This window comes from Pleurodeles waltl, chromosome 12 (genome assembly GCF_031143425.1).
Source record: "Pleurodeles waltl isolate 20211129_DDA chromosome 12, aPleWal1.hap1.20221129, whole genome shotgun sequence".
Classification (NCBI taxonomy): domain Eukaryota; kingdom Metazoa; phylum Chordata; class Amphibia; order Caudata; family Salamandridae; genus Pleurodeles; species Pleurodeles waltl.
Window position 1 is genome coordinate 6,537,864 of NC_090451.1, and position 71,587 is coordinate 6,609,450.

Here is a 71,587-nt window from a genome sequence, read left to right on the forward strand (position 1 = left end):
GTTTAAACAGCTCTTTTCATTTATGTCACAAGGCCTCTGCAGTTCAGGAAAACCGACTCCTTGTTTGTGACTTTTGGACAGCCTGGAAAAGACAAGAAGGTGACTTTTATGACTCTGAGTAGGTGGATTAAGTTGTCAATTTTTCTGGCTTTGCAAGGCTTTTTAGAATATCTTCCAGTTCAGGGATGGTCTACGAGAGGAATGGCCACCTCCTGGGTTGAATTCCAGTGAGTAACAATCTAGGAAATTCCTAGGGTGGCTACTTGGTCCTCAGAGCATACATTTGTCAAGCATTATGGCTTAATAATTTTTCTGTTTTGCATTTGAGTACCAATGTTTTGAACTCTGCATTACCCTTAGTCCATCTTATCTTTGTCAAAAACATTACATCCTGCCCACCTTCCCATCAGTCCTTTGGCAAGGGCTTGGCACCCAGGTTGGGTGCATGGGGCTAGCATTTAAGGATCCTCCTGTTCTTTCTTCCTGTTGGAAGGTGACATCACCTTACTTTGTAATGACTGTCACAAGGACGCAATGGACTAAGGCTAATGAAGATTACCAATAAGTAACCAACGCATCACCACTTTTTCTGAATGTGCGTGGCTCATTCCGCAGGACTAGTTCTTTGTATAATTCCTGGATTTTCAGAAGCCCTTTGATGGCACCACCCCCACACTGAAAATTGTTTCAGCACCACTGTACAAGGGTCAGTTGTCATGCTCATCTGCGGTGTAAATTTGCATTGAAGTAGTCTAACTCCCCAGGCCTTGTCTTTTGCTCAATTTGCCTTTGTGAGTTTTCTCTCAATCACTGTCGACTTCCTTTGATCTTTCTTTCTTCTTTCACTTCACCTTCACCTTCAGTGTATCTTTCGGCCCTCTTAAGAGACACACCCCCTTGTAGCCACTTCTATACTTCAGTCAACTAATTATTTTCCTATCCTTTGCCCTGTAACGTTGCTGATCCTTGCTATAGCATCACTATCCAGAATCTGTTCACCTGAGTTATGTTCCTCTTATCCCCACGCATCTAATAATCAGCTCTTGGTCTCCCTCCACCTCTCACGAGACATAGTCTGAGGCAGTGTCTCCATCTTGGAGAGACAATCCCTTGCACTTGTGTTGTTCTACTGGCGCTGCCGGCTTGAGCTTTGGTCAGCAGTGGCAAAAGAAGGACTTATGGAAAGTGAACGTATACTGGAGCAACAGAGTGTATGGATTTATAAGAGCTTTATTAAATGATAAAAAAAGAGTTTAGTTGAGAGAAAAAATGCAACCTGGCCCGTACGGGGATCAAACGCACGACCTTGGCGTTATTAGCACCACGCTCTAACCAACTGAGCTGACCGGCCATGAGTACTAAATATATCCTTTTTCCATGTAATGCAGATAGATAGAAGAGTTGGTCTCACTATCGCAATTCCTTCATACTTTTCTCCTTCCGCCCCTTGTCTGGATTACAATAACAAGAGCTGTGGAGTGCTGCACGCCAGCCTCAGTGCCTCTTCTTTCACTCAATCTCACTGTGTGCTGTGATATCTTTGTAACATCGCTTGTTGCCGGAAAAAAAGGAAAGGATGGATAGTATTTTTATTCTTTTACAACAAAACCCAAAATGCATCGGCTTGCTTGCTCATTAAGTTTACAAGGCCAGCTGCTTTTGAGATATTATAATTATAGTGGTTATTCGGCGTTGGAGGTAAGAGAGTTTTTTTTAGGTCTGGCCGTTCCTTCTGCTTCAAATTACTTGAGCTCATGTCAACAAAGTAACAACAAAACATAGCCAACGGTTCGTTGCTCAAGCCTTCCCTACTGCGCCTTCCCATGTCTCTCCTGCCGACCACAGTGCAGGAAATCTGAGTTTGCATTTGCGCGAAGAGACGTACAACACAAGAAGGCGAGCTTTCGTGCGCCGGGCACCACCCGGCCTGTGCATTCCTCACTGTCGTGAGATCAGTTTACTCAGCAGAGCATGACGCTGCAATTGGTTAGTAGGGCAGGCCTGACCAGAATAGTATATTTGGGGTCATGTATTTGATTGCATTTTTAAAACAGTAACAGAACTTAACTGCAATGTTTAAATAGGTCTAGACATATTTAAACAGTGTCAATTTAATAGAAGAATTGTGGACAATTCAGAGGGGAGGCACCAATGTTTTTTTTTCCCATTGGGTGGATGCGGCATTAAAGAGTTTGAAGACCACGGGTCTAAGTGGACACTAATACACCTGGATGCTCCTGAATTCCTCGCAACAGATGCCAGCAAACCTGGCTGGAGAGCTACTGCATTGGACTGATCCTGTCGATTCAAGTGGTCTTTCCTAGAGAGTCGGAGGTCATGGAAATAGATGGAGTTGATGGTAATCTTCAAGGCTTTGAAGTTTTCCCATCATCATCTGTCTCAAAAAAATGTGCTAGTAAAGACAGAGAATAAGGTAGCTGTCTTTTACATTAACCAACAGTGAAGCATGCATTCAAAATCCCTCAATGCAATAGCAGAACAATTGGGTTATTGGGCAGAGATCAACCTGTTGCACACGTCGGCAGTACACATCAAGGGCACCGACAATGTGATGGCACACAGCTGGAGGTTTCCAAATTTGCTGGAGTTGACGTTATCCAGGTCGTTGTTTTGAGAGATATGCCGAGAGTTTGTGAAACCCTTTCTGGATCTCTTTTCAAACAAGGACAATGCTCATCTTTGTCGATTCTGATCCAGGCTTCAGGAACAAGGAGCCTAGATAGTGGACGTATTGGTGATAAAGTGGCTGAGAAGTCTCCTTTATACATTCCCCCACTTTTTATTGATCCAGATGGTTCTCTTCAAGTCTCAGCAGGGGGGAGGGAACTTTATTCTTGTGGGCCCTTATTGGCCAGAGATGTCATGGTTTCCTCTTCTGAACCCCTGGCTCTTCTACCTCCTTGGGTACTGCTCAAGTGTGTCTCTCTCAGAACGTCGTCCCTGACCTTCTTGCTCCAACTCACTCTATCGCTTTGGAGGTTGAGAAGTCTGGACTGCTAGCAAAGGGTCTTTCCTCTTCCTTAGTGGAGTTAATTCAGCACTCCAGCAGGCCTTCTACTTCGAAGTATTACTCAAAGAACTGGAAGTCTTTTGAGACGTGATGTTCTGCTCATGATCTTTTGGCACCTACCTGTGGTTTGTCTGCTATTTTGCATTTTCTTCTGAATGGGTTTCACTTGAATCTCTTTCCACTCTGAAAGCTCATTGCTTTGCGATAAAGGTTTTTAGTGACTTTTCTGTACCTTCGTCGATGTTACAGTCTTTGGTGTCTAGACTGTTCTGATCTTTTGTCAATTGTAAGACCAGTTGAAAAATCCCTTTCTCCAACTCAGAATCTTCCTACTCTTTTATAGGCTTTGCAATTTTATCTCTTTGAGGATCTGGATACTGTAGACATAAAGATTGTTTCCTATAAAGTTATTTTCCTATTTCCTATCACCTTGCTGAGAACAATTGGGGAGCTGGGAGCCTCAAAATGCTGTCCTCTCTTCATTTGATACTTTGGAAGATGGGGTAACTTTAAGGCCTAGCCTTACCTTTGCTGCAAAGGTTAAGTCTATTTTTGATAGAACTTAGGAAATAATTCTTCCTTCTTTTATTCCCTCTCCTTCCTCTCCGGAGGAACATTTTCTGAATACACTTGATGTTTAAAGAGCTCTTTTCATTTATGTCACCAGGCCTCTGCAGTTCAGGAAAACCGACTCCTTGTTTGTGACTTTTGGACAGCCTGGAAAAGACAAGAAGGTGACTTTTATGACTCTGAGTAGGTGGATTAAGTTGTCAATTTTTCTGGCTTTGCAAGGCTTTTTAGAATATCTTCCAGTTCAGGGATGGTCTACGAGAGGAATGGCCACCTCCTGGGTTGAATTCCAGTGAGTAACAATCTAGGAAATTCCTAGGGTGGCTACTTTGTCCTCAGATCATTCATTTGTCAAGCATTAGGGCTTAATAATTTTTCTGTTTTGCATTTGAGTACCAATGTTTTGAACTCTGCATTACCCTTAGTCCATCTTGTCTTTGTCACAAACATTAAATCCTGCCCACCTTCCCATCAGTCCTTTGGCAAGGGCTTGGCACCCAGGTTGGGTGCATGGGGCTAGCATTTAAGGATCCTCCTGTTCTTTCTTCCTGTTGGAAGGTGACATCACCTTACTTTGTAATGACTGCCACAAGGACGCAATGGACTAAGGCTAATGAAGATTACCAATAAGTAACCAACACATCACCACTCTTTCTGAATGTGCGTGGCTCATTCCGCAGGACTAGTTCTTTGTATGATTCCTGGATTTTCAGAAGCCCTTTGATGGCAGCACCCCCACACTGAAAATTGTTTCAGCACCACTGTACAATGGTCAGTTGTCATGCTCATCTGCGGCGTAAATTTGCATTGAAGTAGTCTAACTCCCCAGGCCTTGTCTTTTGCTCAATTTGCCTTTGTGAGTTTTCTCTCAATCACTGTCGACTTCTTTGATCTTTCTTTCTTCTTTCACTTCACCTTCGCCTTCAGTGTATCTTTCGGCCCTCTTAAGAGACACACCCCCTTGTAGCCACTTCTATACTTCTGTCACCTAATTATTTTCCTATCCTTTGCCCTGTAACGTTGCTGATCCTAGCTATAGCATCACTATCCAGAATCTGTTCACCTGAGTTATGTTCCTCTTATCCCCACGCATCTAATAATCAGCTCTTGGTCTCCCTCCACCTCTCACGAGACATAGTCTGAGGCAGTGTCTCCATCTTGGAGAGACAATCCCTTGCACTTGTGTTGTTCTACTGGCGCTGCCGGCTTGAGCTTTGGTCAGCAGTGGCAAAAGAAGGACTAATGGAAAGTGAACGTATACTGGAGCAACAGAGTGTATGGATTTATAAGAGCTTGATTAAATGAGAAAAAAAGAGTTTACTTGAGAGAAAAAGTGCAACCTGGCCCGTACGGGGATCGAAACCACGACCTTGGCGTTATTAGCACCACGCTCTAACCAACTGAGCTAACCGGCCATGAGTACTAAATATATCCTTTTTCCATGTAATGCAGATAGATAGAAGAGTTGGTCTCACTATCGCAATTCCTTCATACGTTTCTCCTTCCGCCCCCTGTCTGGATTACAATAACAAGAGCTGTGGAGTGCTGCACGCCAGCCTCAGTGCCTCTTCTTTCACTCAATCTCACTGTGTGCTGTGATATCTTTGTAACATCGCTTGTTGCCGGAAAAAAAGGAAAGGATGGATAGTATTTTTATTCTTTTACAACAAAACCCAAAATGCATCGGCTTGCTTGCTCATTAAGTTTACAAGGCCAGCTGCTTTTGAGATATTATAATTATAGTGGTTATTCGGCGTTGGAGGTAAGAGAGTTTTTTTTAGGTCTGGCCGTTCCTTCTGCTTCAAATTACTTGAGCTCATGTCATCAAAGTAACAACAAAACATAGCCAACGGTTCGTTGCTCAAGCCTTCCCTACTGCGCCTTCCCATGTCTCTCCTGCCGACCACAGTGCAGGAAATCTGAGTTTGCATTTGCGCGAAGAGACGTACAACACAAGAAGGTGCGCTTTTGTGCGCTGGGCACCACCCGGCCTGTGCATTCCTCACTGTCGTGAGATCAGTTTACTCAGCAGAACATGACGCTGCAATTGGTTAGTAGGGCAGGCCTGACCAGAATAGTATATTTGGGGTCATGTATTTGATTGCATTTTTAAAACAGTAACAGAACTTAACTGCAATATTTAAATAGGTCTAGACATATTTAAACAGTGTCAATTTAATAGAAGAATTGTGGACAATTCAGAGGGGAGGCACCAATGTTTTTTTTTCCCATTGGGTGGATGCGGCATTAAAGAGTTTGAAGACCACTGGTCTAAGTGGACACTAATATACCTGGATGCTCCTGAATCCTCGCAACAGATGCCAGCAAACCTGGCTGGAGAGCTACTGTGTTGGACTGATCCTGTCGATTCAAGTGGTCTTTCCTAGAGAGTCGGAGATCATGGATATAGATGTAGTTGATGGTAATCTACAGGGCTTTGAAGTTTTCCCATCATCATCTGTCTCAAAAAAATGTGCTAGTAAAGACAGAGAATAAGGTAGCTGTCTTTTACATTAACCAACAGTGAAGCATGCATTCAAAATCCCTCAATGCAATAGCAGAACAATTGGGTTATTGGGCAGAGATCAACCTGTTGCACACGTGGGCAGTACACATCACGGGCACCGACAATGTGATGGCAGACAGCTGGAGGTTTCCAAATTTGCTGGAGTTGACGTTATCCAGGTCGTTGTTTTGAGAGATATGCCGAGAGTTTGTGAAACCCTTTCTGGATCTCTTTTCAAACAAGGACAATGCTCACCTTTGTCGATTCTGATCCAGGCTTCCGGAACAAGGAGCCTAGGTAGTGGACGTATTGGTGATAAAGTGGCTGAGAAGTCTCCTTTATACATTCCCCCACTTTTTATTGATCCAGATGGCTCTCTTCAAGTCTCAGCAGCGGGGAGGGAACTTTATTCTTGTGGGCCCTTATTGGCCAGAGATGTCATGGTTTCCTCTTCTGAACCCCTGGCTCTTCTACCTCCTTGAGTACTGCTCAAGTGTGTCTCTGTCAGAACGTCGTCCCTGACCTTCTTGCTCCAACTCACTCTATCGCTTTGGAGGTTGAGAAGTCTGGACTGCTAGCAAAGGGTATTTCATCTTCCTTAGTGGAGTTAATTTAGCACTCCAGCAGGCCTTCTACTTCGAAGTCTTACTCAAAGAACTGGAAGTCTTTTGAGACGTGATGTTCTGCTCATGATCTTTTGGCACCTACCTGTAGTTTGTCTGCTATTTTGCATTTTCTTCTGAATGGGTTTCACTTGAATCTCTTTCCACTCTGAAAGCTCATTGCTTTGCGATAAAGGTTTTTAGGGACTTTTCTGTACCTTCGTCGATGTTACAGTCTTTGGTGTCTAGACTGTTCTGATCTTTTGTCAATTGTAAGACCAGTTGAAAAATCCCTTTTCTCCAACTCAGAATCTTCCTACTCTTTTATAGGCTTTGCAATTTTATCTCTTTGAGGATCTGGATACTGTAGACATAAAGATTGTTTCCTATAAAGTTATTTTCCTATTTCCTATCACCTTGCTGAGAACAATTGGCGAGCTGGGAGCCTTAAAATGCTGTCCTCTCTTCATTTGATACTTTGGAAGATGGGATAACTTTAAGGCCTAGCCTTACCTTTGCTGCAAAAGGTTAAGTCTATTTTTGATAGATCTTAGGAAATAATTCTTCCTTCTTTCATTCCCTCTCCTTCCTCTCCGGAGGAACATTTGCTGAATACACTTGATGTTTAAAGAGCTCTTTTCATTCATGTCACCAGGCCTCTGCAGTTCAGGAAAACCGACTCCTTGTTTGTGACTTTTGGACAGCCTGGAAAAGACAAGAAGGTGACTTTTATGACTCTGAGTAGGTGGATTAAGTTGTCAATTTTTCTGGCTTTGCAAGGCTTTTTAGAATATCTTCCAGTTCAGGGATGGTCTACGAGAGGAATGGCCACCTCCTGGGTTGAATTCCAGTGAGTAACAATCTAGGAAATTCCTAGGGTGGCTACTTGGTCCTCAGAGCATACATTTGTCAAGCATTATGGCTTAATAATTTTTCTGTTTTGCATTTGAGTACCAATGTTTTGAACTCTGCATTACCCTTAGTCCATCTTGTCTTTGTCACAAACATTACATCCTGCCCACCTTCCCATCAGTCCTTTGGCAAGGGCTTGGCACCCAGGTTGGGTGCATGGGGCTAGCATTTAAGGATCCTCCTGTTCTTTCTTCCTGTTGGAAGGTGACATCACCTTACTTTGTAATGACTGTCACAAGGACGCAATGGACTAAGGCTAATGAAGATTACCAATAAGTAACCAAAGCATCACCTCTCTTTCTGAATGTGCGTGGCTCATTCCGCAGGACTAGTTCTTTGTATAATTCCTGGATTTTCAGAAGCCCTTTGATGGCAGCACCCCCACACTGAAAATTGTTTCAGCACCACTGTACAAGGGTCAGTTGTCATGCTCATCTGCGGCGTAAATTTGCATTGAAGTAGTCTAACTCCCCAGGCCTTGTCTTTTGCTCAATTTTCCTTTGTGAGTTTTCTCTCAATCACTGTCGACTTCCTTTGATCTTTCTTTCTTCTTTCACTTCACCTTCGCCTTCAGTGTATCTTTCGGCCCTCTTAAGAGACACACCCCCTTGTAGCCACTTCTATACTTCTGTCACCTAATTATTTTCCTATCCTTTCCCCTGTAACGTTGCTGATCCTAGCTATAGCATCACTATTCAGAATCTGTTCACCTGAGTTATGTTCCTCTTATCCCCACGCATCTAATAATCAGCTCTTGGTCTCCCTCCACCTCTCACGAGACATAGTCTGAGGCAGTGTCTCCATCTTGGAGAGACAATCCCTTGCACTTGTGTTGTTCTACTGGCGCTGCCGGCTTGAGCTTTGGTCAGCAGTGGCAAAAGAAGGACTAATGGAAAGCGAACGTATACTGGAGCAACAGAGTGTATGGATTTATAAGAGCTTGATTAAATGATAAAAAAAGAGTTTAGTTGAGAGAAAAAATGCAACCTGGCCCGTACGGGGATCGAACCCGCGACCTTGGCGTTATTAGCACGACGCTCTAACCAACTGAGCTAACCTGCCATGAGTACTAAAATATCCTTTTTCCATGAATTGCAGATAGATAGAAGAGTTGGTCTTACTATCGCAATTCCTTCATACTTTTCTCCTTCCGCCCCCTGTCTGGATTACAATAACAAGAGCTGTGGAGTGCTGCACGCCAGCCTCAGTGCCTCTTCTTTCACTCAATCTCACTGTGTGCTGTGATATCTTTGTAACATCGCTTGTTGCTGGAAAAAAAGGAAAGGATGGATAGTATTTTTATTCTTTTACAACAAAACCCAAAATGCATCGGCTTGCTTGCTCATTAAGTTTACAAGGCCAGCTGCTTTTGAGATATTATAATTATAGTGGTTATTCGGCGTTGGAGGTAAGAGAGTTTTTTTTAGGTCTGGCCGTTCCTTCTGCTTCAAATTACTTGAGCTCATGTCAACAAAGTAACAACAAAACATAGCCAACGGTTCGTTGCTCAAGCCTTCCCTACTGCGCCTTCCCATGTCTCTCCTGCCGACCACAGTGCAGGAAATCTGAGTTTGCATTTGCGCGAAGAGACGTACAACACAAGAAGGCGAGCTTTCGTGCGCCGGGCACCACCCGGCCTGTGCATTCCTCACTGTCGTGAGATCAGTTTACTCAGCAGAGCATGACGCTGCAATTGGTTAGTAGGGCAGGCCTGACCAGAATAGTATATTTGGGGTCATGTATTTGATTACATTTTTAAAACAGTAACAGAACTTAACTGCAATGTTTAAATAGGTCTAGACATATTTAAACAGTGTCAATTTAATAGAAGAATTGTGGACAATTCAGCGGGGAGGCACCAATGTTTTTTTTTCCCATTGGGTGGATGCGGCATTAAAGAGTTTGAAGACCACTGGTCTAAGTGGACACTAATACACCTGGATGCTCCTGAATTCCTCGCAACAGATGCCAGCAAACCTGGCTGGAGAGCTACTGTGTTGGACTGATCCTGTCGATTCAAGTGGTCTTTCCTAGAGAGTCGGAGGTCATGGAAATAGATGGAGTTGATGGTAATCTTCAAGGCTTTGAAGTTTTCCCATCATCATCTGTCTCAAAAAAATGTGCTAGTAAAGACAGAGAATAAGGTAGCTGTCTTTTACATTAACCAACAGTGAAGCATGCATTCAAAATCCCTCAATGCAATAGCAGAACAATTGGGTTATTGGGCAGAGATCAACCTGTTGCACACGTCGGCAGTACACATCAAGGGCACCGACAATGTGATGGCAGACAGCTGGAGGTTTCCAAATTTGCTGGAGTTGACGTTATCCAGGTCGTTGTTTTGAGAGATATGCTGAGAGTTTGTGAAACCCTTTCTGGATCTCTTTTCAAACAAGGACAATGCTCATCTTTGTCGATTCTGATCCAGGCTTCCGGAACAAGGAGCCTAGGTAGTGGACGTATTGGTGATAAAGTGGCTGAGAAGTCTCCTTTATACATTCCCCCACTTTTTATTGATCCAGATGGTTCTCTTCAAGTCTCAGCAGGGGAGAGGGAACTTTATTCTTGTGGGCCCTTATTGGCCAGAGATGTCATGGTTTCCTCTTCTTAACCCCTGGCTCTTCTACCTCCTTGGGTACTGCTCAAGTGTGTCTCTCTCAGAACGTCGTCCCTGACCTTCTCGCTCCAACTCACTCTATCGCTTTGGAGGTTGAGAAGTCTGGACTGCTAGCAAAGGGTCTTTCCTCTTCCTTAGTGGAGTTAATTCAGCACTCCAGCAGGCCTTCTACTTCGAAGTCTTACTCAAAGAACTGGAAGTCTTTTGAGACGTGATGTTCTGCTCATGATCTTTTGGCACCTACCTGTAGTTTGTCTGCTATTTTGCATTTTCTTCTGAATGGGTTTCACTTGAATCTCTTTCCACTCTGAAAGCTCATTGCTTTGCGATAAAGGTTTTTAGGGACTTTTCTGTACCTTCGTCGATGTTACAGTCTTTGGTGTCTAGACTGTTCTGATCTTTTGTCAATTGTAAGACCAGTTGAAAAATCCCTTTCTCCAACTCAGAATCTTCCTACTCTTTTATAGGCTTTGCAATTTTATCTCTTTGAGGATCTGGATACTGTAGACATAAAGATTGTTTCCTATAAAGTTATTTTCCTATTTCCTATCACCTTGCTGAGAACAATTGGGGAGCTGGGAGCCTCAAAATGCTGTCCTCTCTTCATTTGATACTTTGGAAGATGGGGTAACTTTAAGGCCTAGCCTTACCTTTGCTGCAAAGGTTAAGTCTATTTTTGATAGATCTTAGGAAATAATTCTTCCTTCTTTCATTCCCTCTCCTGCCTCTCCGGAGGAACATTTTCTGAATACACTTGATGTTTAAAGAGCTCTTTTCATTTATGTCACCAGGCCTCTGCAGTTCAGGAAAACCGACTCCTTGTTTGTGACTTTTGGACAGCCTGGAAAAGACAAGAAGGTGACTTTTATGACTCTGAGTAGGTGGATTAAGTTGTCAATTTTTCTGGCTTTGCAAGGCTTTTAAGAATATCTTCCAGTTCAGGGATGGTCTACGAGAGGAATGGCCACCTCCTGGGTTGAATTCCAGTGAGTAACAATCTAGGAAATTCCTAGGGTGGCTACTTTGTCCTCAGATCATTCATTTGTCAAGCATTAGGGCTTAATAATTTTTCTGTTTTGCATTTGAGTACCAATGTTTTGAACTCTGCATTACCCTTAGTCCATCTTGTCTTTGTCACAAACATTAAATCCTGCCCACCTTCCCATCAGTCCTTTGGCAAGGGCTTGGCACCCAGGTTGGGTGCATGGGGCTAGCATTTAAGGATCCTCCTGTTCTTTTTTCCTGTTGGAAGGTGACATCACCTTACTTTGTAATGACTGTCACAAGGACGCAATGGACTAAGGCTAATGAAGATTACCAATAAGTAACCAACACATCACCACTCTTTCTGAATGTGCGTGGCTCATTCCGCAGGACTAGTTCTTTGTATGATTCCTGGATTTTCAGAAGCCCTTTGATGGCAGCACCCCCACACTGAAAATTGTTTCAGCACCACTGTGCAATGGTCAGTTGTCATGCTCATCTGCGGCGTAAATTTGCATTGAAGTAGTCTAACTCCCCAGGCCTTGTCTTTTGCTCAATTTGCCTTTGTGAGTTTTCTCTCAATCACTGTCGACTTCCTTTGATCTTTCTTTCTTCTTTCACTTCACCTTCGCCTTCAGTGTATCTTTCGGCCCTCGTAAGAGACACACCCCTTGTAGCCACTTCTATACTTCTGTCACCTAATTATTTTCCTATCCTTTGCCCTGTAACGTTGCTGATCCTAGCTATAGCATCACTATCCAGAATCTGTTCACCTGAGTTATGTTCCTCTTATCCCCACGCATCTAATAATCAGCTCTTGGTCTCCCTCCACCTCTCACGAGACATAGTCTGAGGCAGTGTCTCCATCTTGGAGAGACAATCCCTTGCACTTGTGTTGTTCTACTGGCGCTGCCGGCTTGAGCTTTGGTCAGCAGTGGCAAAAGAAGGACTAATGGAAAGTGAACGTATACTGGAGCAACAGAGTGTATGGATTTATAAGAGCTTGATTAAATGAGAAAAAAAGAGTTTAGTTGAGAGAAAAAATGCAACCTGGCCCGTACGGGGATCGAAACCGCGACCTTGGCGTTATTAGCACCACGCTCTAACCAACTGAGCTAACCGGCCATGAGTACTAAATATGTCCTTTTTCCATGTAATGCAGATAGATAGAAGAGTTGGTCTCACTATCGCAATTCCTTCATACTTTTCTCCTTCCGCCCCCTGTCTGGATTACAATAACAAGAGCTGTGGAGTGCTGCACGCCAGCCTCAGTGCCTCTTCTTTCACTCAATCTCACTGTGTGCTGTGATATCTTTGTAACATCGCTTGTTGCCGGAAAAAAAGGAAAGGATGGATAGTATTTTTATTCTTTTACAACAAAACCCAAAATGCATCGGCTTGCTTGCTCATTAAGTTTACAAGGCCAGCTGCTTTTGAGATATTATAATTATAGTGGTTATTCGGCGTTGGAGGTAAGAGATTTTTTTTTAGGTCTGGCCGTTCCTTCTGCTTCAAATTACTTGAGCTCATGTCAACAAAGTAACAACAAAACATAGCCAACGGTTCGTTGCTCAAGCCTTCCCTACTGCGCCTTCCCATGTCTCTCCTGCCGACCACAGTGCAGGAAATCTGAGTTTGCATTTGCGCGAAGAGACGTACAACACAAGAAGGTGCGCTTTTGTGCGCTGGGCACCACCCGGCCTGTGCATTCCTCACTGTCGTGAGATCAGTTTACTCAGCAGAACATGACGCTGCAATTGGTTAGTAGGGCAGGCCTGACCAGAATAGTATATTTGGGGTCATGTATTTGATTGCATTTTTAAAACAGTAACAGAACTTAACTGCAATATTTAAATAGGTCTAGACATATTTAAACAGTGTCAATTTAATAGAAGAATTGTGGACAATTCAGAGGGGAGGCACCAATGTTTTTTTTTCCCATTTGGTGGATGCGGCATTAAAGAGTTTGAAGACCACTGGTCTAAGTGGACACTAATATACCTGGATGCTCCTGAATCCTCGCAACAGATGCCAGCAAACCTGGCTGGAGAGCTACTGTGATGGACTGATCCTGTCGATTCAAGTGGTCTTTCCTAGAGAGTCGGAGGTCATGGATATAGATGTAGTTGATGGTAATCTACAGGGCTTTGAAGTTTTCCCATCATCATCTGTCTCAAAAAAATGTGCTCGTAAAGACAGAGAATAAGGTAGCTGTCTTTTACATTAACCAACAGTGAAGCATGCATTCAAAATCCCTCAATGCAATAGCAGAACAATTGGGTTATTGGGCAGAGATCAACCTGTTGCACACGTGGGCAGTACACATCACGGGCACCGACAATGTGATGGCAGACAGCTGGAGGTTTCCAAATTTGCTGGAGTTGACGTTATCCAGGTCGTTGTTTTGAGAGATATGCCGAGAGTTTGTGAAACCCTTTCTGGATCTCTTTCAAACAAGGACAATGCTCATCTTTGTCGATTCTGATCCAGGCTTCCGGAACAAGGAGCCTAGGTAGTGGACGTATTGGTGATAAAGTGGCTGAGAAGTCTCCTTTATACATTCCCCCACTTTTTATTGATCCAGATGGCTCTCTTCAAGTCTCAGCAGCGGGGAGGGAACTTTATTCTTGTGGGCCCTTATTGGCCAGAGATGTCATGGTTTCCTCTTCTGAACCCCTGGCTCTTCTACCTCCTTGAGTACTGCTCAAGTGTGTCTCTGTCAGAACGTCGTCCCTGACCTTCTTGCTCCAACTCACTCTATCGCTTTGGAGGTTGAGAAGTCTGGACTGCTAGCAAAGGGTCTTTCATCTTCCTTAGTGGAGTTAATTCAGCACTCCAGCAGGCCTTCTACTTCGAAGTCTTACTCAAAGAACTGGAAGTCTTTTGAGACGTGATGTTCTGCTCATGATCTTTTGGCACCTACCTGTAGTTTGTCTGCTATTTTGCATTTTCTTCTGAATGGGTTTCACTTGAATCTCTTTCCACTCTGAAAGCTCATTGCTTTGCGATAAAGGTTTTTAGGGACTTTTCTGTACCTTCGTCGATGTTACAGTCTTTGGTGTCTAGACTGTTCTGATCTTTTGTCAATTGTAAGACCAGTTGAAAAATCCCTTTCTCCAACTCAGAATCTTCCTACTCTTTTATAGGCTTTGCAATTTTATCTCTTTGAGGATCTGGATACTGTAGACATAAAGATTGTTTCCTATAAAGTTATTTTCCTATTTCCTATCACCTTGCTGAGAACAATTGGGGAGCTGGGAGCCTCAAAATGCTGTCCTCTCTTCATTTGATACTTTGGAAGATGGGGTAACTTTAAGGCCTAGCCTTACCTTTGCTGCAAAGGTTAAGTCTATTTTTGATAGATCTTAGGAAATAATTCTTCCTTCTTTCATTCCCTCTCCTTCCTCTCCGGAGGAACATTTTCTGAATACACTTGATGTTTAAAGAGCTCTTTTCATTTATGTCACCAGGCCTCTGCAGTTCAGGAAAACCGACTCCTTGTTTGTGACTTTTGGACAGCCTGGAAAAGACAAGAAGGTGACTTTTATGACTCTGAGTAGGTGGATTAAGTTGTCAATTTTTCTGGCTTTGCAAGGCTTTTTAGAATATCTTCCAGTTCAGGGATGGTCTACGAGAGGAATGGCCACCTCCTGGGTTGAATTCCAGTGAGTAACAATCTAGGAAATTCCTAGGGTGGCTACTTTGTCCTCAGATCATTCATTTGTCAAGCATTAGGGCTTAATAATTTTTCTGTTTTGCATTTGAGTACCAATGTTTTGAACTCTGCATTACCCTTAGTCCATCTTGTCTTTGTCACAAACATTAAATCCTGCCCACCTTCCCATCAGTCCTTTGGCAAGGGCTTGGCACCCAGGTTGGGTGCATGGGGCTAGCATTTAAGGATCCTCCTGTTCTTTCTTCCTGTTGGAAGGTGACATCACCTTACTTTGTAATGACTGTCACAAGGACGCAATGGACTAAGGCTAATGAAGATTACCAATAAGTAACCAACGCATCACCACTCTTTCTGAATGTGCGTGGCTCATTCCGCAGGACTAGTTCTTTGTATAATTCCTGGATTTTCAGAAGCCCTTTGATGGCAGCACCCCCACACTGAAAATTGTTTCAGCACCACTGTACAAGGGTCAGTTGTCATGCTCATCTGCGGCGTAAATTTGCATTGAAGTAGTCTAACTCCCCAGGCCTTGTCTTTTGCTCAATTTTCCTTTGTGAGTTTTCTCTCAATCACTGTCGACTTCCTTTGATCTTTCTTTCTTCTTTCACTTCACCTTCGCCTTCAGTGTATCTTTCGGCCCTCTTAAGAGACACACCCCCTTGTAGCCACTTCTATACTTCTGTCACCTAATTATTTTCCTATCCTTTGCCCTGTAACGTTGCTGATCCTAGCTATAGCATCACTATCCAGAATCTGTTCACCTGAGTTATGTTCCTCTTATCCCCACGCATCTAATAATCAGCTCTTGGTCTCCCTCCACCTCTCACGAGACATAGTCTGAGGCAGTGTCTCCATCTTGGAGAGACAATCCCTTGCACTTGTGTTGTTCTACTGGCGCTGCCGGCTTGAGCTTTGGTCAGCAGTGGCAAAAGAAGGACTAATGGAAAGTGAACGTATACTGGAGCAACAGAGTGTATGGATTTATAAGAGCTTGATTAAATGAGAAAAAAAGAGTTTAGTTGAGAGAAAAAATGCAACCTGGCCCATACGGGAATCAAACTCGCAACCTTGGTGCCATTAGCACACTCTAACCAACGGAGCTAACCGGCCATAAGTAATACAGATATCCTTTTTCCTTGAAATGCAGATAGATGGAAGAGTTGGTCTTACTATCGCAATTCCTTCATACTTTTCTCCTTCCACCCCCTGTCTGGATTACAATAACAAGAGCTGTGGAGTGCTGCACGCCAGCCTCAGTGCCTCTTCTTTCACTCAATCTCACTGTGTGCTGTGATATCTTTGTAACATCGCTTGTTGCCGAAAAAAAGGAAAGGATGGATAGTATTTTTATTCTTTTACAACAAAACCCAAAATGCATCGGCTTGCTTGCTCATTAAGTTTACAAGGCCAGCTGCTTTTGAGATATTATAATTATAGTGGTTATTCGGCGTTGGAGGTAAGAGAGTTTTTTTTAGGTCTGGCCGTTCCTTCTGCTTCAAATTACTTGAGCTCATGTCAACAAAGTAACAGCAAAACATAGCCAACGGTTCGTTGCTCAAGCCTTCCCTACTGCGCCTTCCCATGTCTCTCCTGCCGACCACAGTGCAGGAAATCTGAGTTTGCATTTGCGCGAAGAGACGTACAACACAAGAAGGCGCGCTTTCGTGCGCCGGGCACCACCCGGCCTGTGCATTCCTCACTGTCGTGAGATCAGTTTACTCAGCAGAGCATGACGCTGCAATTGGTTAGTAGGGCAGGCCTGACCAGAATAGTATATTTGGGGTCATGTATTTGATTGCATTTTTAAAACAGTAACAGAACTTAACTGCAATGTTTAAATAGGTCTAGACATATTTAAACAGTGTCAATTTAATAGAAGAATTGTGGACAATTCAGAGGGGAGGCACCAATGTTTTTTTTTCCCATTGGGTGGATGCGGCATTAAAGAGTTTGAAGACCACTGGTCTAAGTGGACACTAATACACCTGGAGGCTCCTGAATTCCTCGCAACAGATGCCAGCAAACCTGGCTGGAGAGCTACTGTGTTGGACTGATCCTGTCGATTCAAGTGGTCTTTCCTAGAGAGTCGGAGGTCATGGAAATAGATGGAGTTGATGGTAATCTTCAGGGCTTTGAAGTTTTCCCATCATCATCTGTCTCAAAAAAATGTGCTAGTAAAGACAGAGAATAAGGTAGCTGTCTTTTACATTAACCAACAGTGAAGCATGCATTCAAAATCCCTCAATGCAATAGCAGAACAATTGGGTTATTGGGCAGAGATCAACCTGTTGCACACGTCGGCAGTACACATCAAGGGCACCGACAATGTGATGGCAGACAGCTGGAGGTTTTCAAATTTGCTGGAGTTGACGTTATCCAGGTCGTTGTTTTGAGAGATATGCCGAGAGTTTGTGAAACCCTTTCTGGATCTCTTTTCAAACAAGGACAATGCTCATCTTTGTCGATTCTGATCCAGGCTTCCGGAACAAGGAGCCTAGGTAGTGGACATATTGGTGATAAAGTGGCTGAGAAGTCTCCTTTATACATTCCCCCACTTTTTATTGATCCAGATGGTTCTCTTCAAGTCTCAGCAGGGGGGAGGGAACCTTATTCTTGTGGGCCCTTATTGGCCAGAGATGTCATGGTTTCCTCTTCTGAACCCCTGGCTCTTCTACCTCCTTGGGTACTGCTCAAGTGTGTCTCTCTCAGAACGTCGTCCCTGACCTTCTTGCTCCAACTCACTCTATCGCTTTGGAGGTTGAGAAATCTGGACTGCTAGCAAAGGGTCTTTCCTCTTCCTTAGTGGAGTTAATTCAGCACTCCAGCAGGCCTTCTACTTCGAAGTCTTACTCAAAGAACTGGAAGTCTTTTGAGACGTGATGTTCTGCTCATGATCTTTTGGCACCTACCTGTAGTTTGTCTGCTATTTTGCATTTTCTTCTGAATGGGTTTCACTTGAATCTCTTTCCACTCTGAAAGCTCATTGCTTTGCGATAAAGGTTTTTAGGGACTTTTCTGTACCTTCGTCGATGTTACAGTCTTTGGTGTCTAGACTGTTCTGATCTTTTGTCAATTGTAAGACCAGTTGAAAAATCCCTTTCTCCAACTCAGAATCTTCCTACTCTTTTATAGGCTTTGCAATTTTATCTCTTTGAGGATCTGGATACTGTAGACATAAAGATTGTTTCCTTTAAATTTATTTTCCTATTTCCTATCACCTTGCTGAGAACAATTGGGGAGCTGGGAGCCTCAAAATGCTGTCCTCTCTTCATTTGATACTTTGGAAGATTGGGTAACTTTAAGGCCTAGCCTTACCTTTGCTGCAAAGGTTAAGTCTATTTTTGATAGATCTTAGGAAATAATTCTTCCTTCTTTCATTCCCTCTCCTTCCTCTCCGGAGGAATATTTTCTGAATACACTTGATGTTTAAAGAGCTCTTTTCATTTATGTCACCAGGCCTCTGCAGTTCAGGAAAACCGACTCCTTGTTTGTGACTTTTGGACAGCCTGGAAAAGACAAGAAGGTGACTTTTATGACTCTGAGTAGGTGGATTAAGTTGTCAATTTTTCTGGCTTTGCAAGGCTTTTTAGAATATCTTCCAGTTCAGGGATGGTCTACGAGAGGAATGGCCACCTCCTGGGTTGAATTCCAGTGAGTAACAATCTAGGAAATTCCTAGGGTGGCTACTTGGTCCTCAGAGCATACATTTGTCAAGCATTATGGCTTAATAATGTTTCTGTTTTGCCTTTGAGTACCAATGTTTTGAACTCTGCATTACCCTTAGTCCATCTTCTCTTTGTCACAAAGATTACATCCTGCCTACCTTCCCATCAGTCCTTTGGCAAGGGCTTGGCACCCAGGTTGGGTGCATGGGGCTAGCATTTAAGGATCCTCCTGTTCTTTCTTCCTGTTGGAAGGTGACATCACCTTACTTTGTAATGACTGTCACAAGGACGCAATGGACTAAGGCTAATGAAGATTACCAATAAGTAACCAACGCATCACCACTCTTTCTGAATGTGCGTGGCTCATTCTGCGGGACTTGTTCTTTGTATAATTCCTGGATTTTCAGAAGCCCTTTGATGGCAGCACCCCCACACTGAAAATTGTTTCAGCACCACTGTACAAGGGTCAGTTGTCATGCTCATCTGCGGCGTAAATTTGCATTGAAGTAGTCTAACTCCCCAGGCCTTGTCTTTTGCTCAATTTGCCTTTGTGAGTTTTCTCTCAATCACTGTCGACTTCCTTTGATCTTTCTTTCTTCTTTCACTTCACCTTCGCCTTCAGTGTATCTTTCGGCCCTCTTAAGAGACACCCCCCCTTGTAGCCACTTGTATACTTCTGTCACCTAATTATTTTCCTATCCTTTGCCCTGTAATGTTGCTGATCCTAGCTATAGCATCAATATCCAGAATCTGTTCACCTGAGTTATGTTCCTCTTATCCCCACGCATCTAATAATCAGCTCTTGGTCTCCCTCCACCTCTCACGAGACATAGTCTGAGGCAGTGTCTCCATCTTGGAGAGACAATCCCTTGCACTTGTGTTGTTCTACTGGCGCTGCCGGCTTGAGCTTTGGTCAGCAGTGGCAAAAGAAGGACTAATGGAAAGTGAACGTATACTGGAGCAACAGAGTGTATGGATTTATAAGAGCTTGATTAAATGATAAAAAAAGAGTTTAGTTGAGAGAAAAAATGCAACCTGGCCCGTACGGGGATCGAACTCGCGACCTTGGCGTCATTAGCACCACGCTCTAACCAACAGAGCTAACCAGCCATGAGTAATACAGATATCCTTTTTCCTTGAAATGCAGATAGACAGAAGATTTGGTCTTACTATCGCAATTCCTTCATACTTTTCTCCTTCCGCCCCCTGTCTGGATTACAATAACAAGAGCTGTGGAGTGCTGCACGCCAGCCTCAGTGCCTCTTCTTTCACTCAATCTCACTGTGTGCTGTGATATCTTTGTAACATCGCTTGTTGCTGGAAAAAAAGGAAAGGATGGATAGTATTTTTATTCTTTTACAACAAAACCCAAAATGCATCGGCTTGCTTGCTCATTAAGTTTACAAGGCCAGCTGCTTTTGAGATATTATAATTATAGTGGTTATTCGGCGTTGGAGGTAAGAGAGTTTTTTTTAGGTCTGGCCGTTCCTTCTGCTTCAAATTACTTGAGCTCATGTCAACAAAGTAACAACAAAACATAGCCAACGGTTCGTTCCTCAAGCCTTCCCTCCTGCGCCTTCCCATGTCTCTCCTGCCGACCACAGTGCAGGAAATCTGAGTTTGCATTTGCGCGAAGAGACGTACAACACAAGAAGGCGCGCTTTCGTGCGCCGGGCACCACCCGGCCTGTGCATTCCTCACTGTCGTGAGATCAGTTTACTCAGCAGAGCATGACGCTGCAATTGGTTGGTAGGGCAGGCCTGACCAGAATAGTATATTTGGGGTCATGTATTTGATTGAATTTTTAAAACAGTAACAGAACTTAACTGCAATGTTTAAATAGGTCTAGACATATTTAAACAGTGTCAATTTAATAGAAGAATTGTGGACAATTCAGAGGGGAGGCACCAATGTTTTTTTTTCCCATTGGGTGGATGCGGCATTAAATAGTTTGAAGACCGCTGGTCTAAGTGGACACTAATACACCTGGATGCTCCTGAATTCCTCGCAACAGATGCCAGCAAACCTGGCTGGAGAGCTACTGTGTTGGACTGATCCTGTCGATTCAAGTGGTCTTTCCTAGAGAGTCGGAGGTCATGGAAATAGATGGAGTTGATGGTAATCTTCAAGGCTTTGAAGTTTTCCCATCATCATCTGTCTCAAAAAAATGTGCTAGTAAAGACAGAGAATAAGGTAGCTGTCTTTTACATTAACCAACAGTGAAGCATGCATTCAAAATCCCTCAATGCAATAGCAGAACAATTGGGTTATTGGGCAGAGATCAACCTGTTGCACACGTCGGCAGTACACATCAAGGGCACCGACAATGTGATGGCAGACAGCTGGAGGTTTCCAAATTTCTGGAGTTGACGTTATCCAGGTCGTTGTTTTGAGAGATATGCCGAGAGTTTGTGAAACCCTTTCTGGATCTCTTTTCAAACAAGGACAATGCTCATCTTTGTCGATTCTGATCCAGGCTTCCGGAACAAGGAGCCTAGGTAGTGGACGTATTGGTGATAAAGTGGCTGAGAAGTCTCCTTTATACATTCCCCCACTTTTTATTGATCCAGATGGTTCTCTTCAAGTCTCAGCAGGGGGGAGGGAACTTTATTCTTGTGGGCCCTTATTGGCCAGAGATGTCATGGTTTCCTCTTCTGAACCCCTGGCTCTTCTACCTCCTTGGGTACTTCTCAAGTGTGTCTCTCTCAGAACGTCGTCCCTGACCTTCTTGCTCCAACTTACTCTATCGCTTTGGAGGTTGAGAAGTCTGGACTGCTAGCAAAGGGTCTTTCCCCTTCCTTAGTGGAGTTAATTCAGCACTCCAGCAGGCCTTCTACTTCGAAGTCTTACTCAAAGAACTGGAAGTCTTTTGAGACGTGATGTTCTGCTCATGATCTTTTGGCACCTACCTGTAGTTTGTCTGCTATTTTGCATTTTCTTCTGAATGGGTTTCACTTGAATCTCTTTCCACTCTGAAAGCTCATTGCTTTGCAATAAAGGATTTTAGGGACTTTTCTGTACCTTCGTCGATGTTACAGTCTTTGGTGTCTAGACTATTCTGATCTTTTGTCAATTTTAAGACCAGTTGAAAAATCCCTTTTCTCCAACTCAGAATCTTCCTACTCTTTTATTGGCTTTGCAATTTTATCTCTTTGAGGATCTGGATACTGTAGACATAAAGATTGTTTCCTATAAAGTTATTTTCCTATTTCCTATCACCTTGCTGAGAACAATTGGGGAGCTGGGAGCCTTAAAATGCTGTCCTCTCTTCATTTGATACTTTGGAAGATGGGGTAACTTTAAGGCCTAGCCTTACCTTTGCTGCAAAGGTTAAGTCTATTTTTGATAGATCTTAGGAAATAATTCTTCCTTCTTTCATTCCCTCTCCTTCCTCTCCGGAGGAACATTTTCTGAATACACTTGATGTTTAAAGAGCTCTTTTCATTTATGTCACCAGGCCTCTGCAGTTCAGGAAAACCAACTCCTTGTTTGTGACTTTTGGACAGCCTGGAAAAGACAAGAAGGTGACTTTTATGACTCTGAGTAGGTGGATTAAGTTGTCAATTTTTCTCGCTTTGCAAGGCTTTTTAGAATATCTTCCAGTTCAGGGATGGTCTACGAGAGGAATGGCCACCTCCTGGGTTGAATTCCAGTGAGTAACAATCTAGGAAATTCCTAGGGTGGCTACTTGGTCCTCAGATCATACATTTGTCAAGCATTATGGCTTAATAATTTTTCTGTTTTGCCTTTGAGTACCAATGTTTTGAACTCTGCATTACCCTTAGTTCATCTTGTCTTTGTCACAAACATTACATCCTGCCCACCTTCCCATCAGTCCTTTGGCAAGGGCTTGGCACCCAGGTTGGGTGCATGGGGCTAGCATTTAAGGATCCTACTGTTCTTTCTTCCTGTTGGAAGGTGACATCACCTTACTTTGTAATGACTGTCACAAGGACGCAATGGACTAAGGCTAATGAAGATTACCAATAAGTAACCAACGCATCACCATTCTTTCTGAATGTGCGTGGCTCATTCCGCAGGACTTGTTCTTTGTATGATTCCTGGATTTTCAGAAGCCCTTTGATGGCAGCACCCCCACACTGAAAATTGTTTCAGCACCACTGTACAAGGGTCAGTTGTCATGCTCATCTGCGGCGTAAATTTGCATTGAAGTAGTCTAACTCCCCAGGCCTTGTCTTTTGCTCAATTTGCCTTTGTGAGTTTTCTCTCAATCACTGTCGACTTCCTTTGATCTTTCTTTCTTCTTTCACTTCACCTTCGCCTTCAGTGTATCTTTCGGCCCTCTTAAGAGACACCCCCCCTTGTAGCCACTTCTATACTTCTGTCACCTAATTATTTTCCTATCCTTTGCCCTGTAATGTTGCTGATCCTAGCTATAGCATCACTATCCAGAATCTGTTCACCTGAGTTATGTTCCTCTTATCCCCACGCATCTAATAATCAGCTCTTGGTCTCCCTCCACCTCTCACGAGACATAGTCTGAGGCAGTGTCTCCATCTTGGAGAGACAATCCCTTGCACTTGTGTTGTTCTACTGGCGCTGCCGGCTTGAGCTTTGGTCAGCAGTGGCAAAAGAAGGACTAATGGAAAGTGAACGTATACTGGAGCAACAGAGTGTATGGATTTATAAGAGCTTGATTAAATGAGAAAAAAAGAGTTTAGTTGAGAGAAAAAATGCAACCTGGCCCGTACGGGGATCGAACTTGCGACCTTGGCGTCATTAGCACCACACTCTAACCAACAGAGATAACCAGCCATGGGTAATACCGATATCCTTTTCCCTTGAAATGCAGATAGACAGAAGAGTTGGTCTTACTATCGCAATTCCTTCATACTTTTCTCCTTCCGCCCCCTGTCTGGATTACAATAACAAGAGCTGTGGAGTGCTGCACGCCAGCCTCAGTGCCTCTTCTTTCACTCAATCTCACTGTGTGCTGTGATATCTTTGTAACATCGCTTGTTGCCGGAAAAAAAGGAAAGGATGGATAGTATTTTTATTCTTTTACAACAAAACCCAAAATGCATCGGCTTGCTTGCTCATTAAGTTTACAAGGCCAGCTGCTTTTGAGATATTATAATTATAGTGGTTATTCGGCGTTGGAGGTAAGAGAATTTTTTTTAGGTCTGTCCGTTCCTTCTGCTTCAAATTACTTGAGCTCATGTCAACAAAGTAACAACAAAACATAGCCAACGGTTCGTTCCTCAAGCCTTCCCTCCTGCGCCTTCCCATGTCTCTCCTGCCGACCACAGTGCAGGAAATCTGAGTTTGCATTTGCGCGAAGAGACGTACAACACAAGAAGGCGCGCTTTCGTGCGCCGGGCACCACCCGGCCTGTGCATTCCTCACTGTCGTGAGATCAGTTTACTCAGCAGAGCATGACGCTGCAATTGGTTTGTAGGGCAGGCCTGACCAGAATAGTATATTTGGGGTCATGTATTTGATTGCATTTTTAAAACAGTAACAGAACTTAACTGCAATGTTTAAATAGGTCTAGACATATTTAAACAGTGTCAATTTAATAGAAGAATTGTGGACAATTCAGAGGGGAGGCACCAATGTTTTTTTTTCCCATTGGGTGGATGCGGCATTAAATAGTTTGAAGACCACTGGTCTAAGTGGACACTAATACACCTGGATGCTCCTGAATTCCTCGCAACAGATGCCAGCAAACCTGGCTGGAGAGCTACTGTGTTGGACTGATCCTGTCGATTCAAGAGGTCTTTCCTAGAGAGTCGGAGGTCATGGAAATAGATGGAGTTGATGGTAATCTTCCAGGCTTTGAAGTTTTCCCATCATCATCTGTCTCAAAAAAATGTGCTAGTAAAGACAGAGAATAAGGTAGCTGTCTTTTACATTAACCAACAGTGAAGCATGCATTCAAAATCCCTCAATGCAATAGCAGAACAATTGGGTTATTGGGCAGAGATCAACCTGTTGCACACGTCGGCAGTACACATCAAGGGCACCGACAATGTGATGGCAGACAGCTGGAGGTTTCCAAATTTCTGCAGTTGACGTTATCCAGGTCGTTGTTTTGAGAGATATGCCGAGAGTTTGTGAAACCCTTTCTGGATCTCTTTTCAAACAAGGACAATGCTCATCTTTGTCGATTCTGATCCAGGCTTCCGGAACAAGGAGCCTAGGTAGTGGACGTATTGGTGATAAAGTGGCTGAGAAGTCTCCTTTATACATTACCCCACTTTTTATTGATCCAGATGGTTCTCTTCAAGTCTCAGCAGGGGGGAGGGAACTTTATTCTTGTGGGCCCTTATTGGCCAGAGATGTCATGGTTTCCTCTTCTGAACCCCTGGCTCTTCTACCTCCTTGAGTACTGCTCAAGTGTGTCTCTGTCAGAACGTCGTCCCTGACCTTCTTGCTCCAACTCACTCTATCGCTTTGGAGGTTGAGAAGTCTGGACTGCTAGCAAAGGGTCTTTCCTCTTCCTTAGTGGAGTTAATTCAGCACTCCAGCAGGCCTTCTACTTCGAAGTCTTACTCAAAGAACTGGAAGTCTTTTGAGACGTGATGTTCTGCTCATGATCTTTTGGCACCTACCTGTAGTTTGTCTGCTATTTTGCATTTTCTTCTGAATGGGTTTCACTTGAATCTCTTTCCACTCTGAAAGCTCATTGCTTTGCAATAAAGGATTTTAGGGACTTTTCTGTACCTTCGTCGATGTTACAGTCTTTGGTGTCTAGACTATTCTGATCTTTTGTCAATTTTAAGACCAGTTGAAAAATCCCTTTTGTCCAACTCAGAATCTTCCTACTCTTTTATTGGCTTTGCAATTTTATCTCTTTGAGGATCTGGATACTGTAGACATAAAGATTGTTTCCTATAAAGTTATTTTCCTATTTCCTATCACCTTGCTGAGAACAATTGGGGAGCTGGGAGCCTTAAAATGCTGTCCTCTCTTCATTTGATACTTTGGAAGATGGGGTAACTTTAAGGCCTAGCCTTACCTTTGCTGCAAAGGTTAAGTCTATTTTTGATAGATCTTAGGAAATAATTCTTCCTTCTTTCATTCCCTCTCCTTCCTCTCCGGAGGAACATTTTCTGAATACACTTGATGTTTAAAGAGCTCTTTTCATTTATGTCACCAGGCCTCTGCAGTTCAGGAAAACCAACTCCTTGTTTGTGACTTTTGGACAGCCTGGAAAAGACAAGAAGGTGACTTTTATGACTCTGAGTAGGTGGATTAAGTTGTCAATTTTTCTCGCTTTGCAAGGCTTTTTAGAATATCTTCCAGTTCAGGGATGGTCTACGAGAGGAATGGCCACCTCCTGGGTTGAATTCCAGTGAGTAACAATCTAGGAAATTCCTAGGGTGGCTACTTGGTCCTCAGATCATACATTTGTCAAGCATTATGGCTTAATAATTTTTCTGTTTTGCCTTTGAGTACCAATGTTTTGAACTCTGCATTACCCTTAGTTCATCTTGTCTTTGTCACAAACATTACATCCTGCCCACCTTCCCATCAGTCCTTTGGCAAGGGCTTGGCACCCAGGTTGGGTGCATGGGGCTAGCATTTAAGGATCCTACTGTTCTTTCTTCCTGTTGGAAGGTGACATCACCTTACTTTGTAATGACTGTCACAAGGACGCAATGGACTAAGGCTAATGAAGATTACCAATAAGTAACCAACGCATCACCATTCTTTCTGAATGTGCGTGGCTCATTCCACAGGACTTGTTCTTTGTATGATTCCTGGATTTTCAGAAGCCCTTTGATGGCAGCACCCCCACACTGAAAATTGTTTCAGCACCACTGTACAAGGGTCAGTTGTCATGCTCATCTGCGGCGTAAATTTGCATTGAAGTAGTCTAACTCCCCAGGCCTTGTCTTTTGCTCAATTTGCCTTTGTGAGTTTTCTCTCAATCACTGTCGACTTCCTTTGATCTTTCTTTCTTCTTTTACTTCACCTTTGCCTTCAGTGTATCTTTCGGCCCTCTTAAGAGACACACCCCCTTGTAGCCACTTCTATACTTCTGTCACCTAATTATTTTCCTATCCTTTCCCCTGTAACGTTGCTGATCCTAGCTATAGCATCACTATCCAGAATCTGTTCACCTGAGTTATGTTCCTCTTATCCCCACGCATCTAATAATCAGCTCTTGGTCTCCCTCCACCTCTCACGAGACATAGTCTGAGGCAGTGTCTCCATCTTGGAGAGACAATCCCTTGCACTTGTGTTGTTCTACTGGCGCTGCCGGCTTGAGCTTTGGTCAGCAGTGGCAAAAGAAGGACTAATGGAAAGTGAACGTATACTGGAGCAACAGAGTGTATGGATTTATAAGAGCTTGATTAAATGATAAAAAAAGAGTTTAGTTGAGAGAAAAAAAGCAACCTGGCCCGTACGGGGATCGAAGCCGTGACCTTGGCATTATTAGCACCACGCTCTAACCAACTGAGCTAACCGGCCATGAGTACTAAAGATATCCTTTTTCCATGTAATGCAGATAGATAGAAGAGGTGGTCTCACTTTCGCAATTCCTTCATACTTTTCTCCTTCCGCCCCCTGTCTGGATTACAATAATAAGAGCTGTGGAGTGCTGGACGCCAGCCTCAGTGCCTCTTCTTTCACTCAATCTAACTGTGTGCTGTGATATCTTTGTAACATCGCTTGTTGCCGGAAAAAAAGGAAAGGATGGATAGTATTTTTATTCTTTTACAACAAAACCCAAAATGCATCGGCTTGCTTGGTCATTAAGTTTACAAGGCCAGCTGCTTTTGAGATATTATAATTATAGTGGTTATTCGGCGTTGGAGGTAAGAGAGTTTTTTTTAGGTCTGGCCGTTCCTTCTGCTTCAAATTACTTGAGCTCATGTCAACAAAGTAACAACAAAACATAGCCAGCGGTTCGTTCCTCAAGCCTTCTCTACTGCGCCTTCCCATGTCTCTCCTGCCGACCACAGTGCAGGAAATCTGAGTTTGCATTTACGCGAAGAGACGTACAACACAAGAAGGCGCGCTTTTGTGCGCCGGGCACCACCCGGCCTGTGCATTCCTCACTGTCCTGAGATCAGTTTACTCAGCAGAGCATGACGCTGCAATTGGTTAGTAGGGCAGGCCTGACCAGAATAGTATATTTGGGGTCATGTATTTGATTGCATTTTTAAAACAGTAACAGAACTTAACTGCAATGTTTAAATAGGTCTAGACATATTTAAACAGTGTCAATTTAATAGAAGAATTGTAGTCAATTCAGAGGGGAGGCACCAATGTTTTTTTTTCCCATTGGGTGGATGCGGCATTAAAGAGTTTGAAGACCACTTGTCTAAGTGGACACTAATACACCTGGATGCTCCTGAATTCTTCGCAACAGATGCCAGCAAACCGGGCTGGAGAGCTACTGTGTTGGACTGATCCTGTCGATTCAAGTGGTCTTTCGAAGAGAGTCGGAGGTCATGGAAATAGATGGAGTTGATGGTAATCTTCAGGGCTTTGAAATTTTCCCATCATCATCTGTCTCAAAAAAATGTGCTAGTAATGACAGAGAATAAGGTAGCTGTCTTTTACATTAACCAACAGTGAAGCATGCATTCAAAATCCCTCAATGCAATAGCAGAACAATTGGGTTATTGGGCAGAGATCAACCTGTTGCACACGTCGGCAGTACACATCAAGGGCACCGACAATGTGATGGCAGACAGCTGGAGGTTTCCAAATTTGCTGGAGTTGACATTATCCAGGTCGTTGTTTTGAGAGATATGCCGAGAGTTTGTGAAACCCTTTCTGGATCTCTTTTCAAACAAGGACAATGCTCATCTTTGTCGATTCTGATCCAGGCTTCCGGAACAAGGAGCCTAGGTAGTGGACGTATTGGTGATAAAGTGGCTGAGAAGTCTCCTTTATACATTCCCCCACTTTTTATTGATCCAGATGGTTCTCTTCAAGTCTCAGCAGGGGGGAGGGAACTTTATTCTTGTGGGCCCTTATTGGCCAGAGATGTCATGGTTTCCTCTTCTGAACCCCTGGCTCTTCTACCTCCTTGGGTACTGCTCAAGTGTATCTCTGTCAGAACGTCGTCCCTGACCTACTTGCTCCAACTCACTCTATCACTTTGGAGGTTGAGAAGTCTGGACTGCTAGCAAAGGGTCTTTCCTCTTCCTTAGTGGAGTTAATTCAGCACTCCAGCAGGCCTTCTACTTCGAAGTCTTACTCAAAGAACTGGAAGTCTTTTGAGACGTGATGTTCTGCTCATGATCTTTTGGCACCTACCTGTAGTTTGTCTGCTATTTTGCATTTTCTTCTGAATGGGTTTCACTTGAATCTCTTTCCACTCTGAAAGCTCATTGCTTTGCGATAAAGGTTTTTAGGGACTTTTCTGTACCTTCGTCGATGTTACAGTCTTTGGTGTCTAGACTGTTCTGATCTTTTGTCAATTGTAAGACCAGTTGAAAAATCCCTTTTCTCCAACTCAGAATCTTCCTACTCTTTTATAGGCTTTGCAATTTTATCTCTTTGAGGATCTGGATACTGTAGACATAAAGATTGTTTCCTATAAAGTTATTTTCCTATTTCCTATCATCTTGCTGAGAACAATTGGGGAGCTGGGAGCCTTAAAATGCTGTCCTCTCTTCACTTGATACTTTAGAAGATGGGGTAACTTTAAGGCCTAGCCTTACCTTTGCTGCAAAGGTTAAGTCTATTTTTGATAGATCTTAGGAAATAATTCTTCCTTCTTTCATTCCCTCTCCTTCCTCTCCGGAGGAACATTTTCTGAATACACTTGATGTTTAAAGAGCTCTTTTCATTCATGTCAACAGGCCTCTGCAGTTCAGGAAAACCGACTCCTTGTTTGTGACTTTTGGACAGCCTGGAAAAGACAAGAAGGTGACTTTTATGACTCTGAGTAGGTGGATTAAGTTGTCAATTTTTCTGGCTTTGCAAGGCTTTTTAGAATATCTTCCAGTTCAGGGATGGTCTACGAGAGGAATGGCCACCTCCTGGGTTGAATTCCAGTGAGTAACAATCTAGGAAATTCCTAGGGTGGCTACTTGGTCCTCAGAGCATACATTTGTCAAGCATTATGGCTTAATAATGTTTCTGTTTTGCATTTGAGTACCAATGTTTTGAACTCTGCATTACCCTTAGTCCATCTTGTCTTTGTCACAAACATTACATCCTGCCCACCTTCCCATCAGTCCTTTGGCAAGGGCTTGGTACCCAGGTTGGGTGCATGGGGCTAGCATTTAAGGATCCTCCTGTTCTTTATTCCTGTTGGAAGGTGACATCACCTTACTTTGTAATGACTGTCACAAGGACGCAATGGACTAAGGCTAATGAAGATTACCAATAAGTAACCAACGCATCACCACTCTTTCTGAATGTGCGTGGCTCATTCCGCAGGACTTGTTCTTTGTATAATTCCTGGATTTTCAGAAGCCCTTTGATGGCAGCACCCCCACACTGAAAATTGTTTCAGCACCACTGTACAAGGGTCAGTTGTCATGCTCATCTGCGGCGTAAATTTGCATTGAAGTAGTCTAACTCCCCAGGCCTTGTCTTTTGCTCAATTTGCCTTTGTGTGTTTTCTCTCAATCACTGTCGACTTCCTTTGATCTTTCTTTCTTCTTTCACTTCACCTTCGCCTTCAGTGTATCTTTCGGCCCTCTTGAGAGTCACACCCCCTTGTAGCCACTTCTATACTTCTGTCACCTAATTATTTTCCTATCCTTTCCCCTGTAACGTTGCTGATCCTAGCTATAGCATCACTATCCAGAATCTGTTCACCTGAGTTATGTTCCTCTTATCCCCACGCATCTAATAATCAGCTCTTGGTCTCCCTCCACCTCTCACGAGACATAGTCTGAGGCAGTGTCTCCATCTTGGAGAGACAATCCCTTGCACTTGTGTTGTTCTACTGGCGCTGCCGGCTTGAGCTTTGGTCAGCAGTGGCAAAAGAAGGACTAATGGAAAGTGAACGTATACTGGAGCAACAGAGTGTATGGATTTATAAGAGCTTGATTAAATGATAAAAAAAGAGTTTAGTTGAGAGAAAAAATGCAACCTGGCCCGTACGGGGATCGAACCCGTGACCTTGGCGTTATTAGCACCACGCTCTAACCAACTGAGCTAACCGGCCATGAGTACTATAGATATCCTTTTTCCATGAAATGCAGTTAGATAGAAGAGTTGATCTTACTATCGCAATTCCTTCATACTTTTCTCCTTCCGCCCCCTGTCTGGATTACAATAACAAGAGCTGTGGAGTGCTGCACGCCAGCCTCAGTGCCTCTTCTTTCACTCAATCTCACTGTGTTCTGTGATATCTTTGTAACATCGCTTGTTGCCGGAAAAAAAGGAAAGGATGGATAGTATTTTTATTCTTTTACAACAAAACCCAAAATGCATCGGCTTGCTTGCTCATTAAGTTTACAAGGCCAGCTGCTTTTGAGATATTATAATTATAGTGGTTATTCGGCGTTGGAGGTAAGAGAGTTTTTTTTAGGTCTGGCCGTTCCTTCTGCTTCCAATTACTTTAGCTCTTGTCAACAAAGTAACAACAAAACATAGCCAACGGTTCGTTGCTCAAGCCTTCCCTACTGCGCCTTCCCATGTCTCTCCTGCCGACCACAGTGCAGGAAATCTGAGTTTGCATTTGCGCGAAGAGACGTACAACACAAGAAGGCGCGCTTTCGTGCGCCGGGCACCACCCGGCCTGTGCATTCCTCACTGTCGTGAGATCAGTTTACTCAGCAGAGCATGACGCTGCAATTGGTTAGTAGGGCAGGCCTGACCAGAATAGTATATTTGGGGTCATTTATTTGATTGCATTTTTAAAACAGTAACAGAACTTAACTGCAATGTTTAAATAGGTCTAGACATATTTAAACAGTGTCAATTTAATAGAAGAATTGTGGACAATTCAGAGGGGAGGCACCAATGTTTTTTTTTCCCATTGGGTGGATGCGGCATTAAAGAGTTTGAAGACCACTTGTCTAAATGGACACTAATACACCTGGATGCTCCTGAATTCTTCGCAACAGATGCCAGCAAACCTGGCTGGAGAGCTACTGTGTTGGACTGATCCTGTCGATTCAAGTGGTCTTTCCTAGAGAGTCGGAGGTCATGGAAATAGATGGAGTTGATGGTAATCTTCAGGGCTTTGAAGTTTTCCCATCATCATCTGTCTCAAAAAAATGTGCTAGTAATGACAGAGAATAAGGTAGCTGTCTTTTACATTAACCAACAGTGAAGAATGCATTCAAAATCCCTCAATGCAATAGCAGAACAATTGGGTTATTGGGCAGAGATCAACCTGTTGCACACGTCGCCAGTACACATCAAGGGCACCGACAATGTGATGGCAGACAGCTTGAGGTTTCCAAATTTGCTGGAGTTGACATTATCCAGGTCGTTGTTTTGAGAGATATGCCGAGAGTTTGTGAAACCCTTTCTGGATCTCTTTTCAAACAAGGACAATGCTCATCTTTGTCGATTCTGATCCAGGCTTCCGGAACAAGGAGCCTAGGTAGTGGATGTATTGGTGATAAAGTGGCTGAGAAGTCTCCTTTATACATTCCCCCACTTTTTATTGATCCAGATGGTTCTCTTCAAGTCTCAGCAGGGGGGAGGGAACTTTATTCTTGTGGGCCCTTATTGGCCAGAGATGTCATGGTTTCCTCTTCTGAACCCCTGGCTCTTCTACCTCCTTGGGTACTGCTCAAGTGTATCTCTGTCAGAACGTCGTCCCTGACCTACTTGCTCCAACTCACTCTATCGCTTTGGAGGTTGAGAAGTCTGGACTGCTAGCAAAGGGTCTTTCCTCTTCCTTAGTGGAGTTAATTCAGCACTCCAGCAGGCCTTCTACTTCGAAGTCTTACTCAAAGAACTGGAAGTCTTTTGAGACGTGATGTTCTGCTCATGATCTTTTGGCACCTACCTGTAGTTTGTCTGCTATTTTGCATTTTCTTCTGAATGGGTTTCACTTGAATCTCTTTCCACTCTGAAAGCTCATTGCTTTGCGATAAAGGTTTTTAGGGACTTTTCTGTACCTTCGTCGATGTTACAGTCTTTGGTGTCTAGACTGTTCTGATCTTTTGTCAATTGTAAGACCAGTTGAAAAATCCCTTTTCTCCAACTCAGAATCTTCCTACTCTTTTATAGGCTTTGCAATTTTATCTCTTTGAGGATCTGGATACTGTAGACATAAAGATTGTTTCCTATAAAGTTATTTTCCTATTTCCTATCATCTTGCTGAGAACAATTGGGGAGCTGGGAGCCTTAAAATGCTGTCCTCTCTTCACTTGATACTTTAGAAGATGGGGTAACTTTAAGGCCTAGCCTTACCTTTGCTGCAAAGGTTAAGTCTATTTTTGATAGATCTTAGGAAATAATTCTTCCTTCTTTCATTCCCTCTCCTTCCTCTCCGGAGGAACATTTTCTGAATACACTTGATGTTTAAAGAGCTCTTTTCATTTATGTCACCAGGCCTCTGCAGTTCAGGAAAACCGACTCCTTGTTTGTGACTTTTGGACAGCCTGGAAAAGACAAGAAGATGACTTTTATGACTCTGAGTAGGTGGATTAAGTTGTCAATTTTTCTGGCTTTGCAAGGCTTTTTAGAATATCTTCCAGTTAAGGGATGGTCTACGAGAGGAATGGCCACCTCCTGGGTTGAATTCCAGTGAGTAACAATCTAGGAAATTCCTAGGGTGGCTACTTGGTCCTCAGAGCATACATTTGTCAAGCATTATGGCTTAATAATTTTTCTGTTTTGCATTTGAGTACCAATGTTTTGAACTCTGCATTACCCTTAGTCCATCTTGTCTTTGTCACAAACATTACATCCTGCCCACCTTCTCATCAGTCCTTTGGCAAGGGCTTGGCACCCAGGTTGGGTGCATGGGGCTAGAATTTAAGGATCCTCCTGTTCTTTCTTCCTTTTGGAATGTGACATCACCCTACTTTGTAATGACTGTCACAAGGACGCAATGGACTAAGGCTAATGAAGATTACCAATAAGTAACCAACGCATCACCACTCTTTCTGAATGTTCGTGGCTCATTCCGCAGGACTTGTTCTTTCTATAATTCCTGGATTTTCAGAAGCCCTTTGATGGCAGCACCCCCACACTGAAAATTGTTTCAGCACCACTGTACAAGGGTCAGTTGTCATGCTCATCTGCGGCGTAAATTTGCATTGAAGTAGTCTAACTCCCCAGGCCTTGTCTTTTGCTCAATTTGCCTTTGTGAGTTTTCTCTCAATCACTGTCGACTTCCTTTGATCTTTCTTTCTTCTTTCACTTCACCTTCGCCTTCAGTGTATCTTTCGGCCCTCTTAAGAGACACACCCCCTTGTAGCCACTTCTATACTTCTGTCACCTAATTATTTTCCTATCCTTTGCCCTGTAACGTTACTGATCCTAGCTATAGCATCACTATCCAGAATCTGTTCACCTGAGTTATGTTCCTCTTATCCCCACGCATCTAATAATCAGCTCTTGGTCTCCCTCCACCTCTCACGAGACATAGTCTGAGGCAGTGTCTCCATCTTGGAGAGACAATCCCTTGCACTTGTGTTGTTCTACTGGCACTGCCGGCTTGAGCTTTGGTCAGCAGTGGCAAAAGAAGGACTAATGGAAAGTGAACGTATACTGGAGCAACAGAGTGTATGGATTTATAAGAGCTTGATTAAATGATAAAAAAAGAGTTTAGTTGAGAGAAAAAATGCAACCTGGCCCATACGGGGATCGAACCCGCAACCTTGGCGTTATTAGCACCACGCTCTAACCAACTGAGCTAAGCGGCCATGAGTACTAAAGATATCCTTTTTCCATGTAATGCAGATAGATAGAAGAGTTGGTCTCACTATCGCAATTCCTTCATACTTTTCTCCTTCTGCCCCCTGTCTGGATTACAATAACAAGAGCTGTGGAGTGCTGCACGCCAGCCTCAGTGCCTCTTTTTTTACTCAATCACACTGTGTGCTGTGATATCTTTGTAACATCGCTTGTTGCCGGAAAAAAAGGAAAGGATGGATAGTATTTTTATTCTTTTACAACAAAACCCAAAATGCATCGGCTTGCTTGCTCATTAAGTTTACAAGGCCAGCTGCTTTTGAGATATTATAATTATAGTGGTTATTCGGCGTTGGAGGTAAGAGAGTTTTTTTTAGGTCTGGCCGTTCCTTCTGCTTCAAATTACTTGAGCTCTTGTCAACAAAGTAACAACAAAACATAGCCAACGGTTCGTTGCTCAAGCCTTCCCTACTGCGCCTTCCCATGTCTCTCCTGCCGACCACAGTGCAGGAAATCTGAGTTTGCATTTGCGCGAAGAGACGTACAACACAAGAAGGCGCGCTTTCGTGCGCCAGGCACCACCCGGCCTGTGCATTCCTCACTGTCGTGAGATCAGTTTACTCAGCAGAGCATGACGCTGCAATTGGTTAGTAGGGCAGGCCTGACCAGAATAGTATATTTGGGGTCATGTATTTGATTGCATTTTTAAAACAGTAACAGAACTTAACTGCAATGTTTAAATAGGTCTAGACATATTTAAACAGTGTCAATTTAATAGAAGAATTGTAGACAATTCAGAGGGGAGGCACCAATGTTTTTTTTTCCCATTGGGTGGATGCGGCATTAAAGAGTTTGAAGACCACTTGTCTAAGTGGACACTAATACACCTGGATGCTCCTGAATTCTTCGCAACAGATGCCAGCAAACCTGGCTGGAGAGCTACTGTGTTGGACTGATCCTGTCGATTCAAGTGGTCTTTCCTAGAGAGTCGGAGGTCATGGAAATAGATGGAGTTGATGGTAATCTTCAGGGCTTTGAAGTTTTCCCATCATCATCTGTCTCAAAAAAATGTGCTAGTAATGACAGAGAATAAGGTAGCTGTCTTTTACATTAACCAACAGTGAAGCATGCATTCAAAATCCCTCAATGCAATAGCAGAACAATTGGGTTATTGGGCAGAGATCAACCTGTTGCACACGTCGGCAGTACACATCAAGGGCACCGACAATGTGATGGCAGACAGCTGGAGGTTTCCAAATTTGCTGGAGTTGACATTATCCAGGTCGTTGTTTTGAGAGATATGCCGAGAGTTTGTGAAACCCTTTCTGGATCTCTTTTCAAACAAGGACAATGCTCATCTTTGTCGATTCTGATCCAGGCTTCCGGAACAAGGAGCCTAGGTAGTGGACGTATTGGTGATAAAGTGGCTGAGAAGTCTCCTTTATACATTCCCCCACTTTTTATTGATCCAGATGGTTCTCTTCAAGTCTCAGCAGGGGGGAGGGAACTTTATTCTTGTGGGCCCTTATTGGCCAGAGATGTCATGGTTTCCTCTTCTGAACCCCTGGCTCTTCTACCTCCTTGGGTACTGCTCAAGTGTATCTCTGTCAGAACGTCGTCCCTGACCTACTTGCTCCAACTCACTCTATCGCTTTGGAGGTTGAGAAGTCTGGACTGCTAGCAAAGGGTCTTTCCTCTTCCTTAGTGGAGTTAATTCAGCACTCCAGCAGGCCTTCTACTTCGAAGTCTTACTCAAAGAACTGGAAGTCTTTTGAGACGTGATGTTCTGCTCATGATCTTTTGGCACCTACCTGTAGTTTGTCTGCTATTTTGCATTTTCTTCTGAATGGGTTTCACTTGAATCTCTTTCCACTCTGAAAGCTCATTGCTTTGCGATAAAGGTTTTTAGGGACTTTTCTGTACCTTCGTCGATGTTACAGTCTTTGGTGTCTAGACTGTTCTGATCTTTTGTCAATTGTAAGACCAGTTGAAAAATCCCTTTTCTCCAACTCAGAATCTTCCTACTCTTTTATAGGCTTTGCAATTTTATCTCTTTGAGGATCTGGATACTGTAGACATAAAGATTGTTTCCTATAAAGTTATTTTCCTATTTCCTATCATCTTGCTGAGAACAATTGGGGAGCTGGGAGCCTTAAAATGCTGTCCTCTCTTCACTTGATACTTTAGAAGATGGGGTAACTTTAAGGCCTAGCCTTACCTTTGCTGCAAAGGTTAAGTCTATTTTTGATAGATCTTAGGAAATAATTCTTCCTTCTTTCATTCCCTCTCCTTCCTCTCCGGAGGAACATTTTCTGAATACACTTGATGTTTAAAGAGCTCTTTTCATTTATGTCACCAGGCCTCTGCAGTTCAGGAAAACCGACTCCTTGTTTGTGACTTTTGGACAGCCTGGAAAAGACAAGAAGATGACTTTTATGACTCTGAGTAGGTGGATTAAGTTGTCAATTTTTCTGGCTTTGCAAGGCTTTTTAGAATATCTTCCAGTTAAGGGATGGTCTACGAGAGGAATGGCCACCTCCTGGGTTGAATTCCAGTGAGTAACAATCTAGGAAATTCCTAGGGTGGCTACTTGGTCCTCAGAGCATACATTTGTCAAGCATTATGGCTTAATAATTTTTCTGTTTTGCATTTGAGTACCAATGTTTTGAACTCTGCATTACCCTTAGTCCATCTTGTCTTTGTCACAAACATTACATCCTGCCCACCTTCTCATCAGTCCTTTGGCAAGGGCTTGGCACCCAGGTTGGGTGCATGGGGCTAGAATTTAAGGATCCTCCTGTTCTTTCTTCCTTTTGGAATGTGACATCACCCTACTTTGTAATGACTGTCACAAGGACGCAATGGACTAAGGCTAATGAAGATTACCAATAAGTAACCAACGCATCACCACTCTTTCTGAATGTGCGTGTCTCATTCCGCAGGACTTGTTCTTTGTATAATTCCTGGATTTTCAGAAGCCCTTTGATGGCAGCACCCCCACACTGAAAATTGTTTCAGCACCACTGTACAAGGGTCAGTTGTCATGCTCATCTGCGGCGTAAATTTGCATTGAAGTAGTCTAACTCCCCAGGCCTTGTCTTTTGCTCAATTTGCCTTTGTGAGTTTTCTCTCAATCACTGTCGACTTCCTTTGATCTTTCTTTCTTCTTTCACTTCACCTTCGCCTTCAGTGTATCTTTCGGCCCTCTTAAGAGACACACCCCCTTGTAGCCACTTCTATACTTCTGTCACCTAATTATTTTCCTATCCTTTGCCCTGTAACGTTACTGATCCTAGCTATAGCATCACTATCCAGAATCTGTTCACCTGAGTTATGTTCCTCTTATCCCCACGCATCTAATAATCAGCTCTTGGTCTCCCTCCACCTCTCACGAGACATAGTCTGAGGCAGTGTCTCCATCTTGGAGAGACAATCCCTTGCACTTGTGTTGTTCTACTGGCACTGCCGGCTTGAGCTTTGGTCAGCAGTGGCAAAAGAAGGACTAATGGAAAGTGAACGTATACTGGAGCAACAGAGTGTATGGATTTATAAGAGCTTGATTAAATGATAAAAAAAGAGTTTAGTTGAGAGAAAAAATGCAACCTGGCCCATACGGGGATCGAACCCGCAACCTTGGCGTTATTAGCACCACGCTCTAACCAACTGAGCTAACCGGCCATCAGTACTAAAGATATCCTTTTTCCATGTAATGCAGATAGATAGAAGAGTTGGTCTCACTATCGCAATTCCTTCATACTTTTCTCCTTCTGCCCCATGTCTGGATTACAATAACAAGAGCTGTGGAGTGCTGCACGCCAGCCTCAGTGCCTCTTTTTTTACTCAATCTCACTGTGTGCTGTGATATCTTTGTAACATCGCTTGTTGCCGGAAAAAAAGGAAAGGATGGATAGTATTTTTATTCTTTTACAACAAAACCCAAAATGCATCGGCTTGCTTGCTCATTAAGTTTACAAGGCCAGCTGCTTTTGAGATATTATAATTATAGTTGTTATTCGGCGTTGGAGGTAAGAGAGTTTTTTTTAGGTCTGGCCGTTCCTTCTGCTTCAAATTACTTGAGCTCTTGTCAACAAAGTAACAACAAAACATAGCCAACGGTTCATTGCTCAAGCCTTCCCTACTGCGCCTTCCCATGTCTCTCCTGCCGACCACAGTGCAGGAAATCTGAGTTTGCATTTGCGCGAAGAGACGTACAACACAAGAAGGCGCGCTTTCGTGCACCAGGCACCACCCGGCCTGTGCATTCCTCACTGTCGTGAGATCAGTTTACTCAGCAGAGCATGACGCTGCAATTGGTTAGTAGGGCAGGCCTGACCAGAATAGTATATTTGGGGTCATGTATTTGATTGCATTTTTAAAACAGTAACAGAACTTAACTGCAATGTTTAAATAGGTCTAGACATATTTAAACAGTGTCAATTTAATAGAAGAATTGTGGACAATTCAGAGGGGAGGCACCAATGTTTATTTTTCCCATTGGGTGGATGCGGCATTAAAGAGTTTGAAGACCACTGGTCTAAGTGGACACTAATATACCTGGATGCTCCTGAATCCTCGCAACAGATGCCAGCAAACCTGGCTGGAGAGCTACTGTGTTGGACTGATCCTGTCGATTCAAGTGGTCTTTCCTAGAGAGTCGGAGGTCATGGAAATAGATGGAGTTGTTGGTAATCTTCAGGGCTTTGAAGTTTTCCCATCATCATCTGTCTCAAAAAAATGTGCTAGTAAAGACAGAGAATAAGGTAGCTGTCTTTTACATTAACCAACAGTGAAGCATGCATTCCAAATCCCTCAATGCAATAGCAGAACAATTGGGTTATTGGGCAGAGATCCACCTGTTGCACACGTCGGCAGTACACATCAAGGGCACCGACAATGTGATGGCAGACAGCTGGAGGTTTCCAAATTTGCTGGAGTTGACGTTATCCAGGTCTTTGTTTTGAGAGATATGCCGAGAGTTTGTGAAACCCTTTCTGGATCTCTTTTCAAACAAGGACAATGCTCATCTTTGTCGATTCTGATCCAGGCTTCCGGAACAAGGAGCCTAGGTAGTGGATGTATTGGTGATAAAGTGGCTGAGAAGTCTCCTTTATACATTCCCCCACTTTTTATTGATCCAGGTGGTTCTCTTCAAGTCTCAGCAGGGGGGAGGGAACTTTATTCTTGTGGGCCCTTATTGGCCAGAAATGTCATGGTTTCCTCTTCTGATCCCCTGGCTCTTCTACCTCCTTGGGTACTGCTCAAGTGTGTCTCTCTCAGAACGTCGTCCCTGACCTTCTTGCTCCAACTCACTCTATAGCTTTGGAGGTTGAGAAGTCTGGACTGCTAGCAAAGGGTCTTTCCTCTTCCTTAGTGGAGTTAATTCAGCACTCCAGCAGGCCTTCTACTTCGAAGTCTTACTCAAAGAACTGGAAGTCTTTTGAGACGTGATGTTCTGCTCATGATCTTTTGGCACCTACCTGTAGTTTGTCTGCTATTTTGCATTTTCTTCTGAATGGGTTTCACTTGAATCTCTTTCCACTCTGAAAGCTCATTGCTTTGCGATAAAGGTTTTTAGGGACTTTTCTGTACCTTCGAAGATGTTACAATCTTTGGTGTCTAGACTGTTCTGATCTTTTGTCAATTGTAAGACCAGTTGAAAAATCCCTTTTCTCCAACTCTGAATCTTCCTACTCTTTTATAGGCTTTGCAATTTTATCTCTTTGAGGATCTGGATACTGTAGACATAAAGATTGTTTCCTATAAAGTTATTTTCCTATTTCCTATCACCTTGCTGAGAACAATTGGGGAGCTGGGAGCCTTAAAATGCTGTCCTCTCTTTATTTGATACTTTGGAAGATGGGGTAACTTTAAGGCCTAGCCTTACCTTTGCTGCAAAGGTTAAGTCTATTTTTGATAGATCTTAGGAAATAATTTTTCCTTCTTTCATTCCCTCTCCTTCCTCTCCGGAGGAACATTTTCTGAATACACTTGATGTTTGAAGAGCTCTTTTCATTTATGTCACCAGGCCTCTGCAGTTCAGGAAAACCGACTCCTTGTTTGTGACTTTTGGACAGCCTGGAAAAGACAAGAAGGTGACTTTTATGACTCTGAGTAGGTGGATTAAGTTGTCAATTTTTCTGGCTTTGCAAGGCTTTTTAGAATATCTTCCAGTTCAAGGATGGTCTACGAGAGGAATGGCCACCTCCTGGGTTGAATTCCAGTGAGTAACAATCTAGGAAATTCCTAGGGTGGCTACTTGGTCCTCAGAGCATACATTTGTCATGCATTATGGCTTAATAATTTTTCTGTTTTGCATTTGAGTACCAATGTTTTGAACTCTGCATTACCCTTAGTCCATCTTGTCTTTGTCACAAACATTACATCCTGCCCACCTTCTCATCAGTCCTTTGGCAAGGGCTTGGCACCCAGGTTGGGTGCATGGGGCTAGAATTTAAGGATCCTCCTGTTCTTTCTTCGTGTTGGAAGGTGACATCACTCTACTTTGTAATGACTGTCACAAGGACGCAATGGACTAAGGCTAATGAAGATTACCAATAAGTAACCAACGTATCACCACTCTTTCTGAATGTGCGTGGCTCATTCCGCAGGACTTGTTCTTTGTATAATTCCTGGATTTTTAGAAGCCCTTTGATGGCAGCACCCCCACACTGAAAATTGTTTCAGCACCACTGTACAAGGGTCAGTTGTCATGCTCATCTGCGGCGTAAATTTGCATTGAAGTAGTCTAACTCCCCAGGCCTTGTCTTTTGCTCAATTTGCCTTTGTGAGTTTTCTCTCCATCACTGTCGACTTCCTTTGATCTTTCTTTCTTCTTTCACTTCACCTTCGCCTTCAGTGTATCTTTCGGCCCTCTTAAGAGACACACCCCCTAGTAGCCACTTCTATACTTCTGTCACCTAATTATTTTCCTATCCTTTGCCCTGTAACGTTGCTGATCCTAGCTATAGCATCACTATCCAGAATCTGTTCACCTGAGTTATGTTCCTCTTATCCCCATGCATCTAATAATCAGCTCTTGGTCTCCCTCCACCTCTCACGAGACATAGTCTGAGGCAGTGTCTCCATCTTGGAGAGACAATCCCTTGCACTTATGTTGTTCTACTGGCGCTGCCGGCTTGAGCTTTGGTCAGCAGTGGCAAAAGAAGGACTAATGGAAAGTGAACGTATACTGGAGCAACAGAGTGTATGGATTTATAAGAGCTTGATTAAATGAGAAAAAAAGAGTTTAGTTAAGAGAAAAAATGCAACCTGGCCCGTACGGGGATCGAACCCGCAACCTTGGTGTTATTAGCACCACACTCTAACCAACTGAGCTAACCGGCCATGAGTACTAAAGATATCCTTTTTCCATGTAATGCAGATAGATAGAAGAGTTGGTCTCACTATCGCAATTCCTTCATACTTTTCTCCTTCCGCCCCCTGTCTGGATTACAATAACAAGAGCTGTGGAGTGCTGGACGCCAGCCTCAGTGCCTCTTCTTTCACTCAATCTAACTGTGTGCTGTGATATCTTTGTAACATCGCTTGTTGCCGGAAAAAAAGGAAAGGATGGATAGTATTTTTATTCTTTTACAACAAAACCCAAAATGCATCGGCTTGCTTGGTCATTAAGTTTACAAGGCCAGCTGCTTTTGAGATATTATAATTATAGTGGTTATTCGGCGTTGGAGGTAAGAGAGTTTTTTTTAGGTCTGGCCGTTCCTTCTGCTTCAAATTACTTGAGCTCATGTCAACAAAGTAACAACAAAACATAGCCAACGGTTCGTTCCTCAAGCCTTCCCTACTGCGCCTTCCCATGTCTCTCCTGCCGACCACAGTGCAGGAAATCTGAGTTTGCATTTGCGCGAAGAGACGTACAACACAAGAAGGCGCGCTTTTGTGCGCCGGGCACCACCCGGCCTGTGCATTCCTCACTGTCGTGAGATCAGTTTACTCAGCAGAGCATGACGCTGCAATTGGTTAGTAGGGCAGGCCTGACCAGAATAGTATATTTGGGGTCATGTATTTGATTGCATTTTTAAAACAGTAACAGAACTTAACTGCAATGTTTAAATAGGTCTAGACATATTTAAACAGTGTCAATTTAATAGAAGAATTGTAGACAATTCAGAGGGGAGGCACCAATGTTTTTTTTTCCCATTGGGTGGATGCGGCATTAAAGAGTTTGAAGACCACTTGTCTAAGTGGACACTAATACACCTGGATGCTCCTGAATTCTTCGCAACAGATGCCAGCAAACCTGGCTGGAGAGCTACTGTGTTGGACTGATCCTGTCGATTCAAGTGGTCTTTCCTAGAGAGTCGGAGGTCATGGAAATAGATGGAGTTGATGGTAATCTTCAGGGCTTTGAAGTTTTCCCATCATCATCTGTCTCAAAAAAATGTGCTAGTAATGACAGAGAATAAGGTAGCTGTCTTTTACATTAACCAACAGTGAAGCATGCATTCAAAATCCCTCAATGCAATAGCAGAACAATTGGGTTATTGGGCAGAGATCAACCTGTTGCACACGTCGGCAGTACACATCAAGGGCACCGACAATGTGATGGCAGACAGCTGGAGGTTTCCAAATTTGCTGGAGTTGACATTATCCAGGTCGTTGTTTTGAGAGATATGCCGAGAGTTTGTGAAACCCTTTCTGGATCTCTTTTCAAACAAGGACAATGCTCATCTTTGTCGATTCTGATCCAGGCTTCCGGAACAAGGAGCCTAGGTAGTGGACGTATTGGTGATAAAGTGGCTGAGAAGTCTCCTTTATACATTCCCCCACTTTTTATTGATCCAGATGGTTCTCTTCAAGTCTCAGCAGGGGGGAGGGAACTTTATTCTTGTGGGCCCTTATTGGCCAGAGATGTCATGGTTTCCTCTTCTGAACCCCTGGCTCTTCTACCTCCTTGGGTACTGCTCAAGTGTATCTCTGTCAGAACGTCGTCCCTGACCTACTTGCTCCAACTCACTCTATCGCTTTGGAGGTTGAGAAGTCTGGACTGCTAGCAAAGGGTCTTTCCTCTTCCTTAGTGGAGTTAATTCAGCACTCCAGCAGGCCTTCTACTTCGAAGTCTTACTCAAAGAACTGGAAGTCTTTTGAGACGTGATGTTCTGCTCATGATCTTTTGGCACCTACCTGTAGTTTGTCTGCTATTTTGCATTTTCTTCTGAATGGGTTTCACTTGAATCTCTTTCCACTCTGAAAGCTCATTGCTTTGCGATAAAGGTTTTTAGGGACTTTTCTGTACCTTCGTCGATGTTACAGTCTTTGGTGTCTAGACTGTTCTGATCTTTTGTCAATTGTAAGACCAGTTGAAAAATCCCTTTTCTCCAACTCAGAATCTTCCTACTCTTTTATAGGCTTTGCAATTTTATCTCTTTGAGGATCTGGATACTGTAGACATAAAGATTGTTTCCTATAAAGTTATTTTCCTATTTCCTATCATCTTGCTGAGAACAATTGGGGAGCTGGGAGCCTTAAAATGCTGTCCTCTCTTCACTTGATACTTTAGAAGATGGGGTAACTTTAAGGCCTAGCCTTACCTTTGCTGCAAAGGTTAAGTCTATTTTTGATAGATCTTAGGAAATAATTCTTCCTTCTTTCATTCCCTCTCCTTCCTCTCCGGAGGAACATTTTCTGAATACACTTGATGTTTAAAGAGCTCTTTTCATTTATGTCACCAGGCCTCTGCAGTTCAGGAAAACCGACTCCTTGTTTGTGACTTTTGGACAGCCTGGAAAAGACAAGAAGATGACTTTTATGACTCTGAGTAGGTGGATTAAGTTGTCAATTTTTCTGGCTTTGCAAGGCTTTTTAGAATATCTTCCAGTTAAGGGATGGTCTACGAGAGGAATGGCCACCTCCTGGGTTGAATTCCAGTGAGTAACAATCTAGGAAATTCCTAGGGTGGCTACTTGGTCCTCAGAGCATACATTTGTCAAGCATTATGGCTTAATAATTTTTCTGTTTTGCATTTGAGTACCAATGTTTTGAACTCTGCATTACCCTTAGTCCATCTTGTCTTTGTCACAAACATTACATCCTGCCCACCTTCTCATCAGTCCTTTGGCAAGGGCTTGGCACCCAGGTTGGGTGCATGGGGCTAGAATTTAAGGATCCTCCTGTTCTTTCTTCCTTTTGGAATGTGACATCACCCTACTTTGTAATGACTGTCACAAGGACGCAATGGACTAAGGCTAATGAAGATTACCAATAAGTAACCAACGCATCACCACTCTTTCTGAATGTGCGTGGCTCATTCCGCAGGACTTGTTCTTTGTATAATTCCTGGATTTTCAGAAGCCCTTTGATGGCAGCACCCCCACACTGAAAATTGTTTCAGCACCACTGTACAAGGGTCAGTTGTCATGCTCATCTGCGGCGTACATTTGCATTGAAGTAGTCTAACTCCCCAGGCCTTGTCTTTTGCTCAATTTGCCTTTGTGAGTTTTCTCTCAATCACTGTCGACTTCCTTTGATCTTTCTTTCTTCTTTCACTTCACCTTCGCCTTCAGTGTATCTTTCGGCCCTCTTAAGAGACACACCCCCTTGTAGCCACTTCTATACTTCTGTCACCTAATTATTTTCCTATCCTTTGCCCTGTAACGTTACTGATCCTAGCTATAGCATCACTATCCAGAATCTGTTCACCTGAGTTATGTTCCTCTTATCCCCACGCATCTAATAATCAGCTCTTGGTCTCCCTCCACCTCTCACGAGACATAGTCTGAGGCAGTGTCTCCATCTTGGAGAGACAATCCCTTGCACTTGTGTTGTTCTACTGGCACTGCCGGCTTGAGCTTTGGTCAGCAGTGGCAAAAGAAGGACTAATGGAAAGTGAACGTATACTAGAGCAACAGAGTGTATGGATTTATAAGAGCTTGATTAAATGATAAAAAAAGAGTTTAGTTGAGAGAAAAAATGCAACCTGGCCCATACGGGGATCGAACCCGCAACCTTGGCGTTATTAGCACCACGCTCTAACCAACTGAGCTAACCGGCCATGAGTACTAAAGATATCCTTTTTCCATGTAATGCAGATAGATAGAAGAGTTGGTCTCACTATCGCAATTGCTTCATACTTTTCTCCTTCTGCCCCCTGTCTGGATTACAATAACAAGAGCTGTGGAGTGCTGCACGCCAGCCTCAGTGCCTCTTTTTTTACTCAATCTCACTGTGTGCTGTGATATCTTTGTAACATCGCTTGTTGCCGGAAAAAAAGGAAAGGATGGATAGTATTTTTATTCTTTTACAACAAAACCCAAAATGCATCGGCTTGCTTGCTCATTAAGTTTACAAGGCCAGCTGCTTTTGAGATATTATAATTATAGTGGTTATTCGGCGTTGGAGGTAAGAGAGTTTTTTTTAGGTCTGGCCGTTCCTTCTGCTTCAAATTACTTGAGCTCTTGTCAACAAAGTAACAACAAAACATAGCCAACGGTTCATTGCTCAAGCCTTCCCTACTGCGCCTTCCCATGTCTCTCCTGCCGACCACAGTGCAGGAAATCTGAGTTTGCATTTGCGCGAAGAGACGTACAACACAAGAAGGCGCGCTTTCGTGCGCCAGGCACCACCCGGCCTGTGCATTCCTCACTGTCGTGAGATCAGTTTACTCAGCAGAGCATGACGCTGCAATTGGTTAGTAGGGCAGGCCTGACCAGAATAGTATATTTGGGGTCATGTATTTGATTGCATTTTTAAAACAGTAACAGAACTTAACTGCAATGTTTAAATAGGTCTAGACATATTTAAACAGTGTCAATTTAATAGAAGAATTGTGGACAACTCAGAGGGGAGGCACCAATGTTTTTTTTTCCCATTGGGTGGATGCGGCATTAAAGAGTTTGAAGACCACTGGTCTAAGTGGACACTAATATACCTGGATGCTCCTGAATCTTCGCAACAGATGCCAGCAAACCTGGCTGGAGAGCTACTGTGTTGGACTGATCCTGTTGATTCAAGTGGTCTTTCCTAGAGAGTCGGAGGTCATGGAAATAGATGGAGTTGATGGTAATCTACAGGGCTTTGAAGTTTTCCCATCATCATCTGTCTCAAAAAAATGTGCTAGTAAAGACAGAGAATAAGGTAGCTGTCTTTTACATTAACCAACAGTGAAGCATGCATTCAAAATACCTCAATGCAATAGCAGAACAATTGGGTTATTGGGCAGAGATCAACCTGTTGCACACGTCGGCAGTACACATCAAGGGCACCGACAATGTGATGGCAGACAGCTGGAGGTTTCCAAATTTGCTGGAGTTGACGTTATCCAGGTCGTTGTTTTGAGAGATATGCCGAGAGTTTGTGAAACCCTTTCTGGATCTCTTTTCAAACAAGGACCATGCTCATCTTTGTCGATTCTGATTCAGGCTTCCGGAACAAGGAGCCTAGGTAGTGGACGTATTGGTGATAAAGTGGCTGAGAAGTCTCCTTTATACATTCCCCCACTTTTTATTGATCCAGATGGTTCTCTTCAAGTCTCAGCAGGGGGGAGGGAACTTTATTCTTGTGGGCCCTTATTGGCCAGAGATGTCATGGTTTCCTCTTCTGAACCCCTGGCTCTTCTACCTCCTTGGGTACTGCTCAAGTGTGTCTCTCTCAGAACGTCGTCCCTGACCTTCTTGCTCCAACTCACTCTATCGCTTTGGAGGTTGAGAAGTCTGGACTGCTAGCAAAGGGTCTTTCCTCTTCCTTAGTGGAGTTAATTCAGCACTCCAGCAGGCCTTCTACTTCGAAGTCTTACTCAAAGAACTGGAAGTCTTTTGAGACGTGATGTTCTGCTCATGATCTTTTGGCACCTACCTGTAGTTTGTCTGCTATTTTGCATTTTCTTCTGAATGGGTTTCACTTGAATCTCTTTCCACTCTGAAAGCTCATTGCTTTGCGATAAAGGTTTTTAGGGACCTTTCTGTACCTTCGAAGATGTTACAATCTTTGGTGTCTAGACTGTTCTGATCGTTTGTCAATTGTAAGACCAGTTGAAAAATCCCTTTTCTCCAACTCAGAATCTTCCTACTCTTTTATAGGCTTTGCAATTTTATCTCTTTGAGGATCTGGATACTGTAGACATAAAGATTGTTTCCTATAAAGTTATTTTCCTATTTCCTATCACCTTGCTGAGAACAATTGGGGAGCTGGGAGCCTTAAAATGCTGTCCTCTCTTCATTTGATACTTTGGAAGATGGGGTAACTTTAAGGCCTAGCCTTACCTTTGCTGCAAAGGTTAAGTCTATTTTTGATAGATCTTAGGAAATAATTTTTCCTTCTTTCATTCCCTCTCCTTCCTCTCCGGAGGACCATTTTCTGAATACACTTGATGTTTAAAGAGCTCTTTTCATTTATGTCACCAGGCCTCAGCAGTTCAGGAAAACCGACTCCTTGTTTGTGACTTTTGGACAGCCTGGAAAAGACAAGAAGGTGACTTTTATGACTCTGAGTAGGTGGATTAAGTTGTCAATTTTTCTGGCTTTGCAAGGCTTTTTAGAATATCTTCCAGTTCAGGGATGGTCTACGAGAGGAATGGCCACCTCCTGGGTTGAATTCCAGTGAGTAACAATCTAGGAAATTCCTAGGGTGGCTACTTGGTCCTCAGAACATACATTTGTCAAGCATTATGGCTTAATAATTTTTCTGTTTTGCATTTGAGTACCAATGTTTTGAACTCTGCATTACCCTTAGTCCATCTTGTCTTTGTCACAAACATTACATCCTGCCCACCTTCCCATCAGTCCTTTGGCAAGGGCTTGGCACCCAGGTTGGGTGCATGGGGCTAGCATTTAAGGATCCTCCTGTTCTTTCTTCCTGTTGGAAGGTGACATCGCCTTACTTTGTAATGACTGTCACAAGGACGCAATGGACTAAGGCTAATGAAGATTACCAATAAGTAACCAACGCATCACCACTCTTTCTGAATGTGCGTGGCTCATTCCGCAGGACTAGTTCTTTGTATGATTCCTGGATTTTCAGAAGCCCTTTGATGGCAGCACCCCCACACTGAAAATTGTTTCAGCACCACTGTACAAGGGTCAGTTGTCATGCTCATCTGCGGCGTAAATTTGCATTGAAGTAGTCTAACTCCCCAGGCCTTGTCTTTTGCTCAATTTGCCTTTGTGAGTTTTCTCTCAATCACTGTCGACTTCCTTTGATCTTTCTTTCTTCTTTCACTTCACCTTCGCCTTCAGTGTATCTTTCGGCCCTCTTAAGAGACACACCCCCTTGTAGCCACTTCTATACTTCTGTCACCTAATTATTTTCCTATCCTTTCCCCTGTAACGTTGCTGATCCTAGCTATAGCATCACTATCCAGAATCTGTTCACCTGAGTTATGTTCCTCTTATCCCCACGCATCTAATAATCAGCTCTTGGTCTCCCTCCACCTCTCACGAGACATAGTCTGAGGCAGTGTCTCCATCTTGGAGAGACAATCCCTTGCACTTGTGTTGTTCTACTGGCGCTGCCGGCTTGAGCTTTGGTCAGCAGTGGCAAAAGAAGGACTAATGGAAAGTGAACGTATACTGGAGCAACAGAGTGTATGGATTTATAAGAGCTTGATTAAATGAGAAAAAAAGAGTTTAGTTGAGAGAAAAAATGCAACCTTGCCCGTACGGGGCTCAAACCCACGACCTAGGCGTTATTAGCACCACCCTCTAACCAACTGAGCTAACCGGCCATGAGTACTACAGATATCCTTTGTCCATGTAATGCAGATAGATAGAAGATTTGGTCTCACTATCGCAATTCCTTCATACTTTTCTCCTTCCGCCCCCTGTCTGGATTACAATAACAAGAGCTGTGGAGTGCTGCACGCCAGCCTCAGTGCCTCTTCTTTCACTCAATCTCACTGTGTGCTGTGATATCTTTGTAACATCGCTTGTTGCCGGAAAAAAAGGAAAGGAGGGATAGTATTTTTATTCTTTTACAACAAAACCCAAAATGCATTGGCTTGCTTGCTCATTAAGTTTACAAGGCCAGCTGCTTTTGAGATATTATAATTATAGTGGTTATTCGGCGTTGGAGGTAAGAGAGTTTTTTTTAGGCCTGGCCGTTCCTTCTGCTTCAAATTACTTGAGCTCATGTCAACAAAGTAACAACAAAACACAGCCAACGGTTCGTTGCTCAAGCCTTCCCTACTGCGCCTTCCCATGTCTCTCCTGCCGACCACAGTGCAGGAAATCTGAGTTTGCATTTGCGCGAAGAGACGTACAACACAAGAAGGCGCGCTTTTGTGCACCGGGCACCACCCGGCCTGTGCATTCCTCACTGTCGTGAGATCAGTTTACTCAGCAGAGCATGACGCTGCAATTGGTTAGTAGGGCAGGCCTGACCAGAATAGTATATTTGGGGTCATGTATTTGATTGCATTTTTAAAACAGTAACAGAACTTAACTGCAATGTTTAAATAGGTCTAGACATATTTAAACAGTGTCAATTTAATAGAAGAATTGTGGACAATTCAGAGGGGAGGCACCACTGTTTTTTTTTCCCATTGGGTGGATGCGCCATTAAAGAGTTTGAAGACCACTGGTCTAAGTGGACACTAATACACCTGGATGCTCCTGAATTCCTCGCAACAGATGCCAGCAAACCTGGCTGGAGAGCTACTGTGTTGGACTGATCCTGTCGATTCAAGTGGTCTTTCCTACAGAGTCAGAGGTCATGGAAATAGATGGAGTTGATGGTAATCTTCAGGGCTTTGAAGTTTTCCCATCATCATCTGTCTCAAAAAAATGTGCTAGTAAAGACAGAGAATAAGGTAGCTGTCTTTTACATTAACCAACAGTGAAGCATGCATTCAAAATCCCTCAATGCAATAGCAGAACAATTGGGTTATTGGGCAGAGATCAACCTGTTGCACACGTCGGCAGTACACATCAAGGGCACCGACAATGTGATGGCAGACAGCTGGAGGTTTCCAAATTTGCTGGAGTTGACGTTATCCAGGTCGTTGTTTTGAGAGATATGCCGAGAGTTTGTGAAACCCTTTCTGGATCTCTTTTCAAACAAGGACAATGCTCATCTTTGTCGATTCTGATCCAGGCTTCCGGAACAAGGAGCCTAGGTAGTGGACGTATTGGTGATAAAGTGGCTGAGAAGTCTCCTTTATACATTCCCCCACTTTTTATTGATCCAGATGGTTCTCTTCAAGTCTCAGCAGGGGCAAGGGAACTTTATTCTTGTGGGCCCTTATTGGCTAGAGATGTCATGGTTTCCTCTTCTGAACCCCTGGCTCTTCTACCTCCTTGGGTACTGCTCAAGTGTGTCTCTCTCAGAACGTCATCCCTGACCTTCTTGCTCCAACTCACTCTATCGCTTTGGAGGTTGAGAAGTCTGGACTGCTAGCAAAGGGTCTTTCCTCTTCCTTAGTGGAGTTAATTCAGCACTCCAGCAGGCCTTCTACTTCGAAGTCTTACTCAAAGAACTGGAAGTCTTTTGAGACGTGATGTTCTGCTCATGATCTTTTGGCACCTACCTGTAGTTTGTCTGCTATTTTGCATTTTCTTCTGAATGGGTTTCACTTGAATCTCTTTCCACACTGAAAGCTCATTGCTTTGCGATAAAGGTTTTTAGGGACTTTTCTGTACCTTCGAAGATGTTACAATCTTTGGTGTCTAGACTGTTCTGATCTTTTGTCAATTGTAAGAACAGTTGAAACATCCCTTTTCTCCAACTCAGAATCTTCCTACTCTTTTATAGGCTTTGCAATTTTATCTCTTTGAGGATCTGGATACTGTAGACATAAAGATTGTTTCCTATAAAGTTATTTTCCTATTTCCTATCACCTTGCTGAGAACAATTGGGGAGCTGGGAGCCTTAAAATGCTGTCCTCTCTTCATTTGATACTTTGGAAGATGGGGTAACTTTAAGGCCTAGCCTTACCTTTGCTGCAAAGGTTAAGTCTATTTTTGATAGATCTTAGGAAATAATTCTTCCTTCTTTCATTCCCTCTCCTTCCTCTCCGGAGGAATATTTTCTGAATACACTTGATGTTTAAAGAGCTCTTTTCATTTATGTCACCAGGCCTCTGCAGTTCAGGAAAACCGACTCCTTGTTTGTGACTTTTGGACAGCCTGGAAAAGACAAGAAGGTGACTTTTATGACTCTGAGTAGGTGGATTAAGTTGTCAATTTTTCTGGCTTTGCAAGGCTTTTTAGAATATCTTCCAGTTCAGGGATGGTCTACGAGAGGAATGGCCACCTCCTGGGTTGAATTCCAGTGAGTAACAATCTAGGAAATTCCTAGGGTGGCTACTTGGTCCTCAGAGCATACATTTGTCAAGCATTATGGCTTAATAATTTTTCGGTTTTGCATTTGAGTACCAATGTTTTGAACTCTGTATTATCCTTAGTCCATCTTGTCTTTGAACCAAACATTACATCCTGCCCACCTTCCCATCAGTCCTTTGGCAAGGGCTTGGCACCCAGGTTGGGTGCATGGGGCTAGCATTTAAGGATCCTCCTGTTCTTTCTTCCTGTTGGAAGGTGACATCACCTTACTTTGTAATGACTGTCACAAGGACGCAATGGACTAAGGCTAATGAAGATTACCAATAAGTAACCAACGCATCACCACTCTTTCTGAATGTGCGTGGCTCATTCCGCAGGACTAATTCTTTGTATGATTCCTGGATTTTCAGAAGCCCTTTGATGGCAGCACCCCCACACTGAAAATTGTTTCAGCACCACTATACAAGGGTCAGTTGTCATGCTCATCTGCGGCGTAAATTTGCATTGAAGTAGTCTAACTCCCCAGGCCTTGTCTTTTGCTCAATTTGCCTTTGTGAGTTTTCTCTCAATCACTGTCGACTTCCTTTGATCTTTCTTTCTTCTTTCACTTCACCTTCGCCTTCAGTGTATCTTTCGGCCCTCTTAAGAGACACACCCCCTTGTAGCCACTTCTATACTTCTGTCACCTAATTATTTTCCTATCCTTTCCCCTGTAATGTTGCTGATCCTAGCTATAGCATCACTATCCAGAATCTGTTCACCTGAGTTATGTTCCTCTTATCCCCACGCATCTAATAATCAGCTCTTGGTCTCCCTCCACCTCTCACGAGACATAGTCTGAGGCAGTGTCTCCATCTTGGAGAAACAATCCCTTGCACTTGTGTTGTTCTACTGGCGCTGCCGGCTTGAGCTTTGGTCAGCAGTGGCAAAAGAAGGACTAATGGAAAGTGAACGTATACTGGAGCAACAGAGTGTATGGATTTATAAGAGCTTGATTAAATGATAAAAAAAGAGTTTAGTTGAGAGAAAAAATGCAACCTGGCCCGTACGGGGATCGAACCCACGACCTTGGCGTTATTAGCACCACGCTCTAACCAACTGAGCTAACCAGCCATGTGTACTTAAGATATCCTTTTTCCATGTAATGCAGATAGATAGAAGAGTTGGTCTCACTATCGCAATTCCTTCATACTTTTCTCCTTCCGACCCTGTCTGGATTACAATAACAAGAGCTATGGAGTGCTGCACGCCAGCCTCAGTGCCTCGTCTTTCACTCAATCTCACTGTGTGCTGTGATATCTTTGTAACATCGCTTGTTGCCGGAAAAAAAGGAAAGGAGGGATAGTATTTTTATTCTTTTACAACAAAACCCAAAATGCATCGGCTTGCTTGCTCATTAAGTTTACAAGGCCAGCTGCTTTTGAGATATTATAATTATAGTGGTTATTCGGCGTTGGAAGTAAGAGAGTTTTTTTTAGGTCTGGCCGTTCCTTCTGCTTCAAATTACTTGAGCTCATGTCAACAAAGTAACAACAAAACAGCCAACGGTTCGTTGCTCAAGCCTTCCCTACTGCGCCTTCCCATGTCTCTCCTGCCGACCACAGTGCAGGAAATCTGAGTTTGCATTTGCGCGAGGAGACGTACAACACAAGAAGGCGCGCTTTTGCGCGCCGGGCACCACCCGGCCTGTGCATTCCTCACTGTCGTGAGATCAGTTTACTCAGCAGAGCATGACGCTGCAATTGGTTAGTAGGGCAGGCCTGACCAGAATAGTATATTTGGGGTCATGTATTTGATTGCATTTTTAAAACAGTAACAGAACTTAACTGCAATGTTTAAATAGGTCTATGTTGTAATCAGAGTCAGTAGCCCAGATGATTAACGTAGGTTTATTGGTAAACTCCTTGCATTACACCTTCACAGTTCACTGCTTATCACCCTCTCTCAAGCTTCCACCAACTCTCTTCATCCAACATTCTAAGGTGCACTCCAGATTGTACCATTCGTCAACATTCTATAGGAATGGTTGGAATGCACCAATTCACTAGTATAATTACACTGTAGATTACACAGATTTAGTAAATAGGAAATAAGATTATTAGAATAATAATAATAGTGTACCTAACTTAGGAAAAGAACTATGTTACATATATTGGGTTAATTGAACAACACATTACAACACTTCCCCTTCCCCACCAAGAAGGATTAGAGTTGTGGCTAAGATACAATTGTTAAAAGTAGAATATCATTCCTTATGAAATATCAATAAAATTTCTACAGGGGAAAAGTGAACTTGAACACTTCCAAGATCACTGCTGCTCCTCACCAAACCCTTCTCCAGACTTCCTTGGATCGATCTGGATGGCAGACAAGCGGTCCATACTCCACACACGGCCATCCTCCACAGTTACAACATTCTTATGTACCTTAGATATTCTCAAAGGTCTGGAGAACCGACTACCTTCTCTTCGAGTGGAACCCGGAAGCTTTATCCTGACCCATTGTCCTACCACCCATTGTTTGCTCTTAGTACCAAATTTGTTATTGTACCATTCCTGGTACTTCCTCTGATTCTCTTCCACTTTTGTCATTACTTCCTTGCGATGGACTATGACAGGCTCCCCTCCTTTCAACCAATTCGGGTTTAACTTAGTTCCTGGTTGCCTACCCTTGAGAGACGTGAAAGGGGATACTCCTGTGACCAAATTGGGTGTGGTATGGTAAGACCATAGCTACGTTCATTTGCACCCTCTCCTGACTCACGAGATACGCTGGCTAACTGCAAACATTCTTTGACCATTCTGTTTACCCTTTCAACGAGACCATTTGCCCTTGGGTTATATAATGCTGTTCGGTGATGTTTTATTCCACTGACTGTCAAAAATTCCAACATGGTGCTTGAAGTAAACTGCACCCCATTATCCGTTACTAATGTGCTAGGAATCCCTTCACGGGAAAAGGACTCCCTAAGGAATTGTATTACATCCAGTGTGGTTACATTATGCACAGCTTTGGTCATGACCCAGTGTGTGTGATAATCAACTAATACTAAGATAAACCTAGCTCTTGATCCAGGGCACGTTAGGGGTCCTACTATGTCCAACCCTAGCTTGTCCCAAGGTTTAGTGGGGACCTCAACTGGGGATAGGGGCGCCTTACGTGTACTTCTGGTCTTGTCACTTAGTGAACAATGGGTGCAATCACGTACGATATCCTCTACTAACCTATCCATAGTGGGGAACCAGTAGGAGGCTCGTAGTCTACTCTTGGTCAAAGTTCTTCCCAAGTGTCCCTCATGTGCTAAATCTATAAGTTTCCTCCAGAGTGCCTCAGGGGGAACTATTGTCTCTCCTCTCATTACAAGTTCCTTAGTTAGATGAAGTTCTGAGCGTACCTCCCAATATCCCCTTACGTCTTCTTTGACCTGTTGGCATTTATCAGGCCAACCCTTCACAATCATGGTTTTCAAGGTTTGCAAGGTCGGGTCCCCTGAAGTAGCTATGACCCATTCTTCTTTAGTGATACCCGACAATTCTACATGGAGCACAGGATCAAAACTCTCAATGGTCTCCTCCTCTCCTCCCTTCCTAGGTAATCTTGAGAGACAGTCGGCTACAATATTTCTTTTACCTGGAACATATTGCATGTCAAAGTTAAAGCCTTCCAACCCCATAATCCATTTTGCGATCCGGGGGGTAGCTTGGTCCTTACCCTTAACAGTAAATAATGAAATAAGGGGTTTGTGGTCCGTTCTAACTACAAATGGTAACCCCCACAGGAAAAATTTAAAATGATTGATTGCCCAAAAACAGGCTAAAGCCTCCCTCTCTATTGTGGAATAGTTTAGTTCTGCCTCCTTTAGTGACCTGGATGCGAATGCCACTATTCTCTCCTGTCCATTTACCCACTGAGATAGAGTGGACCCTAAACCTTTTCCACTCGCGTCTGTAGTAAGCCAAGTTTTCCTGGTGGTATCAAAATTTCCTAACATAGGGCAATGGATAATGGCTTCTTTAACTTCATCAAATGCAATTTGACAGTCTTTGTTCCAATCGAATGGTATATATTTTTTTAATAATGCCCTCATGGGAGCTGTAACTGTAGCAAAATTATACACAAATTTTGACATAAATTCAGCTAAACCCAGAAACGATCTCAACTCTTCTTTAGTGGTTGGGGCTGGAGCTTCTTTCACCGCCACTACTAGATCACATTTGGGTTCCACGCCCTCCTTGCTTATTTTGTGCCCCAGGTATTCTACTGAATCGACACCCAATTGGCACTTCTCTTTCCGGATGGTCATGCCAGCTTCATCTAGGGCTTGGAATACTTCTTTTAGTGTTAAATTATGTTCACTTTCTGTACTTCCATACACTAGTATGTCGTCCTGGAAGCACATTACTTGTTTGATTCCCTGCAAAACCTTCTGCATGATTCTTTGGAATACCGCTGCCGCTGATGCGAGACCAAATGGCATCCTGCGATATCTAAACGCCCCAAATGGAGTGATAAAAGAAGTGAGAGAATATGAAGATGGGTGCAACTCCACTTGGTGATATGCAGAAGATAAGTCAATTACACTAAAGTGTTTGGCGGAACCCAACATACTTATCATTTCATTTATTTTAGGTAGGGGGAATCTATCTACCCATATATTTGTGTTTAAGTCCCTCAAGTCCACACACAGACGAATGCCTCTGCCGTTGGATTTCTTGGTGACAACTATGGGTGCCAACCATAATGAACTTTCAATCGGTTCTATAACACCCAATTCAACTAATTTGTCCAATTCTTCTTTCAGGGGTTCCCTCATTAGATATGGTACCGTTCTAACTTTATGTACTACTGGTGTAGCCCCCTCCTTAAGTTTAATTTTGTGTTGGAAGTTTTTCAACAATCCCAACCTATTCTCGAACATCTTGGGATATTCCTCACATATGTTTTCACAGAGATTATGCAAATCCACTAGTAACACCTGTTCCTCGCCATTGGGATCCAGTTTGATTCCCAGTTCCCTCTGGTGCCTCCAACCCAGCAAGTTGGATCCCCTCTCCGTGATGTACACCATACCTGTGGTATGTCTGCCCTTGAACATGATATCTAGTTCTAGCATTCCCTTAAGAGGTATGGGATCATTGTTGTACCCTCCTGGTCTAATATTGGCCGCATGCAGTTCATAACCTTTCTCCTGGAACTTGTCAACAAACGTTTGATAATTCAAGAATGTATACGGTGAACAAGAATCGGCGTAGACCTGTACCTCAATGTCATCCAGACTAACGTCACACACAGGATAGGTGTTATTGAAAGGTTCTTTTACCTGATTACTCTTAACCTGCAGAATGAATTTCGTGCCTGAATCAGTGACCTCTTCTACTCTATTTGTTTTTTTCTTGAAGTTTCTATTGTTTTTGCAGACCCGCGCATAGTGTCCTTTAGTCCCGCACTTCCTACACAAGCACCCACGCGCAGGGCACTCAGGACTATTTGCTAGATGTTTGGGATTCCCACATCTGAAGCATCTGCCTTTTGTTATGTCTTCATCACTATTTCTCCTTGCTGTGGTAGCTAATACTTCTGAAACTTCATCTTTAACCATTACCCCTTCATCCCTTGCCTTGCCGCCTTTTATTTCCTTCACTCCTTCCACTTCAGGTGTATTCTTAATCTCTCTCATGCATTCTACTGTATGTTCAATGCCCCTTGCCATATCCACAGCCTCTTTAAGAGTAGGATTGTAAGTAAGGAGCTTCTCTTGTACCCTTAGGTTGTTTGTGCATCTAACTAACTGATCACGGATCAATGAGTCTTCTAACTCACCAAAATCACATGTTTGAGCCAGCCCTCGCAGGGAAGCTATGTAGGTGCCAACCTTTTCATCTTTGGCTTGTACTCTACTGAAGAATCTATGCCGCTCTAGGACAATATTAACTTTGTGCCCAAAATGACTCTCCAACTTGTACAATGTTTGTTGAAACACATCTGAGTTCTCACCATCCTCCTCTCCCTCTCCTTCATTAGCTGAAATGTTCTCATTCACTTTTCTTCCTTGTATTCCTAAGTTATGTAGTAGAATATGTTGCTTCCTTAATGATGTGAACTTTTCTCCCCCAATAGCAATTAAATAAGATTCAAATAATTTAGACCATTCCCTCCAGGGTAGCAATGGTTCACCAATTTCGTTTAAGAATGGAGGAGGCTGGGACATCCCTGCTGCAGCCATTATGTATTTGACTACAGTAGAGTATATTATGTTATTGCTTTCAGTTCCTTACAAAAAATACACTCTATATATAAAAGAAAATTCTTGCATAAAGATGTGCAGACTTCGCATTAATAACACAAACCTAATACTGCATCACAGAATAATATGCCCATATTAAAACAGTAAATTTCAGGATAATCACCAGCCTATTCAATCTGTACCCAATGCTATACTTCTAAATAATATTTACAGTACACCATTGCGCTCATATTCTGATACAACTTAGCACCAAACAAACTTTTATTTTGAAATCGTCCTTTTTCTGCCCAAGCTATCTTCCTGTTCGAGGATTCAATCTCCTTCCTCGAGCATATGATGAAGTCTTCCGAGTCAAGAGTGTCTCCACATGAAGCAGTGAGCCATTCGCACCCCGTGTGAAACCACAGGTGAGAATACTAGCTGCAACAATGCTGGCAAAAGCCTCCGCTCACTACATTATCCGTGTCGCCCCTGACACAGAAGTTCCACTCAGGTTTCTTAGTCGGCGTCCCGGAGTCCAGCGCACCGCTGAGACGCACTCACTGCGCTCAGCGCCGCGCTCAATGCGAACTTTCCCAAAGCGATCCTTACGTCCGTGTTGTGTCGTTGTGCTCTATTTAGCGCCTCACGGACTGCGCTGACGCAGAAATTCCTCTCAGGTTCCTCAGTCGTTGTCCCGGAATCTAGCGCACCGCTGAGACACAGTCACTGTGCTCAGCGCCGCGCTCAATGCGGACTTCCCAGGCGATCCTTCCGACCGTGTTATGCCGCCGTACTTAGCGCCTCACAGAGCGCGCTGGGACGCTACAGCAACCAAACCATTTTCCGTCCATCCACGAACGCCAGAATAACGGGGCTATATTACTAGAGTTGCCTTAGAAATTTCATTGTTAGCGCTATGTCACCGAAATCTTCACGATTGAACTGGCTAATCCTTACAACCGGTTCTTTTTGGTACTTTAACCTTATGACACTGTGTTTGTCGCACATCCAACCGTGTTGAATAAGGAGGCTACACTCACCGTATTGCCAGTATCCTCCTCACAGCACACTCCCTTATGACGTGCTGAAGCGCTATACAGTCATACGCAGCAGAGTAAATATGAAATAGTAGCGTAAACAACCGCTACTTTGCCTGCTTACACACACAGGCGCCAATTACCTCAATGTCATAAAACTCAAGCAGGAAGCAGGTAATCCACTGTGGTGCTGAATCAATCAGGGGCAAGGAGTCTTCACTGCCCCTGCGCAGTATCCCATCCTCGTCGCCAAAAGTTCATCTGTTGTAATCAGAGTCAGTAGCCCAGATGATCAACGTAGGTTTATTGGTAAACTCCTTGCATTACACCTTCACAGTTCACTGCTTATCACCCTCTCTCAAGCTTCCACCAACTCTCTTCATCCAACATTCTAAGGTGCACTCCAGAATGTACCATTCGTCAACATTCTATAGGAATGGTTGGAATGCACCAATTCACTAGTATAATTACACTGTAGATTACACAGATTTAGTAAATAGGAAATAAGATTATTAGAATAATAATAATAGTGTACCTAACTTAGGAAAAGAACTATGTTACATATATTGGGTTAATTGAACAACACATTACAACAGTCTAGACATATTTAAACAGTGTCAATTTAATAGAAGAATTGTGGACAATTCAGAGGGGAGGCACCAATGTTTTTTTTTCCCATTGGGTGGATGCGGCATTAAAGAGTTTGAAGACCACTGGTCTAAGTGGACACTAATATACCTGGATGCTCCTGAATCCTAGCAACAGATGCCAGCAAACCTGGCTGGAGAGCTACTGTGTTGGACTGATCCTGTCAATTCAAGTGGTCTTTCCTAGAGAGTCGGAGGTCATGGAAATAGATGGAGTTGATGGTAATCTACAGGGCTTTGAAGTTTTCCCATCATCATCTGTCTCAAAAAAATGTGCTAGTAAAGACAGAGAATAAGGTAGCTGTCTTTTACATTAACCAACAGTGAAGCATGCATTCAAAATCCTTCAATGCAATAGCAGAACAATTGGGTTATTGGGCAGAGATCAACCTGTTGCACACGTCGGCAGTACACATCAAGGGCACCGACAATGTGATGGCAGCCAGCTGGAGGTTTCCAAATTTGCTGGAGTTGACGTTATCCAGGTCGTTGTTTTGAGAGATATGCCGAGAGTTTGTGAAACCCTTTCTGGATCACTTTTCAAACAAGGACAATGCTCATCTTTGTCGATTCTGATCCAGGCTTCCGGAACAAGGAGCCTAGGTAGTGGACGTATTGGTGATAAAGTGGCTGAGAAGTCTCCTTTATACATTCCCCCACTTTTTATTGATCCAGATGGTTCTCTTCAAGTCTCAGCAGGGGGGAGGGAACTTTATTCTTGTGGGCCCTTATTGGCCAGAGATGTCATGGTTTCCTCTTCTGAACCCCTGGCTCTTCTACCTCCTTGAGTACTGCTCAAGTGTGTCTCTGTCAGAACGTCGTCCCTGACCTTCTTGCTCCAACTCACTCTATCGCTTTGGAGGTTGAGAAGTCTGGACTGCTAGCAAAGGGTCTTTCCTCTTCCTTAGTGGAGTTAATTCAGCACTCCAGCAGGCCTTCTACTTCGAAGTCTTACTCAAAGAACTGGAAGTCTTTTGAGACGTGATGTTCTGCTCATGATCTTTTGGCACCTACCTGTAGTTTGTCTGCTATTTTGCATTTTCTTCTGAATGGGTTTCACTTGAATCTCTTTCCACTCTGAAAGCTCATTGCTTTGCGATAAAGGTTTTTAGGGACTTTTCTGTACCTTCGTCGATGTTACAATCTTTGGTGTCTAGACTGTTCTGATCTTTTGTCAATTGTAAGACCAGTTGAAAAATCCCTTTTCTCCAACTCAGAATCTTCCTACTCTTTTATAGGCTTTGCAATTTTATCTCTTTGAGGATCTGGATACTGTAGACATAAAGATTGTTTCCTATAAAGTTATTTTCCTATTTCCTATCACCTTGCTGAGAACAATTGGGGAGATGGGAGCCTTAAAATGCTGTCCTCTCTTCATTTGATACTTTGGAAGATGGGGTAACTTTAAGGCCTAGCCTTACCTTTGCTGCAAAGGTTAAGTCTATTTTTGATAGATCTTAGGAAATAATTCTTCCTTCTTTCATTCCCTCTCCTTCCTCTCCGGAGGAACATTTGCTGAATACACTTGATGTTTAAAGAGCTCTTTTCATTCATGTCACCAGGCCTCTGCAGTTCAGGAAAACCGACTCCTTGTTTGTGACTTTTGGACAGCCTGGAAAAGACAAGAAGGTGACTTTTATGACTCTGAGTAGGTGGATTAAGTTGTCAATTTTTCTGGCTTTGCAAGGCTTTTTAGAATATCTTCCAGTTCAGGGATGGTCTACGAGAGGAATGGCCACCTCCTGGGTTGAATTCCAGTGAGTAACAATCTAGGAAATTCCTAGGGTGGCTACTTGGTCCTCAGAGCATACATTTGTCAAGCATTATGGCTTAATAATTTTTCTGTTTTGCATTTGAGTACCAATGTTTTGAACTCTGCATTACCCTTAGTCCATCTTGTCTTTGTCACAAACATTACATCCTGCCCACCTTCCCATCAGTCCTTTGGCAAGGGCTTGGCACCCAGGTTGGGTGCATGGGGCTAGCATTTAAGGATCCTCCTGTTCTTTCTTCCTGTTGGAAGGTGACATCACCTTACTTTGTAATGACTGTCACAAGGACGCAATGGACTAAGGCTAATGAAGATTACCAATAAGTAACCAACGCATCACCACTCTTTCTGAATGTGCGTGGCTCATTCCGCAGGACTAGTTCTTTGTATGATTCCTGGATTTTCAGAAGCCCTTTGATGGCAGCACCCCCACACTGAAAATTGTTTCAGCACCACTGTACAAGGGTCAGTTGTCATGCTCATCTGCGGCGTAAATTTGCATTGAAGTAGTCTAACTCCCCAGGCCTTGTCTTTTGCTCAATTTGCCTTTGTGAGTTTTCTCTCAATCACTGTCGACTTCCTTTGATCTTTCTTTCTTCTTTCACTTCACCTTCGCCTTCAGTGTATCTTTCGGCCCTCTTAAGAGACACACCCCCTTGTAGCCACTTCTATACTTCTGTCACCTAATTATTTTCCTATCCTTTCCCCTGTAACGTTGCTGATCCTAGCTATAGCATCACTATCCAGAATCTGTTCACCTGAGTTATGTTCCTCTTATCCCCACGCATCTAATAATCAGCTCTTGGTCTCCCTCCACCTCTCACGAGACATAGTCTGAGGCAGTGTCTCCATCTTGGAGAGACAATCCCTTGCACTTGTGTTGTTCTACTGGCGCTGCCGGCTTGAGCTTTGGTCAGCAGTGGCAAAAGAAGGACTAATGGAAAGTGAACGTATACTAGAGCAACAGAGTGTATGGATTTATAAGAGCTTGATTAAATGAGAAAAAAAGAGTTTAGTTGAGAGAAAAAATGCAACCTGGCCCGTACGGGGATCAAACCCACGACCTTGGCGTTATTAGCACTATGCTCTAACCAACTGAGCTAACCAGCCATGAGTACTAAAGATATCCTTTTTCCATGTAATGCAGATAGATAGAAGAGTTGGTCTCACTATCACAATTCCTTCATACTTTTCTCCTTCCGCCCCCTGTCTGGATTACAATAACAAGAGCTGTGGAGTGCTGCACGCCAGCCTCAGTGCCTCTTCTTTCACTCAATCTCACTGTGTGCTGTGATATCTTTGTAACATCGCTTGTTGCCGGAAAAAAAGGAAAGGTGGGATAGTATTTTTATTCTTTTACAACAAAACCCAAAATGCATCGGCTTGCTTGCTCATTAAGTTTACAAGGCCAGCTGCTTTTGAGATATTATAATTATAGTGGTTATTCGGCGTTGGAGGTAAGAGAGTTTTTTTTAGGTCTGGCCGTTCCTTCTGCTTAAATTACTTGAGCTCATGTCAACAAAGTAACAACAAAACATAGCCAACGGTTCGTCGCTCAAGCCTTCCCTACTGCGCCTTTCCATGTCTCTCCTGCCGACCACAGTGCAGGAAATCTGAGTTCGCATTTGCGCGAAGAGACGTATAACACAAGAAGGCGCAATTTTGTGTGCCGGGCACCACCCGGCCTGTACATTCCTCACTGTCATGAGATCAGTTTACTCAGCAGAGCATGACGCTGCAATTGGTTAGTAGGGCAGGCCTGACCAGAATAGTATATTTGGGGTCATGTATTTGATTGCATTTTTAAAACAGTAACAGAACTTAACTGCAATGTTTAAATAGGTCTAGACATATTTAAACAGTGTCAATTTAATAGAAGAATTGTGGACAATTCAGAGGGGAGGCACCAATGTTTTTTTTTCCTATTGGGTGGATGCGGCATTAAAGAGTTTGATGACCACTGGTCTAAGTGGACACTAATACACCTGGATGCTCCTGAATTCCTCGCAACAGATGCCAGCAAACCTGGCTGGAGAGCTACTGTGTTGGACTGATCCTGTCGATTCAAGTGGTCTTTCCTAGAGAGTCAGAGGTCATGGAAATAGATGGAGTTGATGGTAATCTTCAGGGCTTTGAAGTTTTCCCATCATCATCTGTCTCAAAAAAATGTGCTAGTAAAGACAGAGAATAAGGTAGCTGTCTTTTACATTAACCAACAGTGAAGCATGCATTCAAAATCCCTCAATGCAATAGCAGAACAATTGGGTTATTGGGCAGAGATCAACCTGTTGCACACGTCGGCAGTACACATCAAGGGCACCGACAATGTGATGGCAGACAGCTGGAGGTTTCCAAATTTGCTGGAGTTGACGTTATCCAGGTCGTTGTTTTGAGAGATATGCCGAGAGTTTGTGAAACCCTTTCTTGATCTCTTTTCAAACAAGGACAATGCTCATCTTTGTCGATTCTGATCCAGGCTTCCGGAACAAGGAGCCTAGGTAGTGGACGTATTGGTGATAAAGTGGCTGAGAGGTCTCCTTTATACATTCCCCCACTTTTTATTGATCCAGATGGTTCTCTTCAAGTCTCAGCAGGGGCGAGGGAACTTTATTCTTGTGGGCCCTTATTGGCCAGAGATGTCATGGTTTCCTCTTCTGAACCCCTGGCTCTTCTACCTCCTTGGGTACTGCTCAAGTGTGTCTCTGTCAGAACGTCATCCCTGACCTTCTTGCTCCAACTCACTCTATCGCTTTGGAGGTTGAGAAGTCTGGACTGCTAGCAAAGGGTCTTTCCTCTTCCTTAGTGGAGTTAATTCAGCACTCCAGCAGGCCTTCTACTTCGAAGTCTTACTCAAAGAACTGGAAGTCTTTTGAGACGTGATGTTCTGCTCATGATCTTTTGGCACCTACCTGTAGTTTGTCTGCTATTTTGCATTTTCTTCTGAATGGGTTTCACTTGAATCTCTTTCCACACTGAAAGCTCATTGCTTTGCGATAAAGGTTTTTAGGGACTTTTCTGTACCTTCGAAGATGTTACAATCTTTGGTGTCTAGACTGTTCTGATCTTTTGTCAATTGCAAGACCAGTTGAAAAATCCCTTTTCTCCAACTCAGAATCTTCCTACTCTTTTATAGGCTTTGCAATTTTATCTCTTTGAGGATCTGGATACTGTAGACATAAAGATTGTTTCCTATAAAGTTATTTTCCTATTTCCTATCACCTTGCTGAGAACAATTGGGGAGCTGGGAGCCTTAAAATGCTGTCCTCTCTTCATTTGATACTTTGGAAGATAGGGTAACTTTAAGGCCTAGCCTTACCTTTGCTGCAAAGGTTAAGTCTATTTTTGATAGATCTTAGGAAATAATTCTTCCTTCTTTCATTCCCTCTCCTTCCTCTCCGGAGGAATATTTTCTGAATACACTTGATGTTTAAAGAGCTCTTTTCATTTATGTCACCAGGCCTCTGCAGTTCAGGAAAACCGACTCCTTGTTTGTGACTTTTGGACAGCCTGGAAAAGACAAGAAGGTGACTTTTATGACTCTGAGTAGGTGGATTAAGTTGTCAATTTTTCTGGCTTTGCAAGGCTTTTTAGAATATCTTCCAGTTCAGGGATGGTCTACGAGAGGAATGGCCACTTCCTGGGTTGAATTCCAGTGAGTAACAATCTAGGAAATTCCTAGGGTGGCTACTTGGTCCTCAGAGCATACATTTGTCAAGCATTATGGCTTAATAATTTTTCTGTTTTGCATTTGAGTACCAATGTTTTGAACTCTGCATTACCCTTAGTCCATCTTGTCTTTGTCACAAACATAACATCCTGCCCACCTTCCCATCAGTCCTTTGGCAAGCGCTTGGCACCCAGGTTGGGTGCATGGGGCTAGCATTTAAGGATCCTCCTGTTCTTTCTTCCTGTTGGAAGGTGACATCACCTTACTTTGTAATGACTGTCACAAGGACGCAATGGACTAAGGCTAATGAAGATTACCAATAAGTAACCAACGCATCACCACTCTTTCTGAATGTGCGTGGCTCATTCCGCAGGACTAGTTCTTTGTATGATTCCTGGATTTTCAGAAGCCCTTTGATGGCAGCACCCCCACACTGAAAATTGTTTCAGCACCACTGTACAAGGGTCAGTTGTCATGCTCATCTGCGGCGTAAATTTGCATTGAAGTAGTCCAACTCCCAAGGCCTTGTCTTTTGCTCAATTTGCCTTTGTGAGTTTTCTCTCAATCACTGTCGACTTCCTTTGATCTTTCTTTCTTCTTTCACTTCACCTTCGCCTTCAGTGTATCTTTCGGCCCTCTTAAGAGACACACCCCCTTGTAGCCACTTCTATACTTCTGTCACCTAATTATTTTCCTATCCTTTCCCCTGTAACGTTGCTGATCCTAGCTATAGCATCACTATCCAGAATCTGTTCACCTGAGTTATGTTCCTCTTATCCCCACGCATCTAATAATCAGCTCTTGGTCTCCCTCCACCTCTCACGAGACATAGTCTGAGGCAGTGTCTCCATCTTGGAGAGACAATCCCTTGCACTTGTGTTGTTCTACTGGCGCTGCCGGCTTGAGCTTTGGTCAGCAGTAGGCAAAAGAAGGACTAATGGAAAGTGAACGTATACTGGAGCAACAGAGTGTATGGATTTATAAGAGCTTGATTAAATGAGAAAAAAAGTGTTTAGTTGAGAGAAAAAATGCAACCTGGCCCATACGGGGATCGAACCCACGACCTTGGCGTTATTAGCACCACGCTCTAACCAACTGAGCTCACCGGCCATGAGTACTAAAGATATCTTTTTTTCATGTAATGCAGATAGATAGAAGAGTTGGTCTCATTATCGCAATTCCTTCATACTTTTCTCCTTCCGCCCCCTGTCTGGATTACAATAACAAGAGCTGTGGAGTGCTGCAAGCCAGCCTCAGTGCTTCTTCTTTCACTCAATCTCACTGTGTGCTGTGATATCTTTGTAACATCGCTTGTTGCCGGAAAAAAAGGAAAGGAGGGATAGTATTTTTATTCTTTTACAACAAAACCCAAAATGCATCGGCTTGCTTGCTCATTAAGTTTACAAGGCCAGCTGCTTTTGAGATATTATAATTATAGTGGTTATTCGGCGTTGGAGGTAAGAGAGTTTTTTTTAGGTCTGGCCGTTCCTTCTGCTTCAAATTACTTGAGCTCATGTCAACAAAGTAACAACAAAACATAGCCAACGGTTCGTTGCTCAAGCCTTCCCTACTGCGCCTTCCCATGTCTCTCCTGCCGACCACAGTGCAGGAAATCTGAGTTTGCATTTGCGCGAAGAGACGTACAACACAAGAAGACACGCTTTTGTGCGCCGGGCACCACCCGGCCTGTGCATTCCTCACTGTCATGAGATCAGTTTACTCAGCAGAGCATGACGCTGCAATTGGTTAGTAGGGCAGGCCTGACCAGAATAGTATATTTGGGGTCATGTATTTGATTGCATTTTTAAAACAGTAACAGAACTTAACTGCAATGTTTAAATAGGTCTAGACATATTTAAACAGTGTCAATTTAATAGAAGAATTGTGGACAATTCAGAGGGGAGGCACCAATGTTTTTTTTTCCCATTGGGTGGATGCGGCATTAAAGAGTTTGAAGACCACTGGTCTAAGTGGACACTAATACACCTGGATGCTCCTGAATTCCTCGCAACAGATGCCAGCAAACCTGGCTGGAGAGCTACTGTGTTGGACTGATCCTGTCGATTCAAGTGGTCTTTCCTAGAGAGTCAGAGGTCATGGAAATAGATGGAGTTGATGGTAATCTTCAGGGCTTTGAAGTTTTCCCATCATCATCTGTCTCAAAAAAATGTGCTAGTAAAGACAGAGAATAAGGTAGCTGTCTTTTACATTAACCAACAGTGAAGCATGCATTCAAAATCCCTCAATGCAATAGCAGAACAATTGGGTTATTGGGCAGAGATCAACCTGTTGCACACGTCGGCAGTACACATCAAGGGCACCGACAATGTGATGGCAGACAGCTGGAGGTTTCCAAATTTGCTGGAGTTGACGTTATCCAGGTCGTTGTTTTGAGAGATATGCCGAGAGTTTGTGAAACCCTTTCTGGATCTCTTTTCAAACAAGGACAATGCTCATCTTTGTCGATTCTGATCCAGGCTTCCGGAACAAGGAGCCTAGGTAGTGGACGTATTTGTGATAAAGTGGCTGAGAAGTCTCCTTTATACATTCCCCCACTTTTTATTGATCCAGATGGTTCTCTTCAAGTCTCAGCAGGGGCGAGGGAACTTTATTCTTGTGGGCCCTTATTGGCCAGAGATGTCATGGTTTCCTCTTCTGAACCCCTGGCTCTTCTACCTCCTTGGGTACTGCTCAAGTGTGTCTCTCTCAGAACGTCATCCCTGACCTTCTTGCTCCAACTCACTCTATCGCTTTGGAGGTTGAGAAGTCTGGACTGCTAGCAAAGGGTCTTTCCTCTTCCTTAGTGGAGTTAATTCAGCACTCCAGCAGGCCTTCTACTTCGAAGTCTTACTCAAAGAACTGGAAGTCTTTTTGAGACGTGATGTTCTGCTCATGATCTTTTGGCACCTACCTGTAGTTTGTCTGCTATTTTGCATTTTCTTCTGAATGGGTTTCACTTGAATCTCTTTCCACACTGAAAGCTCATTGCTTTGCGATAAAGGTTTTTAGGGACTTTTCTGTACCTTCGAAGATGTTACAATCTTTGGTGTCTAGACTGTTCTGATCTTTTGTCAATTGTAAGAACAGTTGAAAAATCCCTTTTCTCCAACTCAGAATCTTCCTACTCTTTTATAGGCTTTGCAATTTTATCTCTTTGAGGATCTGGATACTGTAGACATAAAGATTGTTTCCTATAAAGTTATTTTCCTATTTCCTATCACCTTGCTGAGAACAATTGGGGAGCTGGGAGCCTTAAAATGCTGTCCTCTCTTAATTTGATACTTTGGAAGATGGGGTAACTTTAAGGCCTAGCCTTACCTTTGCTGCAAAGGTTAAGTCTATTTTTGATAGATCTTAGGAAATAATTCTTCCTTCTTTCATTCCCTCTCCTTCCTCTCCGGAGGAATATTTTCTGAATACACTTGATGTTTAAAGAGCTCTTTTCATTTATGTCACCAGGCCTCTGCAGTTCAGGAAAACCGACTCCTTGTTTGTGACTTTTGGACAGCCTGGAAAAGACAAAAAGGTGACTTTTATGACTCTGAGTAGGTGGATTAAGTTGTCAATTTTTCTGGCTTTGCAAGGCTTTTTAGAATATCTTCCAGTTCAGGGATGGTCTACGAGAGGAATGGCCACCTCCTGGGTTTAATTCCAGTGAGTAACAATCTAGGAAATTCCTAGGGTGGCTACTTGGTCCTCAGAGCATACATTTGTCAAGCATTATGGCTTAATAATTTTTCTGTTTTGCATTTGAGTACCAATGTTTTGAACTCTGCATTACCCTTAGTCCATCTTGTCTTTGTCACAAACATTACATCCTGCCCACCTTCCCATCAGTCCTTTGGCAAGCGCTTGGCACCCAGGTTGGGTGTGATAGATCGAACCGTGGTAACAATTTTCCTGTGTTCGGACGCTCTTTAGGCCGATGAATCTTTTGACTAAGTGGGAACTCTCTGTACTCTTAATCGATCAATCGCATCAAATCAATAATCAATAACGTACATAAGCAATACCTTGATCAACATAACACTTAATGATTAATCCAGAATACATTTCGGCGAACCCTGACCTTTCAGCCAGGAATAACCACACCAGTTTATTGCAAAGTTAGTGAATTTATTTCCCTATATTAACAAAGCTAGCACAATATATATGTGTCTCAACACCAAATGATAAACATAAATGAACATTAATAGCTGTCCATAACGTCGGAACAAGTGTAATCTATGTAGCATTTGAATCACAAGGCATTCGATAATGGCAATGCAAAGCACTAATACGATAATCTGTAATGAGCTAATTGCGTACATTTAGTCAGCATAACAAGATCTCAAATTGCATTGTGCGACATATGGAATCCTCATCTAACCTCAAATTAGCATCGGCATGTGGGACTTCATGCAAAGACAATTTAGCAACATAAATTTAGAAAACTCCTAGCGGGGGCTCTTATCAAAATCAGCAGTTGGTTACCTAAAAGAAACACAATGCAATTTTACAATTTCCTTTCATAATTACCAATTACGATCAGCAATCAATGAAGTCTTCGTCTCACAGGTATCGTTTCTCGGTCAGCATGGGACGGGACAAAGGGGCAGGGGTGAACGGGACAATTGCCTCACGGCGGCAAAGTAAAACTACTACTTCATGCAAAGGGATCAAAGTTAAAGTCTCTAGGGCAAGAATCATCAAAGTCTCTTTCTCTCGATTAGAGAAAGCATCAAAGTCTCTCAAAATGGCGTCGCAGCAAAGTGGGCCATAATAGCTTCGAAGTCTGCAAAATGGCGGGATGTCCAATAATGGCCCCTAATAGCGCAATGGCTACCTTCTTCTCGTGCACCTGGTTTTTATAGACAACAGTTCGAATCCAGTAGGGTCTCCATTGGAGGGTTCATAGGTTAGCTTCAAATTGTCCAATCAAAAACGACAGTTCTCAAGCTTTTACTTAAGCATACATTATCCTTGGAGATGGGTACGCAAATCGCAACATTGTCTACCAATTAGCTCACTTTCAGAGCCTCCATTGTCCGCACCTGCAAGTCGACCTTGAATTAAAGAGAAAATATGCCAGGCTGGCACGAAACTTTAAGATAAGCATGTGAACAGTTTCTGTGTAAAAGTACAGCTTCAAGCAGAAATACACGTTTAATAGCACATTGGAAAAATACGAGCATTTAAACCGTGAGACCAGGCCACTAGGCCAAAGCCTCCTCTAAAGTAATGCTAAGCTAACGTAGTTTGAACAAGCAAATCGTAGCACACGTTTATGATTATGTCGGATTAGTGCAATTCTAATACACCACGTTATATAAAGCACGCTTATAAATGTTGGCAAACTACTCTAAGGGCACATTTTGTCCCCGTACAATCTTTATTAGTTCGGTTAATGTCACACATGATTATTTCACACTACGTTTATGCGTTAATAAATCAAAACCTTCATTTTCTGCTTCATCAATCCCTCCTCTGATGACTACTTGTCATCACACAAATTATGCCCACAAATTTTATTCCATTAAAATTCTGTCAGTTCCCTTTTCCTTTTAGTTCCCCTAGTTTGCGCTTTGTATTCTTCTGCCATTCTTTTCATAATTTTCTCCTCCTTTCTTCTTTTAATTCTTTCCATAATCATTATTATTCCCCTTTTTATTCCCCAAATTCCAAATACACAAATTATCACTATTAAAATTCCCTCTATTATTTTTAACAATATTCCATTCCAAATTCCCCCAATCCAATGTCCCACTGAAGCAAGTCCTTTTCCAACCTTCTCCCACACTCCTGGTTCTTTCAGTTCCTTCAAATCTGCACTTTCTTTTGTTAGATTAGCAAGCATAGTTTTAATTTTCACACTATTGTCATGTATATAGGTACAACAGTGTCTTGCACCAAGCATTTTGCAAACACCACCATCCTTTGCTAAAAGAATGTCTAAAGCAAGCCTATTTTGAAGAGTCATAGCTCTTTCCGCTGCAAGTTCAGCATCTATCAGGATTATAGCACCTGAAAACTTTGTCAACATGTTATCCACTATAGTAGACAACTTTCTTATTTTGATGGAATTCAACACAACTCCCAATGAAGGAATCATGGCTCCAAATATATCTCCTACCACAGCAGCTGCGGTCTCTCTTTTCTGGATACGATGGGATCCAGATGTCTTTGAAATCATCGATAGGTCATCCAGTTGATAAACCTTTGGGAACACTATACCCAAATAACATCTTCCCCACCATCCCTTCGGAAGACGATAATAGGCATTATACCCACAAATGTAATATACACCTGGAATGACAGGGTCAAGTCCGTCCATCATGAATATCCATTTGGCCTTAAAGATAAACGTGTGTTTACACTCACTCGCCCCTACAAAAATGTTGTCATAATAAGATTCACCTCGATATATACAAAACTTCCCTACATGCCAAGCATCTAAAGCAATTTTCCCCTGTGTCTTTATTGCAGCAAAATCATAATTATCTACTGAAGTCCTCTTATGTAACTCCTTTTCTAATTTTGCCTTCATTTGAGCCCTTCTATCATCTGTGCGATCTAAAAAGCTTATTTCTACTGCAGAGAGTGAGCAGGTAAGATTTTCCCTATGAGCGTGAGCCGTTTCAAAAGGTAGCATTGGCTCGAAAAATTCCCTCATAATTTTAGCATCCCAATCTTTTGCAGTC

The 71,587-nt window shown here is 43.1% G+C and overlaps 9 non-coding genes across 9 annotated transcripts; all 9 read right to left on the reverse strand.

The window, feature by feature from the left end:
• Positions 1-4,942: 4,942 nt before the first annotated feature.
• On the reverse strand, positions 4,943-5,016 carry TRNAI-AAU (transfer RNA isoleucine (anticodon AAU)). The gene has a single exon. It is a non-coding gene; the product is annotated as a tRNA-Ile (tRNA).
• A 7,257-nt stretch (positions 5,017-12,273) lies between these two features.
• Positions 12,274-12,347, reverse strand: TRNAI-AAU (transfer RNA isoleucine (anticodon AAU)). The gene has a single exon. It is a non-coding gene; the product is annotated as a tRNA-Ile (tRNA).
• Positions 12,348-26,931: 14,584 nt separating this feature from the next.
• TRNAI-AAU (transfer RNA isoleucine (anticodon AAU)) lies at positions 26,932-27,005 on the reverse strand. The gene has a single exon. It is a non-coding gene; the product is annotated as a tRNA-Ile (tRNA).
• Positions 27,006-30,598: 3,593 nt separating this feature from the next.
• TRNAI-AAU (transfer RNA isoleucine (anticodon AAU)) lies at positions 30,599-30,672 on the reverse strand. The gene has a single exon. It is a non-coding gene; the product is annotated as a tRNA-Ile (tRNA).
• A 3,593-nt stretch (positions 30,673-34,265) lies between these two features.
• TRNAI-AAU (transfer RNA isoleucine (anticodon AAU)) lies at positions 34,266-34,339 on the reverse strand. Its single transcript has one exon. It is a non-coding gene; the product is annotated as a tRNA-Ile (tRNA).
• Positions 34,340-37,932: 3,593 nt separating this feature from the next.
• TRNAI-AAU (transfer RNA isoleucine (anticodon AAU)) lies at positions 37,933-38,006 on the reverse strand. The gene has a single exon. It is a non-coding gene; the product is annotated as a tRNA-Ile (tRNA).
• Positions 38,007-41,598: 3,592 nt separating this feature from the next.
• On the reverse strand, positions 41,599-41,672 carry TRNAI-AAU (transfer RNA isoleucine (anticodon AAU)). Its single transcript has one exon. It is a non-coding gene; the product is annotated as a tRNA-Ile (tRNA).
• A 3,593-nt stretch (positions 41,673-45,265) lies between these two features.
• TRNAI-AAU (transfer RNA isoleucine (anticodon AAU)) lies at positions 45,266-45,339 on the reverse strand. The gene has a single exon. It is a non-coding gene; the product is annotated as a tRNA-Ile (tRNA).
• A 7,259-nt stretch (positions 45,340-52,598) lies between these two features.
• Positions 52,599-52,672, reverse strand: TRNAI-AAU (transfer RNA isoleucine (anticodon AAU)). The gene has a single exon. It is a non-coding gene; the product is annotated as a tRNA-Ile (tRNA).
• Between the last annotated feature and the right edge of the window lie 18,915 nt (positions 52,673-71,587).